Raw genomic sequence first — 72089 nt, forward strand, 5'->3', positions numbered from 1 at the left:
CAGCGCTCTCCACGCTCCCCTCCTGGCTACCTTCTTCCTCCTCCTCCTCCGGATCCCCGTTCGAGACAGGGGAGGACCAGTTGGTCCATTCCTACATAAGATTCAGTCGGGAACATTAAGCATCACACGAGGATATAAATGAACGACTGAAATCAAAATAGTTCGATATATTCGGCTAATTCTACTCACCTGATTCGGTGGCGGGTTGTCCGCGTTGTAAGGCGCCACTCGGCGAGCTCCTTTAGGATTCTCGCAAGGTCCCGTGATTTGGAGCACTATCGAGGTCACCTTCTCCTCGAGTATGCCCACCGCGACGGTCCGAGTGGAATCCTCGGGCCCTGTGTAGAGCCACATAGCGTGGTGGCGAGCTTGTAGAGGTTGGATCCGCCGACCGATGAAGACTTCCAGCAGGTCAATACCGGAGACCCCCCTTCTGACAACATCCATGAGTGCCTCGACCAAAGGCTAGATGTCATTCTTCTCAGTTTTCGAGAGGGCGAGTTGCTTGGGCGGAGCAGGACGGTCTAGACTAAATGGAGGCAGCCCAGTCGACGTGTTCGGGCAGGCTATATCCTGGCAGTAGAACCACGTCGACTGCCAGTTCCTAACCGACTCACTCAACTGCAGAGCAGGGTAGCTGCTCCGACTCTTCTTTTGGAACCCTAAACCCCCGCAGAGCTGGAGGAGATGCGTCTTGTCATCCGACTGACTAAGGCGTTTTATGGTTTGGGAGCGGGCGGAGAAGATGTATTTGAATAAACCCCAATGGGGAGGACAACCAATAAAGCATTCGCACAAGACAATGAATGTTGAAAGGTGGGCGATGGCGTTCGGAGGGAAATGATGGAGTTGTGCACCAAAATGATTCATGATACCCTTGAAGAAAGGGTGGGGGGCAGAGAGAAACCTCGGTGAACGTGGCTGAGGAGCAAGACGCGCTCCCCCTCCCGTGGCGTCGGCTCAATCTCGTCGTCCGCCGGCAACCTCCAAGACTTATGCACGAGCTCGCCGTGCTCTACCAGCTCCAGCAGGTCCCCCTCCGTCACTGTGGAGGGGAGAAAGTCTCCCTGGATCCATCCCGCTGGCAATGGCCGCTGCCGCCGCTGAGCAGCCACCGCCTTGCCCTTCTTCTTCCTTGCCTCCATCTTGCTGGTTTGGCCCTTGGTCATGGCGGCGATGGCGAGCTTTCGAGAAGGATGGGAAGGGAAAGGTGTATAAGCGCAAGAGGTGGCGAGGAAGACGGAGCAAGCAAGAGCAGAGGATTCGGCGAGCGTAACCGAAGGGTCTCGTCGGCCAGAGTTAAATAGAACACCGACTCGGTCGCTGGCGAGCGGGCCCGAAATCTTATCCGCCCAACCAGCCGCGGCGATATCGGCGGAAGAGTTGAAGGCGCGAGGATCGAGGAGTCAGGCTACTCGAGCGCGCTGACGTCGCCCCCGCTAAGCGCGCGGAAACCGAAATTTGAGATCCCGGAAAATCCGCCGCTGTCAGTTGACCGGTCGTGTCAAAAGATGCCGCGAAGGCACTCGGTTCCCGACAGTCCGTTCCGCAGAACACATTCACTCGGATCATTGGCCAGGAGAGATAGAATGGATAGGGGCAAGCAACGCCCAAGCCGAACCTAGTCCAGTCGGATCTGAGCATCGAGCACTGCTTTGACGTTTCAACCCCAATCCATTCGGGGACTAATGATGGGGTCATAGTCCTAGGGTAGGGTCATAGGCCTGTCCTACAGGTCCTACCCAAGGACTACCCCACACAAGGGACAGGACCTTAAGTATGCCCGACTGTATTAAGGCGCCCCCATCATCCAGTCGGTAATAGGCCCAGAATCATCCAGTCGGAGACTAAGACTCGGAGGACACCGGACCTACCGACTGGATACACTCGGTGCGTCGTAACCTCCCTGGAGGGAAACTGCCGTACGTTTCCGGGTGCATTAACTAGCATTTATAGCATACGTTACCTGTAGCGCATGCATTCAATCGACACTACTCCACCCTTGAATCAGAACCGTTGTGGAGGGCAGCGCACTCTATATAAGCCGCCCTCCCCCACTGGTAAAAGGGTTAGAAAAACATTGTACTCCATATTACACTCGGTAACAAGCTCCAAGAGAACTGAGACATAGGGCTATTACCTCCACCGTAGAGGGGCCTGAACTCATACAACCTCGCCGTAGCTAGGACTCTGCCCATCTCATTCGTACCCTACATATCTACTGTCAGGCTTATACCCACGACAGCTACAGTACCTTAGGAAGTGGTGGTTTGCTTTCTTATACTACTGTTATCACGAGTTTCTGTTTAAGTTTCGTGTTGTGAAGTTTTCAAGTTTTGGGTGAAGTTCTTATGGACAAAAAGATAAAGAGTGGCAAGAGCTCAAGTTTGGGGATGCCCAAGGCACCCCAAGTTGATTCAAGGATGCCGTAAAAGCCTAAGCTTGGGGATGCCCCGGGAAGGCATCCCCTCTTTCGTCTTCAATCCATCGGTAACGTTACTTGGGGCTATGTTTTTATTCACCACATGTTATGTGTTTTGCTTGGAGTGTCTTGTATCGTAGGAGTCTTTTATTTTTGTTATGTCACAATCATCCTTGCTGCACACCTAGAGAGAGAGACATGCACTCACCGTGATTTTGTCGAGCTTCACTTATATCCTTTGGTAGACAATTTAGCTCACATGTGCTTCACTTATATCTTTTGGAGCTAGTTGCTTTTGCTCTATGTGCTTCACTTATATCTTTTAGAGCACGGCAGTGCATGGCTTGGTAGTTGATCTATGCTTTGAAAGTAGTCTCAAAAGGGGTAGTTATCAAAAGGGATACAAAAACTTCCACCTTCATGTGCTTTGAATAGTTAGAGAAGTTTGATTCATCTCAACTAGTTTTGAGTTGTGGTTATGGCAATATTGAAGTTATGCTAGTAAGGTGTTGTGGATCTAGAAATACTTGTTTTGAAGTTAGTGATTCCCGTAGCATGCACGTATGGTGAACCGCTATGTGATGAAGTCTGAGCATGATTAGTCTATTGATTGTCATCCTTTGTGTGGCGGTCGGAATCGCGCGATGGTTTATACCTACCAACCCTTCCCCTAGGAGTATGCGTTGAATGCTTTGTTTAGATTACTAATAAAACTTCTGCAACAAGTATATGATTCTTCATGACTAACATTGAGTCCATGGTTTAGATGCACTTTCACCTTCCACCATCACTATCTTCTTTAGTGTCGTGCAACTTTCGCCGGTGCACAAAACCCACCATTAGCCTCCCTCAAAACAGCCACCATACCTACCTACTATGGCTTTTTCAAAGTCATTTCGAGATATATTGCCATGCAACTACCACCATGACATGTGCCACCACGTCTACATTGCCATTGCATGATCGTAAGATAGCTAGCATGATGTTTCCATTAATGTCTATGCCATGCTAGATCATTGTCACGGTACACTACCGAAGGCATTCCATATAGAGTCATCATTGCTCTTAGTTTTGAGTTGTAAGTGTGATGATCATCATTGATGGAGCATTGTCCCATGTGAGGAAATAAAAGAGGCCAAAGATGCCCACCAAAATAAATAAATAAATAAGAGGCCAAAGAGCCCATCCAAAAAAAAGAGAGAAAAGGAGAGAAGGGACAATGCTACCACCTTTCCACACTTGTGCATATTAAGCACCATGATCTTCATGATTGAGAGTCTCTCGTTTTGTCACCACCATATAGCTAGTGGGAAATTTTTATTATATAACTTGGCTTGTATATTCCAATGATAGGCTTCCTCAAATTTGCCTTAGGTCTTCGTGAGCAAGCAAGTTGGATGCACACCCACTAGTTTTCTTTAAGAGCTTTCCCATACTCTTAGCTCTGGTGCATCATTTGTATGGCAATCCCTACTCATTCACGTTGATATATATTGATGAGCATCTCCATAGCTCATTGATATGCCTAGTCAATGTGACCACCTTCTCCTTGTTTGTCTTGCAACCTCCACCACACTCCACACCACTTATAGTGCTAAAACCATGGCTCACGCTCATGTATTGCGTGAGAGTTGACAAGGTTTGAGAAAGTAAAGGTGTGAAAACAATTACTTGGCCAATACCGGGGTTGTGCATGATTTAAATTCGTTGTGCAATGATGATAGAGCATAGCCAGACTATATGATTTTGTAGGGATAACTTTCTTTTGGCCTTGTTATTTTGAAAGTTCGTGATTACTTTGCTAGTTTGCTTGAAGTATTATTGTCTCCATGTCAATAGCAAACTATTGTTTTGAATCTAATGGATCTGAACATTCACGTCACATAAGAGGAGTTACAAAGGACATCTATGCTAGGTAGCATGAAAGCATCAAAAATTCATTCTTTATCACTTCCCTACTCGAGGACGAGCAGGAGTTAAGCTTGGGGATGCTTGATACGTCTCAAACGTATCTATAATTTTTTATGGTTTCACGCTATTATCTTGTCAACTTTGGATGTTTTGTTTACCTTTTATATCTTTTTCGGGACTAACTTATTAATTCAGTGCCAAGGGCCAGTTCCTGTTTTTTCTGTGTTTTTGACTATTTTCAGATCTGATTTTGGAACAGAGTCCAAACGGAATAAAATCCCCGAAATAAAATTTTTCCAGAACGGAAGAAGATCGGGAGGCTTGAGGGCCAAGCAAGTGGGCCCACAGGGGGCCCACAAGCCCTGTTGCCGCGGCCAGGGGGAGGCCGCGGCAACCAAGCTTGTGGCCCCCCTGGCGCTCCCCTGCCCTAGGTCTTTGGCCTATAAATTCCCTAAAAATCCAAAAAAAATCAGGGCATCCACGAAAACACTTTTCCGCCGCCGCAAGCTTCCGTTTTCGCGAGATCTCATCTGGAGACCCTTCCCGGTGCCCTGCCGGAGGGGACTTTGGAGTTGGAGGGCTTCTTCATCAACATCATCGCCCCTCCAATGACTCGTGAGTAGTCCACTTCAGACCTACGGGTCCGTAGTTAGTAGCTAGATGGCTTCTTCTCTCTCTTGGATCTTCAATACAAAGTTCTCCATGATCTTCATGGAGTTCTATCCGATGTAACCCTCTTTGGCGGTGTGTTTGTCGAGATCCAATGAATTGTGGATTTGTGATCAGATTATCTATGATATATATTTGAGTCTTTGATGATTTCTTATATGCATGATTTGATATCCTTGTAAGTCTCTCCGAGTCTTGGGTTTTGTTTGGCCAACTAGATCTATGATTATTGCAATGGGAGAAGTGCTTGGTTTTGGGTTCATACCGTGTGGTGACCTTTCCCGGTGAGAGAAGGGCCAGCAAGGTACGCATCGTGTTGTTGCCATCAAGGGTAACAAGATGGGCTTTTATCGTAGATATGAGATTGTCCATCTACATCATGTCATCTTGCTTAAGGCGTTACTCTGTTCTTTTGGACTTAATACACTAGATGCATGCTGGATAGCGGTCGACGTGTGGAGTAATAGTAGTAGATGCAGAAAGTATCGGTCTACTTGTTTTGGACATGATGCCTATAGATATAATCATTGCCATAGATAACGTCACGACTTTGCGCGGTTCTATCAATTGCTCGACAGTAATTCGTTCACCCACCGTCTACTTGCTTTCATGAGAGAAGCCACTAGTGAACACTACGGCCCTCGGGTCTATTCACACCTATCGTTTCCACTTTCGCTTTTACTTTGCTTTGTTTCTTTTTGCTTTCAGCTCTCACTTGGCAAACAATCTATAAGGGATTGACAACCCCTTCATAGCGTTGGTTGCAAGCTCTTTGTGTTTGTGCACGTACTTGTGATATTCCTTCACTGGATCGATACCTTGGTTCTCAAAACTGAGGGAAATACTTACCGCCGCTGTGCTACATCACCCTTTCCGCTTCGAGGGAACACCAACGCAAGGCTCCAAGACCACGGGGGAATCCTTTGCATATTTGCCAAGGAAGTCCCTAAAGGCGTAGCCGTAGCAGAAGGATTCCTGGTGTCGTTGCTAAGGAGTATCAAGACAAGAATAGTCTCCCGTCAGCACGCTTGTTTGTGGCGCCGTTGGAAGGTCTTTTGTTGCAGTAGCAGTGTGCCACCGAGAGTAGTTCGTCATGATATTGTCTAGGAGCTTTGTGGCTTCCCCTAACGTGATTTCCATGAATGTTCCACCTCAGGCGGAGTCCAAGATATTTCTAGAAGCGAAATTCAAGCCAGCGTAGAAGATTTGTATAATCATCCAAAGACTCAAGCCATGAGCGGGACAATTTCTAATCATCAATTTCATTCTCTCCCAAGATTGTGCAACATGTTCATGATCAAGTTGCTTGAAATTCATGATATCATTACGGAGAGAGATAATCTTAGCCGGCGGAAAATACTTGGATATATAAGCATCTTTGCACTTATCTCAAGAATCGATACTATTTTTGGGCAAAGAAGAAAACCAAGTTTTTGCGCGATCTCGCAAAGAGAAAGGGAAAAAGCTTCAATTTAATCACATCATTATCCACATATTTCTTCTTTTGCATATCGCAAAGCTCAATGAAGGTATTGAGATGGGATGCGACATCTTCACTAAGAAGGCCGGAGAATTGCTCTTTCATAACAAGATTCAGCAAAGCGGCATTGATTTCGTATGACTCCGCACTAGTGGCGGGAGCAATCGAAGTACTAATAAAATCATTATTATTAGTATTCGAGAAGTCACAAAGTTTGGTGTTTTCAGTCATGGTGACTTCGGCAAACAAGCAAGGAAGCGCACAAGCGAACAAAGAGCAAGCGGGAAAAAGGGCGAACGAAAAAGGCAAACGAAAAAGGCAAATTGTGAAGTGGGGGGGAGGAAAACGAGAGGCAACTGGCAAACAAAGTAAATGCAAGATATGAGTCTGCGACACTTACTTGGATGAGTTCTTGACTTGATCCTCCCCGACAACGACGCCAGAAATCCTTCTGCTACTTCTCAAACAACACCGCCAGAAATTGACACGTTGACGGAGACTTGCTTGCGTTGGTTTTTCCCTTGAAGAGGAAAGGGTGATGCAGCACAGGAGCAGTAAGTATTTCCCTCAGTTTGATAACCAAGGTATCAATCCAGTAGGAGAATCTCGTCTAGTCTAGAGTACCTGCGCAAACACAAAAGAGCTTGCACCCAATGCTATAAAGGGGTTGTCAATCCCTTCAAGATTGTCTGCAAAGTGAGATCTGAAGGCAGAAAGTGCAACGAAGAAAAAGAGTAAGGCTGAAAATATGGTGTGGACTAGAGGCTTCTCTCAAAATAGCAAGTATTACGGTGGGTGAACAAATTACTGTCGAGCAATTGATAGAACCGCGCAAAGTCATGACGATATCTAAGGTAATGATCATACATATAGGCATCACGTCCGAGACAAGTAGACCGATACTTTCTGCATCTTCTACTATTACTCCACACATCGACCGTTATTCAGCATGCATCTAGTGTATTGAGTTCATGACGAACAGAGTAATGCCTTAAGCAAGATGACAAGATGTAGAGGGATAATCTCAAACCAATGATGAAAACCCCATCTTTTTACCCTTGATGGCAACAACACGATGCGTGCCTCGCTACCCCTTCTGTCACTGGGTGAGGTCACCGCACAGTATGAACCCAAAACCAAGCACTTCTCCCATTGCAATAATCATAGATCTAGTTGGCCAAACAAAACCCACAACTCGAAGAGAATTACAAGGAGATGAAATTATGCATAAGAGAGATAAGAAGAAACTCAAATAAGATTCATAGATAATCTGATCATAAATCCACAATTCATCGGATCTCGACAAACACACCGCAAAACAAGATTACATCGGATAGATCTCCATGAAGATCATGGAGAACTTTGTATTGAAGATCCAAGAAAGAGAAGAAGCCATCTAGTTACTAGCTATGGACCCGTAGGTCTATGGTGAACTACTCACGCATCATCGGAGAGGTCATGGTGTTGATGGAGAAGTCCTCCGTATCCGAATCCCCCTCCGACAGGGCACCAGAACATGCCCCACATGGGATCTTGCGGAGATAGAAGCTTGCGGCGGTGGAAAAGTACTTTCGATGATCTCCTGATTTTTTATGGAATTTTAGAGAATATATAGGCGCAAAACCTAGGGCAATGGAGGCTCAGGGAGCCCACAAGCCAGGGGGCGCGGGCCCCCCTGGCCGCGCCATGAGGGCTTGTGAGGTCCCTGGTGGCCCCCTGCCCTGATTCTCCGGCTTCCCGATCTTTTTCTGTTCCGGAAAAAATCTTTTTGGCAGTTTCATTCCGTTTGGACTCCGTTCAAAATCCTCCTCTGAAAGGGGTCAAAAACATGGAAAAAACAGGAACTGGCACTTCGCAGTGAGTTAATAAGTTAGTCCCAAAAAATATATAAAAGGCATGCAAAATATCCAAAGTTTGATAAGATAATAGCATGAAACCATCAAAAATTATAGATACGTTGGAGATGTGTCCGGCCTCTCTGCCATCGACGTCACCACGACGCCAGACAACGTCGTCCTCCTGCCCGAGTCCATCGCCACATATCGGATGTCGAGCCTCCACTGCTCCAGGCCGTCGAGATCCACCGCCATGAATATGCAGGATGAAGCACCGCTCCACCAAAGATGCCATCCACTTGTCCCTCGTGTCCGCGTACGCCTCCAAGAATGACGCCCCAAGGGGGAAATGACACAAGAGTGTCGTCGTCATCCGATCTGCTGATCTAGGGTTTCCCCAGAGATATTCGGTGGAGTTGGGAGCTTCACCTCGATGATGCCTTCATGAAGGAAACAACGATATGGGTGCCGTCATCATCGGCTTCGGCCACCGGCCAAAGACCAGGTTTTCACCCGGATCCATCCCAAAGAAAACCACCTGACAACCTATGCACCGTCCCGACTGCCTTCAAAGCCCCAGATCTAGCCGCCTAGATCTGGCGACCGTCCACGACAACACTGCCACCGTAGGAGCCATGGTGCACCGGCCACTACCTGAGTGTGCCTACACTGGAGCCTAGGGGAAGGGCTTCCACCCCACGTTGCCAAACCGCGAGAGACGCCGAGATGGATCCCGCGCGCTCGTCACCGTCTCTGACCCGAACCAATCCGTAGAAAAAAACCACAAGATCGTCGGTGCAGATCCGCCTTGGACAGGGACTACACCACGCCATGTCGCCGCGGCAAGCCCGAGCTTCACATGTCGCCACCTTCCAGGGTCGCTGCCCCGGGATCCAAGCCGAACATCGCCGCTGCCACCGGTCGTGTTCCGCCGCTGCCGACCCGTTGAGTCGCCGGCCACCAGGACCATGGCCGCCACGGCCACCCGAACTCACCGAGCAGCAAGCACCACCTGATCTTCCACGAAGCTCTGCAGCTCCGCCGCCTCCGCCCAACCCCACGACGCAACCTTGCGTCGTCGTTGAAGGCAAACTCTCGTGCCGCCGCGACGCAGATCGGGAGAAGTGCCCCGGCGCCATGGGGTGACCCGCCTCACCCGATCCGACGTGGGAGAGAAGAGATCCTCCGCCGCCGCCGTGAGCCGTCCAGGGCTTTGCCTGACGGCTTCCTCCAACGGCGATGGAGGGGAGGATGGGGATGGAGGTGCCCGGTGGCGCAGTTTAGGGTTTCCACCCGAGCCGCCCTAGCGGGGGGCGACGCGGGGCCCTAGAGGTAACAATACATTCCAATGTGTCTGCGACATGAAACTGAGGATCCATAGTAGGTCTATCTGGTAGTCTTGAACGTTATCTTGTGCCCTTGGGGTGCATAGTTGCAGTTCTAGCAAAGCTTAAGCATATCGATGTAGAACTACATCGAGACAGTGGTTGTGCATACAGTAATTCAAGAGCACCACAATTTTGAGCAATCTCCATAAGACCTACCTAAACAGATGCATGAACAAAACTGAACTATATCATAACACTTCATTAAGAAGTTGACTATGATGCAAGAATTTAATTTATAACTAGTAGAACTCGAAAGTCTGACAGAAGTCACAGCAACTCCAACGGGGCGATCCATTTCATCTGCCGCCGTCCGTCTGGGTCCGCGCGAACATAAAAGACGACCCAACGCACTGATCCAAATGGACGTGCGTCCGCTTTTCGTCCGCCTGCTCACCCATTTCCGGCCCAATTTTGAGCCTGATTTGGGTTGACGGGGACACAAAGCGGACGGGGACGACGCGCGCTTCCACCATTCCATGGCCCACCAGTCCTTGGCACATTGGTCATTCTCCACCCCCTCGCCTCGCCCCCAGCCCCCTCGCCGCCACCGCCGCCGCCAAGTTTTGGTTGCCTCCTCTAATACTGCAATGCCTACCCCACACCACCCGCATCGCCGTCGGGGCACCGCAGCTTCCCCGACCCTAACACGTCATCGTCGGTCAGCTTCGTCGTCCACGCCCGCAAGTTGTTCGACAGTTTGACTAAGGTACAAAATGGACTGCGCCGACGAGTTCTTTTTTCATAATGTTCTATGTGACTCCGACGATTCCTCATCAGATGATCAGGATATGCTGATTGCCATGTTGGTCCATGACCACATTAATAGGCAGCGGCCGCTGTTCCGGGTTCAATTCCGGGGCATGGTCCGGCGTTAAATCGCAACCGAGAGAGCGGCCATTTCCTTCTATGGAAGGAATACTTTGACACAAGCAATCCGCTCTTCAAACACCAGAAATTCTGGCATCGTTTCCGTATGGCTAGGCATGTTTTCAAACGGATTCGAGAGGGGGTGGTCGGATACGATAACTACTTCGAGTGAAAGAGGATGCCATTGTAAGGATTGGCTTCTCATCTTATCAGAAATGCACTGCTGCCATCTGGATGCTTGCTTCTGGAGTACCCGGTGATCTTATCGATGAGTACGCCCGTATGAGTGAGTCTACATGCCCATAGTCGTTATACAGATACTACAAGGCTGCGATTGCAGTGTTTGGCCCTGAGTGTTGGAGAGAGCCGACTGCTGCAGACACAGCACGCTTGTTGCCGACCAATGCGAGCCGGTGCTTCACAGGGATGCTTGGCAGCATAGACTACATGCACTGGGTATGGAAGAACTAACTTTCTACTTGGCAAGGCGAGTACAAGGGGCATGTCAAGGCTTGCACTGTCATACTTGAGGTCGTGGCCTCTAAAGATCTCTAGGTCTGGTATTCTTTCTTTGGCATGGCTGGATCGCACAATGATATAAACGTGCTTCAACGATCACCGGTGTTTGCAAGGCTTTCCAAAGGCAACAACCCGCCGGTCAATGTTAACATCAACGGTCACCCACGCTCCGGTTCCTTAGTCGAGTCGAAAGTACTGATGTTATCTTGTAATTAAACTTTAATGAACTTGTATGTCTCTTTAGTTTGGACAGTCGTTCAACTTATATGTGTAGTCAATGTTATTTATTAGTAGGACCATCGTGCTATTAATGTGTTGCTTTTCTCTTCCGATCCTTTTGTTGCATACTTACATATTGCTTATATATAGTGCATAGAGATGCCGTCGTATGTCGTGTACAAGGGTGAGGTTCCCGGAGTCTACGACGACTGGGAGGAGTATCGGAGACAGGTTCACCGTTTCAGCGGTAACAGTTACAAAGGGTACACCACTAGGGCGGAGGCGGAAGCTAGATACGCGCGCTATCTAGCGGAAGAGAGGAGGGAGCGGAGGAGGAACCGGATGAAGATCAGTTTCATCACGATGATGCTCATCGTGACCACAACCCTCTTCTATGTGATGGTAGTTTAGATATCGACTTGTAATGTGAAGACAAACTCGCTACTCGCGGTCTCGAGACTTGTAATGTTCTAACTTTGTTCGTTATTTTAAATTCAGAGACTAATATAATGAATTGTATTCGGAGACTAATCTTCTATTGTATTCGATAAATCTGCTGTTTATATTCTGTGCTATAATGTATTTTGTAACCTGTACAAATATCAGAAAAGAAAAAAAAATCCTAATATTCATAGTAGTGGCGCACCAAATTGCACTTTAGTGGCGCACCAGGTGGTGCGCCATTAGTGTCTGGGATAGTAATGGCGCACCAAGTGGTGCGCCACTGTTATGTATATTAACAGTGGTGCACCAGGGGTGCGTCATTACTATTTATTAGTAGTGGCGTGATAATAGTGGCGCACCTATAGTGCACATTAAGAGACAAAGTAGGTGCGCCACTAATAGCCTTTTTTCTAGTAGTGAAGGATTCTATCTAGCTGACGAAATCTATTCACAGTGGACCACTATTGTGAAGACAATCTTCAACCCTGTAGTGTAGGAGAGAAGACGAAAAGATTTGCCCAAGAGCAAGAGAGTGCAAGGAAGGATGTCGAGCGTGCCTTTGGTGTTCTACAATTTCGATGGGGCATAGTTCGGTATCCTGCTAGAACTTGGAGCACCAAGAAGTTGTGGGAAGTGATGACTGCTTGTGTGATCATGCACAATATGATCGTAGAGGATGAGCGTCCGGAACGTCTAAACGATCAAGGGTTTGAATTTCAGGGTGACAATGTGGTGCCTCAGCATGACGGAGAAGCGGCATCATTTGCACACTTCACCCAATTCCATCATGAAATGCATGATTTGAAAACTCATATTCAGTTGCAAAATGATTTGGTTGAGCATACGTGGGATCATGTTGGCAATCAATAGGTGTATTTTATAGACAATTTAATTTCTATTGGGCTTGTAAAACTTTGCTATATTTTTATTTTCGAGTATGAAACTATGTTATATCATTTGCTGTTGCAAAATATGCAAAATATATATATTTGTTCAAAAACCGGCGGCTAGCCGATCAGACGAACAAATATGGGTCGACGCGTTGGACGCACTGCCGACCCAAATCATAACTCGAACGGACACGGAGCCGACGGACGACCCAAACGGACGAAATCCCCGTCCGGTTGGAGTTGCTCTTGCAAGTCAGCAAAGAGAAATTTTGTCTCTTTTCATTGTGAGGTGCTCTACTTATTTCATTTCGAAGTTTTTATGGTGTGTGGGGCCCGGTTCTCTTGAGAAGAAAACAAATATAGTTCTCTGCATTATTTACCCTGTTTGGTACCAGTTTGCGAACTCTTTTTGCTTTTATTTCACATGCTGGATTATTAAATGCATCAAAAAAGTAGAAAGTAGGGCCATGATAATTTCTTTCAGCCACTGAAACGTACCAGGTTAACTAGATAAGACTGCCAAATGGTTTACACTGTAGCAATGAACACTCACAGCAGTCAAAAATATTCACCCAAATGAGTTCAGAATGTTTAGGCTAAGAATCGTAACCCTTTATTAGTGGAAAACCATAACCGTATCATTATACATAATTGCAATCCTAAGTCTAAGAATTTACAACCCAATCTTCTGATCCAACTAGAACTTGCTAGCATCACTAACCCCTCCATGATCCCTTAGGTTTCCATCACAGGGCCCCCAACCCGATGCTCTGGGCCCATGTTGACAGGAGCTCAACTGAAGCACTATTTCTTCTTCATCTGAGAACAAATCGAACAACAAATCTGAGGCCGGGGGTACATCCTCCTCTTCTTAAAAAAATAAAAAAATCTGAGAACAAATCGAACAACAAGTCCTCGTAAGTCCTCGTGTGTCAGCAGTTCGAGCCGAGGTGAAAGAAGCACTCATAGGCCCAGACGCCCAGTGACAGCGGACAACTATCAGCTGTGTTGCCTGTGCATGTAAAAGTATCTGTCGTTCCATGAATCACCTGTGATTATAGCAAGTTCCAAGTTCCAGCAAAAGGAAAACACCTGTCAAGCGAAACTGTGTAATCATCCTAATCTAAAAAAAAAAACATAGAAAAGGGAACTGCGTTTTAGGTGTGCTGCACCGACTGTTATTTCCAATACGTTATGTGGATGGATTGAAAACAACACCGGTCTTAGATATGTGAAGTGAGAGCACTCCATATTATCCATTTTATAGATGTGAGTGGTGGCTTTGGATGGATTGATGTATACTCCTGTTAGACATTTGTGAAATAATTAATAAGATGACCGCATGCATCGATTGATGCAAAGACCGGGGGTTTAACCTCCTTCTCTAAAAAAGAAAAGGGAACTGCCTGCATATTGTGTCAGAAAGTTTTACGTGCAATTGCACTACAGATTGTGTAAGATCGTTGTGAAGTAACGCCCAAAAATCCAACAAATGAACAACACCTGTATCCTCCAAACAAACATATGTTATATGTTAAAGGACTTGTCAGGCAAAAAACTACTGAATGTGCAAGACCCGTCTAGAAACAGCAGCCACAAACTGTGTCAGGATTTTTATTTTATAAACAAAGCGCATTTCAAGTTCTGAGCACATATAAAAATACCAAGCACATCTTCAGTTCACTACAGCAATAGTGCTACAAATTATGACCATTCTGCAGTAATACCCAGAAATCCAACAACAAACAGGTTATAAAAGTCCGGCTGCATTCAGAAAAAAAACAGATGAACATTCATAAGTCCGGCTGCAGCATACAGTAGTTACACAGACCCGGGTAAGCAAATCTAAACCAGTTTCTAGCCTAGAACAAATATATTGCAGAATTAACAAAGCTTATGGAGAACAACAGGACACAACATATATTCAACGATTCAGTAGCACTGCTAAATTCAGAAAAGGGGAAACAAGATTGAGCTGATATTATCAACTGCAGAAATTAAGAACCACATTGCACACAAGATAGCATCAAACTTAACAGCGGAGCATTGGGTACATATCATGTTCTAGTTAAGGTACCAAACAGTAATCCCATCACAGAGGATACAACCAAGAGTCAACAGTAATTCGTAACTGCCATCGCGTGAGTAGCTACAAAATTTGGCATGATATATTGTTCCCAAAACTGAGCCATGAGCCCATGATGCCGTAGAGTATATGATATAGAGTATATTGCTTAGGGCTTGCTCTTAGCAAACAGTAAGCGTAACAAGTAAAGGTTGTGACTAGTTTAACTAAGTGACTTAGCCGAAGTGGTCTGATGAGATTTTGAATAACTGAAGCAGTAGAGAGAGGCCGGAGGTGGACATCTTCAGAGATATCCGTTGTATGTAAGAACTCTGTCAAGCGCACTGACTTCCATGGCTGGATCCCAGCGGGGTCGGTGCCACTGCCGCCAATGAGCAGGGCGAGAGATCACATAGCTCTTCCCAGCCGCAGTTGAACGCTGGGTCCTCACGAATCTGCTCCCAGAAGTCGTCTTCGACTTCCACCACGGGATTTGGTGCGGGAGGAGGGGGCGAAGGGACGGGCGATGGCAGATTTGATGGAGGAAGCAATGGCGGAAACTGGAGCTGCCGCCTGGCTGCGGATGATTCGTCCATGGAGGCATTGCTCTTCTTGGGCGCAGACGCGTGCAGGGATTCGTCTTCCGGCGTCTTCCTCTTGCGCGCGGACGCGGAGTTCTTGGAGGCGGACTTGAGGAACCGCGGGCTCTGGTAGATCTTGCAGAGGCAAAGAACCGGCCTCGGCTGGCCGCCGTCTTGCTGATCGACGCTGAACTCCCTCATGAGCCACTCCGGCGGCTTCTTGTCTTCCTTGGGATTGGGTGTGTAGGTGAACTTCTCCAAGCGCCCGACGGCGTGGCCCTCGGCGCCGACGACGTCGTTCCCTCGCTCTTGTTTCCATGAGCCCTTGCCTCCTCCGACGATCCGACTCTTGCGGGCGTCCTGGGCGCTCTTGGGCTTCACGAGGCTGAAGAAGTACCAGTTCTTGCTCTCGCCCTTGGCCCTCGCTGAGCCTGGCAGGTAGCCGGAGACGAGGGAAGCTGGATCTGTGGCGTATACGTCTGCCTCGTGGAGGAACTGCTTGGCGGCGTCCGGGAGGGGCTGGCCGGAGATTCTTGGGCGGAGGTAGAAGGACACGAGCTCGCTGTCGCTCGGGCAGAAGGAGAAGCCGGGCGCGGGCTCATGAGGAGGCGGTGGCGAGGTGGGTGACGCGCTAGCGGTCTGGAGGGAGGCCGCGGCGAGGCCATGGGCTAGGGTTTGCGGCGGCGGCGACGGGTGGAACTGGTAGGGAGAGACGCGGTGGCCGGTTTCCTCCCATTCGAACGACGGGTTCGGGAAGGTTGCGAGCTCGCCCTCGCTTGAGTAGAAGGAGGAAGAGCCGGGCGGCGCCGGCGACGCCATGGGGATTCTAGGGTTTGAGGCGAGGAGGAGGGGAGTGCGCCGGAGGCAGGGAGAGGCGTCGGCGGCGGACCCAGTTTTAAGGACGGGCGAGCTGTGCTGGGGCTTCGGGGTTGGGGTCGGGGTATGGATCCGGGACTTGGCGCGTTTCCTTTGGTGGCCCACCCCAACATTTCAACCAATGGCGGCAAATCGGATTTGGAGCCAACTTTTCCCTTTCCTTTTTTGAGTTGGCTTTGAAGCGGATTGGAATGCCAGCCCATTTCGTCCCACCGCTGTTTGTTCACAAGTACTTTTTTCTTTCTATAAATATAGTTTTTTTAATAATTACATTATAAACTACATATAAATGTATATAAAAATATTTTAAAATATATATTCACTCATTTTGTTTTGTATGTAGTCTATCTTTAAAACGATTTATATCATCGGATCATGCAAACCGGACCCTCAAACGTCGCGGACACATCCGGGAGAGTCCGCGGACAGTGACCGTGTACTCCCTAAATCCGTGCCTCCACATCCGCGTATCTCATATCCGACACCATATATTCATACAAATTCATGTAACATAATACGTAGATCACCAAACGATCATAATTGACAGGTAACAGATATATAAGTCGATACCAAACGGGCATAATTCATATAAACATCACCAAAAAGATCACCAAATGGGCATAAATCACACGCTTCAACGATCCGGCACATCCTAACTACATACTAATTTAGATTATCTAAAAGGAGAGGACAAGCTTCATCACTTCTTCGTTGGCCCTATGCCCTTCCAGTCGCCGGTGATGTTGTAGGCGTTCGCAGCAGGAGGTGGATCGATGTCGGAGCCTCCGAAGGAGGAGGAATCAAAGATGACGATGTAGCCTTGCAAGCACCGGACGATGGTGCCTTGCTTGCGCTTGAGCTTAACCACCCTCGTTGCCTCCAGTGCCTCACTGCCTCCCGCTCAGATTGCTCAATGCCGAGCTGGAGTTGTGCGGCGTTGATCCTCCGGAGTTCACTACTAGAAAAAAGGTTATTAGTGGCGCACCTATTTTGCCTATTAATGGCGCACTATAGGTGCGCCACTATTATCACGTCACTACTAATAAATAGTAATGGCGCACCCCTGGTGCGCCACTGTTAATATACATAACAGTGGTGCACCACCTGGTGCGCCATTAGTAGGCCCAAAAATGCGCCACTGCTGTGGGTTTACTAATGGTGCACTTGTAGATGGTGCGCCACTATTATGAATATTAGGATTTTTTTTAGCATATTGTAGCACATCATCATCATCATCGTCATCATCGTCATCACTGTAACATGTGTACTTTTAGATGGTGCACAGGTGGTAACCCACAAGTGTAGGGGATCGCAACAGTTTTTGAGGGTAGAGTATTCAACCCAAATTTATTGATTCGACTCAAGGGGAAGCGAAAGAATATTCTCAAGTATTAGCAGTTTAGTTTGACAATTTCAACCACACTTGAAAGATTAGTGACTGCAAGCAAGGTATCAGTAGCAAAGTGGTATGATAACAACGGTACCAGAAAAAGGTCTGTTGAGGGCATACTATTCCTAACTTGTTGTATCAATGGCACCAGAAAATAGCACGTTGACGGGGGACTATTCTTGAGAATAATGCTATGCTTCCCCGGCAACGGCTCCGGAAAATAGTCTTGCAGCAGGTAACAACAAAGTAACAAGTAACAGCAGTAGTGACAGCATCAGCAAGTAACAGCAGTAGTGACAGCAGTAGCAAGTAGCAGCAGTAGTGACAACAGCAGCAAAGTAACAGCAGTAGCAATAGTAGTAGCGACAAAGTAACGTAGCAAGGACCATTACTAAAGGACTCGTAGGTAGTGGATCGGTGATGGATGAGTATGTCGGATGTGATTCATCATGTAACAGCTATAACACGGAGAGATAAGTAACTAGCTCCCGTTCGTCAATCTAATGTAGGCATGTATTCCGTATGTAGTCATACGTGCTTAGGGAAAAGAACTTGCATGACATCTATTGTCCATCCCTCCCGTGGCAGCGGGGTCGTAATGGAAACTACGGGATATTAAGGTTCTCCTTTTAATAAAGAACCGAACCAAAGCATTAACAGTTGGTGAATACATGAACTCCTCATACTATGATCATCTCCGGGAGTGGTTCCGGCTATTGTCACTCCGGGGTTGTCGGGTCATAACACATAGTAGGTGACTATAACTTGCAAGGTAGAATCTAAAACACACATATATTGGCGACAACATAATAGGTTCAGATCTAAAAGCATGGCAAAGTAGTAGCAACATCAATCTCAGAACATAGTGGATACTAGGGATCAATCCCCGTCAAAACTAACTCGATTACATGATAGATCTCATCCAACTCATCACCGTCCACCAAGCCTACGATGAGATTACTCACGAACGATGAAGAGCATCATGGAATTGGTGATGGAGGAAGGTTGATGATGACGATGGCGACGATCTCCCCTCTCCGGAGCCCAGAACGGACTCCAGATCTGCCCTCCAGATGAATAACAGGGTTGGCGGGGCCTCCGTATCATAAAACGCGATGAATCCTTCTCTCTGATTTTTTTTCCGGGCGAAACGGAATATGTAGTGCTGAGATTGGAGGCGGTGGATCCACGTGGGCCCCACAAGCCTGGTTGGTGCGGCCTGGGGGTGGTCGCGCCTGGGCTTGTGGCCCACTGGCACACCCCCTCAGGTGGATCTTTGCGTAGGTATTTTTCATTAATTTCAGAAATATTCTCCGTAAATTTTCAGGTCATTCCGAGAACTTTTATTTCTGCACAAAAACAACACCATGGCAATTCTGCTGAAAACAGCGTCAGTCCGGGTTAGTTCCATTCAAATCATGCAAATTAGAGTCCAAAACAAGGACAAAAGAGTTCGGAAAAGTAGATATGACGGAGACGTATCAACATGTTACAAAATACATTGTAGCACATCATCACATCATCTCGGAACTAGCTAATAATCATCATAGTCATTACCACCAATACTATTTAATACATTGTAGCACATCATCACATCATCACATTGTAGCACATCATCACATTGTAGCACATAATAACACATTAAACCTAGGACCTACTCCTCTGCTTAGGTAGAATATCAAAAAACAAGATAGGCCCTGACTCTCCATTATGGAGAATGGAGATCATCTTGTATCCAATTCTTGACCTACGTACAATGTTGCTTCCAAGTAGCTCTTTAGGATAGACCATACATTTTTTTCAATCTTTGATTGTCATGACTTCATCGGTTTTAGAAATCCGGTATGGACAGGTGTACATCAGATACCTAGGCTGACCTAGCCGCGCTGGTCGTATCATCATAACATGAATGCTACCTCTTGGTAACATCACATGAGGCACACAATCTTCCGGAATTTTCTGTTGAAAAACATAGTATTAGCTTTGTAGCTAGCAATGTAGTTTAGTTTTACAAGAATTTATGCAAAAGATGCATGGATGTCGTAATAGTAGAAAATCTTACCATGCAATCTCCATGCATGTTACCGTAGTTCACCACGTGCACTAGTGGCACATATTGACCATAATGTGGGGAAGTTTGCTGATTGGTATTGTACTTCTCAAGATCAATGATAAAATGGACAAGATGATGTATCTCCTGACAAGTTAATTCTGCTTCATCATTGTAGTAATAGGTTCTGTCATTTTCCGTACATTTTTTGAAGAATGAAAATAAGCTGTCAATGGAAATAAGTTGTCAACTATTTTTAAATAAACAATATAAATTACTTAATAAATGTGGTTGAGAAACTCACAAAATGGTAGAACTGGAGGCGTTTGCACATCGACCCAAATGTCGATATTACCTTCAATTTCATCTTCCGGACGAATATCAAAGGTGATACGTATATTAGGCTCAAATGCATAAGCCTTGCATGGATAAGATTGGTTTTAGTAGTGAAGAAACTAGGGTGGTAAAGATAGTTCACTTGAGGACCGAGCATGGTTATACTTTTGCCGTAAAATTGTACAATGCACACATGGCAGGGGATACGCTAGTAGAATAGTAAAAAGTAAAAATTATAAGTTGAAGCAAAAGAAGTCATGCTTAATTATGAAAAAAGACTTGTCGTTGTGACTTACTGTAGCCACTTCGAAGTCCCCATCCAGCATGATGTTGAAGCGCCTATCATCAACTAGGAAAGGCGTGTCGCAAAGGCCGCGCTTGTCTTGGCAGTATTCGCACATAACGTATTCGTCGTGAGACGACAATTCCTAAAACAGAGAAAATTTGGACATGACATTTACTAAAAAGTGGACACATGGAGCGCCTGAAATTTGCCGGAACGGAAATGAATCAACATTCCGGCAAAACAAGCAAAGCTACCAAACATGAAGAACACTATTTCGGTGCAAGGGAAGTATCAAAAAGGAAAAGCATGAATGAACAAGAATAAAGAACATCAGCATTCTACTTTCATCTTTGTCAGATAATAATTGGTTCGGATAATAATTGGCAAACATCATATCATAGGAGGGGAATGTGAGGATTAAACAACACCATCACAAGTTAACAACAACAGCTACTTAGTTATCTACATCAACCAGAAAATGCATGGTCGTGACCCATGAAGCCATTAGCAAGGTTCATCTTAAGGCAACCAAACAGCATAACTAGAATCAACAGTTCAAAAACACTAAAGCACACCAAATATAATCATGTCATTTCAAACAGCTTCTAGTTATGCTGTTTTAAACTGATGTTTGGTGTGTGTTTGCTATTTGAAGCTATTCTGATGCACTTGAAATATAATCATGTCACTTCAAATAGCTTCAAATAGCATCAAAATAGCAAGGTTCATCTTAAGGCACACCAAATACAATCATTGTTCAAAAACACTAAAACACACCAAATATAATCATCAGTTCAAGACTTCTAGGGACAACAGTCAATGGTCCTTCACATGACACGTGAGCTTCTGTCACTAGCATCTCTTAAACTATGGGAACACATGCCCTACACTTTGGTCATGACTGTAAAGTTAATTCCTTTGCGAAGTGGCAGGAACAGAGGCTTTACGCTAATAATCATCTCGACATGATGAAGCTAAACTGTGCTGGATGCACATTCTGAAGGACCGATAAAGTGAGAATAGAAAATTCGATTGTGGGTTTGCAGTTACATACATGTACTGCACTTTATGGTGTTCACCTTGACAGGTAAAAAATGTGGCAAACTAAGATGAAGTGGCAAAGCTAAGGAAGCCATGTTGCTCTGATCTGCTTGATCTTAAGATTGCAAAGGAGATTAACCATCTAGTTCAAGCTATCGTAGATGACAGTGGCAAACTTTACAAGCGAGTCTTCGCTGATTATAAACTGGTTCAAGACAGATTGTATGTCCATTTACCCAAGGGGGCTGATGTGAAAACCATCACCAGCAACCCTTAATGGGCTCAGCTGGAATCCTTTTACTCCACCAAGCCTGGTTACTAGCTGTGCTATGCTGAATTGGTTGGTTGTCCTAGTTCTGGCACCTGATATTTCTCTCGGCAGTGGAGGCTGGAAGTTCTAGATCAGCTAACACATGAACAAGACCACCATCTATGTTAAAAATGCGGGGGAGGGAGGGGGCGAACCTCGGGGTGAACCTCGCAGCCGAAGGAGGGGAGCGCGGCGGAGGCGGCGGCGCCCTTGTCCTCGCCCATCATCAGGGGGTCCTGGCGGCGGCGGGGAGAGGCAGGGAGCGGGGAGGGCGCGGTGCGAGGCGGACGGTGGCGCAACGGCGAGGGGGGAAGCAGGGGGTTTAGCCGACGGCGGCAGGTGCGGTGGAGGAGGCCGCCGGAGGGCCAACCGGCGACGGCAGGTGCGGTGGGAGGGGCGGACGGAGGGGGGAGAGCTGGAGTTTCTTGAATTGGATCGGGAGGAAGAGCCACGAGGGGAGGGGAGCGGGAGTTTTTTTTTCACTTCTGGTTATCAATGGCGCATCCACATAAGAATGCGCCATTGGTAACCAGGATTACTAATGGCGCACCTGGAAAGAATGCACCATTAATAGTTTTAAAAAAACTGAAAAAAAATATTAGTAGTGGCGCACCGTGGACGTGGTACGCCTTTACTAGTTAAAACTAGTAATGGCGCACTTCCCACGGTGCGCCAGTGGTAAGTGTAGGAAAGGGTGGGGGCCAGATCAAAGATAGTAATGGCGCACCAGACATAGGGTGCACCATTAGTAATATGGACACTAATGGCGCACCTGTATGTGGTGCGCCACTGCTATATAGCAGTGGTGCACCACAGCTATATAGCAGTGGCGCACCACATGCCATTGATGTCCATATTAGCTATAGGCTTTTTTCTAGTAGTGGTTGTTGGGCGTCAAGGTGGCAATATTCCCCGTGGGGACGGATACCCGCGGGGATTTACCTATCATGGAGCGAGGATGGTGACAAATTCACCCCATGGGTAGTGTCTCGTGGGTATCCGTTAGTCACGCGGGGCGGGGATGGGGATAGAATTGCCCCCGTGGGGACTCCATGGATACCCGAAAAACTATGTCATGCGTACTACCAATGCACAATATATAGATTAATACCTAGATATTTTACACAATTGTTTTTCTCCACCTCTCCGAACAACCATGCTCTCCCCAATCACACCTATCCCACACAGTTTTGAGATCCCCATGGATACCCGACAGATACCGGGTACCCGTTATTGACGGGGATGGGCCGTTTTGTCCCCGCGAAGCTTCACGGGGCTCGCGGGTATCGAGATTGGTGGGGATCGGGGCGGGGATGGTAGATTCATCACTGGTCATCCCCGTTCTCGCTGCCACCTTAAGTCGGGCGTCTATCTCCGCCGTGGTAAATGACCGACGGTATACCCACTGGAGGAGACGCTCTTCCTCGTTGGGCACCGGCATCACGCGGCGGCGTAGGGTGGACTACGCAACCGTGTCGGACCCTCCCCCTCTCCCTTGCACTCTACCTCTCATGGTGGGCGGCGCGTGCCTCGACTCCAGAGTCCACATCCGTAGCGCCGACGGAGCGGGCACTAGAACCCACCATTGCTCGCATTAAGCAGATTGGGAAGGCCTCGCAGATCCATGCATGGGGCGGAAAAGGTCGGGCTACAGGAGGCATCGCACAAGACCCGGAGCTGCCACCCGTATCGACCTGCGAGTGCTCGAGCGCGATATGGAGCGTCAGATCCTCCTCTTCTACGGAATTACCGTTGGAGTGGCTCCCGATGCTATACATGCTCGTTAGCGCTATGGATTGGATAGACTGGGGAAAGGGAAAACTCGGGGAGCGGAGTGAAATGAGCTAGGGTTTGCTTCGAAGGGGGATTTTGTGGTGTCGGGGTGGGCCAGCGGTGTGCCAGGCTGACGTGGCGGATGCGCTCGGGCCTCCTCATATCCGCCCTATATTTGGGTTGGATATGGGGGTTGTCGGTCAGCTCGGGCATTTGTCCGCAGTTTGAGAGCTCCGGTTGGGTCGGGTTTTTGTGACCGGTCAATGACTGGACGGCCTGACGAGGCGTTTGAGACGGGTATGAGAGATCCGATTATATATGCTCTTATATTTAGGAATGAAGGGAGTAGTGGACAACTCACTAAAAGTTTGATGGGATAAGTAGGATTAAGTGGGACCCATTTAAAAACGTCATACAAGTACGCAACAAAAAAATTAACACAAAAGCTCAGCCTTCAAAATACGTACTACACACTACACAGTCACATCCATGCTACATGATAGAGGCTACCATTTCTTTAGTACACTTCACTAAAAGTTACATGTAACCACATCATAGCACCATTTGCTTTTAAAAATAAACAATACAAATGCCATAAAAACTTTGATGATTTTTTGCTCTCGGCATGGGTGACTCACTGACATGAGCCATGCATTTCTTTCTTCCTTTTTGAATTCTCTCGTCGTGTGGACGGTAGCGCAATTCTAAAGGAAGATCAGACAAAACCTGCAGCATAAAATGCAAGTCAAACTTCTAAGAAAAACAAGAAAATCAACAGCCAGAACTAAGAAGATCATAATTGCAAAATACATTACTAGGTGAATCATTTGTGTAGATTTTAAAGCATGGTGAGTTCATGGAAGAGCTTCTAGCCAAGGTTGAAACTTCAAAAGTTAATCAAGTACCACTGTTCAAGATATCTCCCGATATGCCAATAGATCGGATGATTTACCGCTTACCGATGTCTCATGATAAGATAAATCCATCGATAAATTGGCCAATATGAATCACTCGACATGCCGATAAAGCGGGCAATTTGCCCCTTATCCCGCGTCCACCGATAAGTTCCCGATAAGCGATATCCCCAACATTGTCCAGCAGGAAAAAGAAGATGGACAAGTACTATTTCTTCAAATATTTCTGATGTGTCCTCTCTTTTTCAAAATAATAATAAATATATCATAACATAATAATATACCAAAGGTGCAACATACAACTAGCAGAATTGCCTAGGTGGTTCCAGCATCATCTTGATCACCACCATTATCTCCAAGTGCTGGTTTCGCCTTTTGGCGATCTGCAATATTGGAGGCATTCAAAATGAAACATTCCACACCGAAGGTATAAAATAAATCATATGAAAATAATTAAAATCATATTACCGGCTGACTGAAGCCAATCCTTAAGGCACATCAGTGTCTCAACAATACTCGGGCTCAAACTACTTCTCTGATCAGTGATGATCCTTCCAACATTTCTGAATGCAGCCTCCGCACGCGCTGTAGAAACGGACACTGTCAATATGTCTCGTGCTATAGCCGCAAGCACCTGATACTTTGGGGGAGTGAATCTCCCACCACTTCATGATATCCAACTTCTGTCGGCGAGGAAACAAGTCTTCTTCGTGATACCATTCTAGCTCATTCCAGTTTTGGGATATTTTAAATCTCAAATACTTATCCCAATCATCAAGAGGGCCCTCCACATCCTCCTCTACAAGCCCGTCACTTTCATGAGAAGTGTTTTCAAATAGAGGTGCATACTCAGCAAATCGGATCTTCATCGCATTCCTCACCTTGGTAAGATATTTCTCAGCGTCGCCACCAAAAGCTACGGTCAAGTGAAAGTCAACATATTCATATTTGTACCTTGCATGAAATATCACTGACTCACAACTTGTTAAGAGTGACTCCTCAAAATATGTGACCCACTTCTTCTCCATCTCTTTCACCATGATTGCAAAAAGTAGGGGGCAATGACCTTTAGGGACTTCTCGACGTTCAACCAGGCACTATTAGCAAAGCAAGCATGAAGAATGGTTTGTGATCCGAGCTTGATGTGTGCACGGGTACTCAAAGAAAGATACTTATAAGTAGTTTCTGCAAACACCATGCCCAAAGGGATGCTCACACACGTGGAGAAACATACGTCGGAGACGAGAAGTTATTATAGGAAGGACTCATGTGGTGCGTCATAGATGGTTCAAAAATCAAGATATGGGAAGACAAATGGACCCCGCGCACTGGAGCTTGTTATCCACTGGGATACAAGGACAACTCCTCGTCTTCGTGTGTATGTGATCTCCTGGATGAAAGAGGTTCTCAATAGAATGTACCAGTGCTTCGCAGGGTGTCCCATGAAGGGGATGTCACGAATATTGAGAAAATACGCATTGGTGGGCCTGGGAAGAATGGCATTTTGGCATGGAGACATACGAAGAAGGGCATCTTCACAGTTCGGTCAACATTCCAATATAGGATGAATCTTAAACTTCAGTAGGACGACATGGTAGATTGCTTGGATTCGGTGCGGTCACATAGGGGCCAGCTTGAGTTATGGCATGTGGACGTCCCAGGAAAGGTAAAAATTCATGCATGAAGATTGGCTATGAACGGATTACCTGTTGGTGTAGAGATTCACCATCGACAATTTAAGCATGGAGTTTTCTGTGGCACATGTGGTAGGGAAAAGTCTTCGCTACATAGGTTTTGGACATGCTAGTTTGCGAAAGACTATTAGAAATGGATTGGGGAGATGTGTGTGGTACGGGATATAACACCATCAAAGTTTGTTCATGATTAGAGGGAGCTAAAGCGTTGGTTCCTAGACTGGCTAGGGTCGACAGAGGAGATGGATAGAATGACCATTCTTATGACCCTATATCACCTGTGGTTAGCCAGGAACGACAATAGTGATGGAAAAGCTATTAAAAATATGTGCTCGGTGGTTGAGAGGATACGGAGGCTCATCGAGGAGTGACAAGTTTTCCATTAGAATGTGAAGGTGGCGGTGAGTGGAGGAGCAGATGTCGAGCGTTAGGACCAAAGGTGGGATAGGTGATGAAGCTCTCGACAATCATGGGTGGTGTGGTGGCGCGAGGAACTTACCATGGTGATCACACATGATTGCATCTCCGAGCTATCTGAACTATTAGCGTGTTGACGAGTGTGGATATGGAGCTTGGTGTTCGACAAATTGTTTTCAAGACGGACCGCCAAAGCATCGTTCAGTCCCTGACATCCATGAAGCTATAGGGACAGGTCCACCCACATGTTCATCAGCAAGGAGGTGAAGACAATGCTAAAGTCATTAGATGATCATAAGGGGAGATGGGTGAGACGTACTGCTGACAAAGCGGCACACGGTCTTGCTAGAGAAGATTGCATTAATAATAGTTATAAAACTTAGTTGTATGTGGCATCAAATTGTATCGCACATGTTTAATTCTTAAATTATGTCCAGAACTATTAAAAATCACCTAGGCAACGAAACAATGAAAATACAACATTATGAAGCCAATATTAGAATAGAAAGAAATAACGGAGAACTAGTTAAGTAAAGGGCGCTCCTACGCGTCCGCCGGCAGATCTAGATCGGTCGGGGCCGGGTTGCTAGCCACCAACGTCATCAAATGTATAACGGGTATATTAATTTTTGTAGTATAGATTATTTTGCAGAATTTTTGCAACATAGAATATGTTGTAGAAACGTTTGTAGATATTTTTTGCAACAGAGTTTGTTACAGAATATTTTCTGCAACAAGTATCATGTTGCGAAAACATTTGTAGAATTTTATTTACAACCGAGTTTGTTATATGATATCTTCTACAACAAAGATTACGTTGCAGAAACATCTCTAGAATTTTATTTACAACCGTCTTTACTATAGGAATATTTTCTGTAACAAAGACCGTGTTGCGGAAATATTTGTAGATTTTTTGCAACAAAGTTTGTTATAATTTTCCCGCAACAAAGATCATGTTGTAGAATATTTTTTACAATAGAAATCACGTTGTAGAAATGTGTGTAATTCTTTTTTGTAAGAGAGGTCTTGTTGCGGAAAAATTATGCAAGAGAGATAATGTTGCAGGAACTATACGACGGCAGCGATAGAGGTTGCGATGTTGAATGATGGAGACGGCGGACAAGGCTCGAGCGATCTCTCTTCCTGCAACAAGACCTTAGTTGCAAAATTGCTGGGGAACGTTGCATGGGAAACAATGCACACACAATACCTATCCATGGCGATGATCATCTACGAGAGGGGAGAGTGAATCTAGATACCCTTGTAGATCGCTAAGCGGAAGCGTATATAACGCGGAACATCTTCACGATTCAAATCGCAGCCCGTCACGCGATCTCATCACGATCCGTCCCGCGATCCCATCACGATCCATCTGTGCTCTAGTGCCGAACGGACGACACCTCCACGTTCAACACACGTACACCTCGATGACGATCCCCACCTTCTTGATGCAACAAGAGGGGCGGAGAGGTAGATGAGTTCTCCAGCACGGCGTCGTGGTAGTGGTGGTGGTGAACTAATCCAGCAGGGCTTCGCCTAAGCACCGCCGAACTAGACTAGACGAGAAACAAATCTCCGTAGCTGATTCATGTGTCTCAAAACCCTCAAAACCTTTAGTATATGTAGGAGGAGGATAGAGGAGGCAGCCTTGGCCCCTACTCCAAGGAGAAGGTGTCGGCCGAACCCTACAAGGAAGAGTCCACCTTCCCACAAGGGAAGTGGACTAGTTTGGGAGGACTCCTCCTTCCTTTCCTTGTAAAGGACTATGGCCTTTTATCTCCACTCTTAGCCGCATGGGCTTTTGAGAGAGGCTTCGGCCAGCCCACCAGGGGCTGGTCCACCTCCTCTCACAACCCATAAGGCTCTTGGGTCGTCACACCCCTCCCGGTGGTTCCCGGCACCCTCCCGGCACTCCTGGTACACTACCGATGAGCCTGAAACTTTTCCGGAGACCAAAACAGGACTTCTTATATATATCAATCTTTACCTCTTCCGGAGCTCCTCGTGACGTCCGGGACTCCGAACAACCTTCGGTCACCAACATACATAACTGGACTATACCGAAACATCATCGAACCTTAAGTGTGCAGACCCTACGGGTTCGAGAACTATGCACACATGACCTGAGACATTCTCTAGTCAATAACCAATAGCGGGACCTGTAGGCCCGTATTGGCTCCTACATATTCTACGAAGATCTTTGTCGGTTGAACCTCGATGTCAAGGATTCAGTTAATCCCGTATAATGTTCCCTTTGTCCATCGGTATGTTACTTGCCCGAGATTCGATCGTCGGTATCTCTATACCTAGTTCAATCTCGTTACCGGCAAGTCTCTTTACTCGTTCCGTAATACCAGATCCCATGGCTAACTCCTTAGTCACATTGCTTGCAAGGCTTGTTTGTGATGTTGTATTACCGAGTGAGCCCCGAGGTACCTCTTCGTCACATGGAGTGACAAGTTCCAGTCTTGATCCATGCCAACCCAATAGACACCTTCGGAGATACATGTAGAGCACATTTATAGTTACCCAGTTACATTGCGATGTTTGATACACACAAGGCATTCCTCTGGTGTCCAGGAGTTGCATGATCTCATGGTCATAGGAACAGATACATTGACATGCAGAAAACAATAGCTATAAACTGACACGATCATATGCTACGTTCATAGTTTGAGTCTTGTCCATCACATCATTCTCCTAATGATGTGATCCCGTTATCAAGTGACAACACTTGTCTATGGCTAGGAAACCTTAATCATCTTTGATCAATGAGCTAGTCAACTAGTGGCTTACTAGGGACAGTGTTTTGTCTATGTATCCAGGCATGTATTTTAGTTTCCAATCAATACAATTATAGCATGGATAATAAACTATTATCATGAATAAGAAAATATAATAATAACCAATTTATTATTGCCTCTAGGGCATATTTTCAACAAAAATATATCTTCTTTCCTTTCCTCCAACAAGATCCTTTGCAAAAATTACAATATCTTTCAACCCTTTTCTGTTTTCCGTAATGAGACCTTTGTTGCGAAAATTTCATCTAAAGCAATTGTAGTATTACTTCGTGCATTCCGTTCACAAAAATTACTTGTGAGCGACACATGCGTGTAGCATCCAAAGCGCGGCCTAAAATACCGACACTTCATCGATTTAATGGAAGATGACATTTTAAAAAGTTTCTTGCCATATAAGCCCTTCACGTGGTCGGCCCGATTAAAATGAATCGGACGTGTGGCGGATGTCACGTGCAGGATCAGTCGGTAGATTTAGACCATTTTTCTTGAGTAAGAGCCTGTGTGGGACTGCTCTGCTCCTTAAAATTCAGCTCTGCTCCAGAAAAGACAAGCCAAACGGGGTAGCTCCACGATATGTTGTTCCGCAAAAAACTAGAATCTAGGTACAACTTCAGAGTTTTTATGAAGCTCCTAAGAGGGTGCTCAAAAAAACTCTAGAAGTTGAAGCTGGGGGGAATTACGCACCACTGCCACCAGTAAATGGATACCCCTTCATTTCTTTACCCTCAACCAATGAAATAGATTCTTTCCACTGAATTTTCTATCCCAGAAGCTGGAGCTAAATGAAAGCCAAACATTCTCTTGATAGTGCTATAACTTCTATATGAAACTGCTTCAAAATAAATTTGACGAAGTGAAGCTGATTTTGATGAATTGAAGCAGTCCCAAACAGCCTAAACCAAGCCACACAAAAAAAAAAAATCGACGCCTGAGAGATTCGAACTCTCGCGGGGAAACCCCATGTACTTAGCAGGCACACGCCTTAACCACTCGGCCAAAGCGTCTTTGATGACACTATTGCTACATTTTATGCTTTTAAACGGTACTATATCTAACCCCCATTCGTTCCCCGAACCCCTCCCCACCAGCCGAGGCAAGACACAGCAATCAGGCCATGGACAGCGGCGGCGTGCGGCCATCGCTTCCGTCCGCGGCGGCGGCGGGAGGAGCCTCCGTCCCGGACGAGCCGCGCGACGCGCGCGTGGTGCGGGAGCTCCTCCGGTCGATGGGGCTCGGCGAGGGCGAGTACGAGCCGCGCGTCGTGGGCCAGTTCCTGGACCTGGCATACCGGTACGTCGGGGACGTGCTCGGCGACGCCCAGGTCTACGCCGACCACGCAGACAAGCCCCAGATCGACGCCGACGACGTCCGCCTCGCCATCCAGGCCAATGTCAACTTCTCCTTCTCCCAGCCGCCGCCCCGCGAGGTACGAGCACTACCAATCTCACCAAAAACCCTAGAGTATATCTTCGTTAGATTCGGACGAATTACTAGGTATCGTAGCTTCATTCAACTCGTCAATGAAGAGGACAAGGGTCCAATTTAAACTCCAGATCCAGGGCGGGCTTTCCTGTGAACCTATCAGATTCGGAGGGAACAATGTTTTGGACTCCGATTGGGGAAAGGATAAGCTTGTAGAGGATGTGCAGATGTGTCGAAGAAGAAACAATCTAGATAGATACTGCCTCTATCCGGTTATACAGGGGCTAATATGTATTTCGAGATTTAAGCTGACCATCAATAGGATCCCTGTTCAAGAATCCATCCGATTAACCAGTTAAATTGTTGATTAATCCCTACTCGCAGGCTCATTGAATAGCCGATAAACCTAAAAATCGTCCTATTAATTGATTAAATTGCTGATTCCCTTGCCGATTAGCCCATTAATCCCCTACTCGCCACCCAACCGAGCAGCTGCCAGTTAACGATTTCCTCAACAAGGAATAGGATAAACATATATGAGATGTATATGCTATAAAGATCCTACCATTAGAAACAACTTTCAACGAATTTGATGGTATACTTTTTGCAACGCCCGCATCATATATTATTGGTCTAAATAATGGTCAAAATAAATCTTGAAACATGCTTTACTCCCTATATATTAGGATGGAGGGAGTACGGAAAATGGTGTGTGCTATGAGATTTCAGTTAATTTCTGGGTCTTGGCTGGGAGATATTTTTTGGGGGAAATTTGAATCTCAAATAAGGCTCAACTTCTTGATCAAATGTGTTCCACAATAAGAGCACATCAATCATAGCTTCAGACATGGTGGTTAGAAGCCACCATCCGGAACGCAGCACAGAGAGATTGCGGATTTGCAGTTTTGAGTCCTTGAGCTCACAAAATGTCGGTTTTTTTAACTCATAGCCATCTGAGGGACCAACATATCAGTCAGTGTTATACTGAAATTATAATGAACAAACATAGGAGGGAATGTGGGATTCAAACCCAGATTCATCTCAAGTACTAGTACTCTACCACCCTACCACTAGGACCAAGATGACTCCTTTATCCGTTAGGAAGTTGGAACTGACCAAACTTTTGCCAGTTTGATGGGGTAATCAGGGAGTGCCAAGATTTTACGTCCAGAGTGCAGCTATTAGCAGAAATGAATACCTTGTCGATGTAAGGTATGATCAATACCAATAGGTGGGAGAAGTCAGAAGTAAAGGTAGCAGAATAGAATCCATACTCAAAGAAAAAAAAGCAAAGAGCCCTTTCTAGCCTCCATCATGGGAGAACCTTTCATATTTGCGCATATGATGCAAGGAGAGTCCAGTTCGGACAGAACATTGAAATTTAATTCAGTCCATGTCTTGTTAGGAATGTTCAGCTGAGCCCATTTATGTTTGGAAAGTTGAATGCTTATCTGCTGAAGGGTCTAAAATCTTAGGAATCATGTGCAAATAGTAGTTTCATATACACAATTTTACTTCACCTTTGAGAACCAAGCAAGAAACAAATAACCTGTTCTGTTAGTGCAGAGATGCTGCTAGTCTGTTGGAACTGGAAACACGAATACTCAGTTTCCTTATTAGTTGGCTTTACTCTTTAGATATATTATGTGTATTCTATTGTTGATAACTTTCATTAGATTTGGACAGTCTACATGGATGGGTCAAGTCAAATAATCACATAGAAGAGAGAGCATCTGTTAGGCCTAGCGACTCGTAGCACCCGGTAAGGGCCTGGCGATCTTGTTTTTCTTGCTGCCGGTGGCAGAAATCTCTGGTAAATCATCAATGGGCATGCTGCACTCTGCGGCGCGCTTCCTGGAATCCTTACCAGATTCGTAGGGACTCTTGTTCTTGCCCTCCCACCCGGGAGCTTTGCCGGCAGGAGCAGGTGCCTTGTCGGCAAATGCTGCCGCTGCCTCCCGATAGAGTTTGTCAACGCAGAGGACCGCGTTCTTGCTGTCGGTGTGGACGTTGATGACGCTCATCGGCCCTGGCATCTTCAGTGTATTGTAGGTGTGGTGAGACTGCGCCATGAATTTTATGAGGGGTGCGGCGGAGGTCCCGTCGTCGCCGCTGTTGCTGCTGCAGTAGTCGCCGTCGCGACGTTATCCTCAGTCGCCGCTAGCGCGTCTCGCGTCACCATGATGACGGGGTTCGGGCCGCGGCTCGCGGAACTCCGTGCGGTGTTGTGGCTGCGTCGCCTGTAGCTGACTGTGATGGCAGCTTGGATGAAGACGGGATGGCCGCCGACGTGCCCTTTGCCTTTTTGGGAGCCATGGGCGTCGATGAAGATGCTGAGGAAGACACGCAAAAGTTGGTGAAGGTTCGCGCACGCGGCCTCCTACTTGGCGCGCCAAAGATGTCGGGGTACGATAACCTATGAGACCTGCTGAAAGCACAACTTCTTCCTAGGTGGATTTGGTAATTAATAACAACATATATTTCATTGAACTAATGATTCTACCAAGTATATTTCAGGAAAGGTTCAATGAATGGATTGACAAAGGATTGTGAGGAGATCCCCTAGATGCAAGGAACATTAGTTAGCAACAAGCTTCAAGACTCTACATTTTGCTTTTATGTGAGAAATCACAATTGAGTCCAAAGGAAAGCCAATACTATTAAAAGGGGATGAAGTATCTATGATGATCTGGTTGCTCAAGTGCTTAGAGTTAGCCATCAAAAATCCTCATAGAATTCTCCCACATAAACATTCTGTCCAAGCCCCAAAGTCCAAATTCGGTGCCACCAAGTTTCCAATATCGGCCTGATGAGGTGGAGCGATGAAGAGGTAGCAGGGTTCTTGCCGGGCACGGCGGCTTGCCGGTGGCTTGGCCTTGATGCCTGGCGTTGTGTTCGACGCATCGTCTCTTGACAAGGCTTGCCGGGCAGGAGGCCGCTGTCGTCTGTGCACAAGTCAGGGTACTAAGGGACTCGTTCTTTAGTACACCGACACGTTGAGAACTAAGTCCCCAACTACCAGCTTGACCAGGATAATCCGGTTCCCACGTCTCTTGATGTCTAAACTTCATACTTGAGGCTCTTGCTAATCAAGATGCCTACTCCGTTTCTGTTTGCAAACGTCCCCGTGTACCACAGCTTGAAGCCGCTATCCTCCATCTCCTTTGTCTTTTGTCTCCTCTATTTGGTCTCTTGGACGCAAAGGATATCAACATCTCCTGACCGCTGAATCAACTACCTCCCGAAGCTTACCTGTCAGAGACCCTACGTTCCAGCTACCTAAGTGAATCCTCCAAAGCTCGACTAGCTTCCTTACCCTTCGCACTCGTTGAGTCAAATGCAAAGACCCTTGCTCATTTTCCAGCACACCCGGGCGCTGATGTAGCACGTCACTAAGGATGCGACGACCCGATCCTAGCTCACTTGCCACCATATCTAGATCACGATACGGCGCGCCACTTGGGGGGTGACGGCCCGGCCCTTGCCCATTTGACACCACACCCGGGTTCAGATGTGGCGCGTCGCTGAGAGGGTTACACCCCAACAAAAATCTTTGGGGTTTCATCTCCATAAGAGTGGCTGAGTTTTGATGTTGGCTCGTCAAGCCTATCACAACCCTCCTCCTTTACCCGGGTTTGGGACTGGCTATGTGGAGACAACATAGGCGGAGTTACAGGCTAGGCGTAATAGAAAACAATGTCCTGGAATTCATGGCTAGACTTACGAAACGAACAAGGTATGATTCTTAATGTGTATGAGGCTAGCATCTGAAAATATGCCTAAAATGTTGATGAATCATATTAGGCAGTACAAAGATACTAGAGATTGAGGGTCACTCACAAGTGTACTCACTTGTGTGTAGCTACTAAGTGCATCTAAAGAAGACCTTGAGTGGATAGGTGGTATGAGCAACTCTTGTCGTTATTGTTTGTAGTAAATTGCTTTTTTTTAATGTTTTATCTATGTATAGGTGGATTAATTACAAGTCATTTTACTCGCGTCACACAGGTTTTACTCGAGTTGGCACGCAGCCGGAACAAGATCCCGTTGCCCAAGTCTATTGCTCCACCTGGCTCGATTCCTTTGCCACCCGAGCAGGACACTTTGTTGAGTGAAAACTACCAGCTCCTACCCGCACTGAAGCCGCCAACTCAGACTGAAGAAGCAGAGGATGACAATGAGGGAGCCGACGCAATCCCTGCCAATCCTAGTCCAAGCTATTCGCAGGATCAGAGGGGCAGTGAGCAACATCAGCCTCAGAGCCAGAGCCAGAGGGTTTCTTTCCAACTGAACGCGGTGGCTGCCGCGGCTGCAAAGCGCCCTCTGGTGACAACTGACCAGTTGAACATGGGCTAACTGATTGTAGATCGCTGGCAGGTTCCTGGTGCTTGCTCCCGCAAGCCTACTTGCTGATGCTTGTGTAGCTTCTGGGATCGCCCTTTCTGGCTTCCGCCCTCCTATGTCACCATGAAAAATTGCTGATTGTTGAGGAAAGGGAGCAGCCGTGCAAGTAGTGTACTAGTATGCTGTAGCCGTGTACCTTGGGTTAATTAATTCATTCCTGTCCGTTATTTTAACTTATTGATCTTGTAGATCTCGTCAAATTTGAACTATCCCGTTGCTGTTTCTGAATGCTTAATTGGTGTTCGGATTATGCTTTTGGTGGCGTGTAGCACATATTTGGTTGGTTAAAATGAGGACCTAAAAATACCTGCACATCTTATAAAGCTAGATAGAGGGAGTACCAAGTGTACAATATATGGAGATAAAGATAAATCTGTAGTGCTTTATCATTAGTGCAGTGTTTGCTTTTTTGCTTGAGGAGTAGAATGGACTGATACCTTCTGTGCGTGGAGCATGTATCAGTTACTGAGAAATCAAAGTAAAAACATCAGCAGCCCGTCTAGCTCAGTTGGTAGAGCGCAAGGCTCTTAACCTTGTGGTCGTGGGTTCGAGCCCCACGGTGGGCGACTTGTTTTTTTATCTTATCTTTTGTGCTCTCCAGGAAGCAGTTTGCATTGCAAGTTCATGAATGATCCATGCAAGGCTCTTAACATAGTGCTCTCTATGAAACAAAAACAGCCCTTCTAGCTCAGTTCGTAGCATTCATGTTGCAATAAAGTGAAAAAAATCCGCAGCATCGTCTATGTTGTAATTCTTTTTGCAACATAAGATTTGTTGCAAAGAATTCTGCAACACCACCCATTTTGTAATGACGAGGACGGTGTTGTATGTTGTTAGTTTTAGATCTAATGGATACTGAGCCCACGGATCCAAAAAATCCGCTGGCCGATGCGTAGCCTATATTTAAAGCTTGTAATTCTTTTGGTCAGGTTGTGTTCGAGTAGTTCCTTGATCTCATTGTCCCCGATCAGCTAATTAGCTACCACCTGCTGCCGCCACGTCATTGTATATGATACTGCGGTGTGGTTGAGGATCTGTTGGGAGAGGACAGCTCGAGCGTGCATGTCAGCATGTGCGACCTCTGACGACGTCGGGCGGCGACCATGACGACGCCTGGAGGCAGAGAGGGAAGGGGGAAACGGCTGCGAGGGTTGGGTGGCGTCTTGGGGAGGCGAGATGGCAAGGTGGCCATGACCGGGGAGAACGGGGTGCTCCTGGAAAGAGAAAGCAGGATCCAACGTGCTGGCTGTCATGCCACTTGCGCAGTCGCCACCGGTTTGGCATGCCAAATGCACTCTGAGGGTTTCAGACATCTTCTGGATTCCAAATTCGGCCAAAGTATGTCTCACTGATAGCATAAACGAGAGACAAGAGAGATGGGCCCAGGGGAGAACAACACTAACTCTTACTGTATGAGATTGCCATGGAAAAGAAAGGAAAAAAAAATGTACCTTCCTAGATTTTTTTTTTTTGCGGAAATAATTCTTGCATTACTCGAAGTTCAGTCTACATCTCGTTCAACAATCTCCAGGACCTCTTCCGGACCAGAGCCTAACCAAACAGCAGTTCGGCAATGCAACCTACCAAAATTAGCCATGAAGTGATTAGCACTATTACAGTTCCGACGAGAATGAGTAATACAAGAATCTCTCTCTCCCATACTATCAATGATCTCTCTCGCTATGGAAGCATATTTTGATTTGTTTCCAGCTCCTTCTCTTATCATGGTGATGGCCTCTAAACAATCTGTTTCGATGTCACCTTCCTAGAATTTCAATACCGCTCAATTGCATTGTGAGACATCTAAGTGCAATTTCAGCAGATATTTGCCTTCATCATCTCTCACAAATCCGATTAAGCTTGAGTCTGAATTTTACAGACATGACACAAATTGATGACGGATACAGACTAGCAGCAGCAACGCGTCAATTTGTCATGTCATGCCTTGGTGAGTGATACAACCAGCATGAATCTCAAGTTTCTCGCGTGCATGACTTGTGAGATGTGACCTGCACACCGGGCTCAAGTGCTTCTCGCCGGTCCTCACGAATTCATCCATGATCTCTCCGGATGATCCAAAACGCTGGGCGATTGTCAGCTCGAAAGCAGCTCTAAGACTATTCACCATCTTGCTTGGGGTCAGGAGCGCCCTGTCCATGCCGCTTATAGGGTCGTGCACCCGCATCTATGTGACTGAGAAGGAGCCCTTTTCTGGGATGATCTCTCTCAGCTCTTCATCGGAAGGTGCGTGCACCGGTATGTACAAAAAATCAAGCCTTTCTTTGTCAATCACACCCTGGTAGTTATCTAAAAATGCTCACTAGCAAATGACAACATGGTTAAAATGTAAAGCTTGTATTTACCTCTGAGGCCATGGCGCCTAAAATATGAGCTGCAGTTCCACAGATGAAAGAGCTCTCGGTGACAAGCTCATCAGAACGCCTGTTAGATAAAACGAGATAAACAAGACACGAGAGACACAATTTTTACGTGGAAACCCTTGCGGAAAGAAAACCACGGATGCAGGAAGGCGCAATCACTATGAGGATAGAATATTACAAGCACGAGACGACATACCGTCTTTAGGTGCGACTACATGGAGTACATATGGGGGCAATACATGAGAGTACTTGAAGGACAAGTAAACGAGTTGTAATCGTACGCGTCAGTACCAACGCAAAGGCCCACACCGTTTGTACTATGTCTAGTTCAGTACGGTAGAATTTGGATCACAGTTTAACAATCTTCACCTTGAGCCAAATTCCCTCCAGTAGTCGAAGAAAGTGAATAACTCCATCCAAATCAGCATAAACACCTTGTGCGTCAAAGTTCATAGGACTAGTGAAAAATACAAACTAAGCCTGAGCAAATCTCAAACTTATTGGTAGAAACTGGCTTTGTCATTATATCAACAGGATTATCATGAGTACTTATCTTGCATACCTTCAAATCACCTTTAGCAACAACATCTCGAACATAGTGAAATCTGACATCAATGTGCTTTGTTCTCTCACGATACATTGGATTCTTTGTAAGATATATATCACTTTGACTGTCAGAAAATATGGTAGGGCAAGATGAATCTGCACAAAGCTCAGCGTACAAACCTCTCAACCAGATAGCTTCTTTGCATGCCTCAAAAATAGCCATATACTAGACATCAGCAGTGGAGCAAGCCACAATAGACTGCAAAGTTGCTCTCCAACTCAGAGCACAACGACCAATGTTAAAAGCATAACCTGTGAGTGATCTTCTCTTATCCAAATCACCAACAAAATCAGAATCAACAAAACCAACAAGTCCATCTCTAGTTTCCCAAACTATAAATAAGCATTAGAAGTACCTCGCAGGTATATGAAAATCCACTAAACTGCTCTCCAATACACTTTTCCAGGATTAGCCTTGTATCTACTAACAACACTGAGTGCATAAGATAAATCATGACGAGGACAAACCATGGCATACATAAGTGAACCAACTGCACTTGAATACAGAACTCTAGACATGTACTCAATATCCGAATCTGACTTAGGACATAAGGCCGATGATAATTTGAAGTGTGCAGCTAACGAAGTACTTATTGGCTTGGCATTATGCATATTAAAACAACGAAGAACTTTATCAATATATCCCTTCTGACTTAGATATAATTTTCCAGATAGTCTATCTCTGGATATTTCCATGCCAAGTATTTTCTTAGCTGCACCCAAATCCTTCATCTCAAATTCATTACTCAATTGTTTCTTTAGTTCATCAATCTTTAACATGTTCTTTGCAGCAATTAACATATCATCAACATAAAGGAGCAAATAATAGCTGAACCATTGACAGTTTTCAAATAAACACATATATCATAATTAGACCGTTTGAAACCTTGAGAGAGCGTAAAGGTGTCAAATCTCTTGTACCATCGACGATGGGATTGCTTCAATCCATAATGAGATTTCTGTAACTAACAGACAAGCTTTTCTTTTCCATGAATAACAAAACCTTCAGGTTGTTCCATATAAATATCCTCTTCTAATTCTCCATGTAAGAATGCAGTTTTAACACCCAATTGTTCAAGCTCAAATTCATTCATGGCAAGAATACTAAGTAAAGTGCGAATAGAGCTATGCTTCACAACAGGAGAAAAGACTTCGCTATACTCAATACCTGGAATTTGGCTATAACCTTTAGCAACTAACCTTCCTTTATATCTTGTCTCACCGTTAGGAGAAACACCTTCCTTTATTTTGAAAACCCACTTGCAACGAATAGGTTTCTTATCTCTAGGTAATCTTACTAAATCCCAAGTGCCATTCTTTTCAAGTGATTCCATCTCATCATGCATAGCAGTCATCCACTTATTACTATCACCAGAAATAATAACCTCGGAATATGAAGAAGGCTCAACATTACCTTCAATTTATTCTGCAACAGATAAAGCAAAAGAAACAATATTGCACTCCTCAATTAACCTTTCAGGTGCATTAATACCCCGCATAACTCTGTCACATGCGAGATTCCAACATGGTGGAACTCAGTGTTACACTCGTCGTTCACGTCCTGTGGATGCCTTTGTGGATGTGTCGTCATCCTCGTTTCCGCCTACCTATGGCTTGCGTTCTTGTCCTCGTCCGCGTGTTGATCGCTTTGGATTTCCCACCGCTGGTGTTGCTGTTCTTGAGCCGACTTCTTATCATCAGGCTGTTGTTCATCCTGAATGACAGTTTGCGATGGCAGAGGAGATTGCTGCTCTTGAACGCACTGGTACATGGGATCTTGTTTCCCTTCCTCCCGAAGTCCGTCCCATCACTTGTAAGTGGGTCTACAAGGTTAAGATTGTTGGGGATCGTTGGATGGGAAACAAAAAATTTCCTACGCACACGAAGACCTATCATGGTGATGTTCATCTACGAGAGGGAGATTTGATCCATATACCCTTGTAGATCGCTCAGCGCGAAGCGTTAAGAAACGCGGTTGATGTAGTGGTACAACTTCGTGAATCAAATCACCGTCGTCCCATGATCCGTTTCGATCTAGCGCCGAACGGACGACACCTCCGCATTCAGCACACGTACAGCTCGATGACGGCCTCGGCCTTCTTGATACAGAAAGAGAGAAGGAGAAGTAGATGAGTTCTCCGACAACGTGACGACACTCCAGTGGTGGTGATGATCTACTTCCGTAGGGCTCCGCCTGAGCTCCGCAGAAATCCGATCTAGAGGCAAAACTATGTGGAATAGGTTTGAGTTGCACGTGGCAAAGTTGTGTCTCAAAAACCCTAAAACCACCAGTATATATAGGAGGAGGGGAGGGGCTAGCCTTGGGGCACAAGGGCCCCAAGGGTGCGTCGGCCGAAGGGGGAGGAGGACTCCTCCTCCAATTCGGTTTGGGAAGGAGGAGTCCTCCTCTTCCTTCCCACCTCCCTCTTTCCTTTTTTTTTTCTTCTTTCCTTTGGTTTTTTCACTTGTGGTGCCATAGCCTTCTTGGGCTGGCTCCACCAGCCCACTAAGGGCTGGTGCGCCACCATAAGGCTACTGGGCTCACTCACGGGTGGGTGGGCCCCTCCCGGTGAATACCCGGAACCCATTCGTCACTCCCGGCACACTGCCCGAAATGCCCGAAACTTTCCGGTGACCAAATGAAACCATCCTATATATCAATCTTCATTTCCGGACCATCCCGGAAACCCTCGTGACGTCCTGATCTCATCCGGGACTCCAAACAACATTTAGTAACCACACATATAACTCAACTATACTAAAACATCATCGAACCTAAAGTGTGCACACCCTGCGGGTTCGAGAACTATGTAGACATGACCCGAGACACTCCTCGGTCAATATCCAATAGCGGGACCTAGATGCCCATATTGGATCCTACATATTCTCTGAAGATCTTATCGGTTGAACCTCAGTGCCAAGGATTCATATAATCCCGTAAGTCATTCCCTTTGTCCTTCGGTATGTTACTTGCCCGAGATTCGATCGTCGGTATCCGCATACCTATTTCAATCACGTTACCGGCAAGTCTCTTTACTCGTTCCGTAATACAAGATCCCGTGACTTGCACTTAGTCACATTGCTTGCAAGGCTTGTTTGTGATGTTGTATTACCGAGTGGGCCCCGAGATACCTCTCCGTCACACGGAGTGACAAATCCTAGTCTTGATCCATACTAACTCAACGGACACCTTCGGAGATACATGTAGAGCACCTTTATAATCACCCAGTTACGTTGCGCCGTTTGATACACACAAGGTATCCCTTCGGTGCCAGTGAGTTATATGATCTCATGGTCATAGGAATAAATACTTGACACGAAGAAAACAATAGCAACAAAATGACACGATCACATGCTACATTCATAGTTTGGGTCTAGTCCATCACATGATTCTCCTAATGATGTGATCCAGTTATCAAGTGACAACACTTGCATATAGTCAGAAAACCTTGACTATCCTTGATCAACTGGCTAGCCAACTAGAGGCTTGCTAGGGACATTGTTTTGTATATGTATCCACACATGTATCTATGTTTTCATTCAATACAATTATAGCATGGATAATAAACGATTATCTTAAAACAGGAAATATAATAATAACTATTTTATCATTGCCTCTAGGGCATATTTCCAAGAGTCTCCAACTTGCACTAGAGTCAATAATCTAGTCCTCACATCGCCACGCGATTTACATTGTAATAAATATAACACCCATACAGTTCTGGTGTTGATCATGTTTTGCCCATGGAAGAGGTATCTCTGGGCCCACTCGGTAATCCATCATCATATTGAGCTCAGTGTGACTAAGGGGTTATACAAGGGATGATGTGTTATGGAATGAGTAAAGAGACTTGCCTGTAACAAGATTGAACAAGGTATATGAATATCGATGATCGAATCTGGGGCAAGTATCATACCGGTAGACAAAGGGAATTACATACGGGATTAATTGAATCCTTGACATCGTGGTTCATCTGATGAGATCATCGTGGAACATGTGGGAACCAACATGGATATCCAGACCCCGTTGTTGGTTATTGGCTGGAGAGATGTCTCGGTCATGTCTGCATGTCTCCCGAACCCGTATGGTCTACACACTTAAGGTTCGATGACGCCAGGGTTATAGGGAAACAGTGTACGTGGTTACGAAGGTTGTTCGGAGTCCTGGATGAGATCCTGGACGTCACGAGGAGCTCCAGAATGGTCCGGAGGTAAAGATTGATATATAGGATGAGAGTGTTTGGACACCGGAAATGTTTCGGGCGTCGCCGGTAACGTACCAAGACCACCAGAAGGGTTCCGGGGGTCCACCGGGAGGGGCCACCGGCCCCAAAGGCTAGCATGGGACAAAAGGTGGAAGGGAACCATCCTAGAGTGGGCTCGTGCACCTCCCACCTAGTCCCAAGGCGCAACAAGGGGGGGAAGGGGGGAAAACCCTAGTGCAGGAGGCGGCCCAAGGCCCATCTGGGGAGCCACCCCTCCTCTCCCTTGCCCTGGCCGCCGCCCTCTGCCCTAGATGGGGCTGCCGCACCCCTTAGGTGTGGGAATCCTAAGGATGGGCACCCCCTCCCTCTCCCCCTATATATAGTGGACTTTTTGGCTGATTTGAGACACGAAATCTCTCTCTCGGCGCAGCCCTTCCTTTCTCTCTCTCCTCGTCCTCCGCATAGCTTAGCGAAGCTGTGCTGGAGAACCACGTAGCTCCACCGCCACCACACCATTATGCTGCCGGAGATCTCCCTCAACTTCTCCCCTCTCCTTTATGGATCAAGAAGGAGGAGACGTCATCGGGCCGTACGTGTGTTGAACGCAAAGGTGCCATAGTTCGGCACATAGATCGAAATCCACCGCAATCTGAATCGCTGCGAGTACGACTCCATCAACCGTGTTCATAGTAACGCTTCTGCTTAGCGATCTTCAAAGGTATGAAGATGCTCTACAACCTCTCTCGTTGCTGGTTTCTCCATAGATAGATCCTTGTATGGCGTAGGATTTTTTTTGAAATTACTACGATCCCCAACATGCTCCAGCTCCACTTTAATATTGATTGCTCGATGATATTCTTCCTTTCTCTTTTTTATCTCCAAATTATTTGTAGCCCCCAAACTCCGAGTTTATCAATTCATGATGACTTGGTGCTTCAGATAGAAAAATATCTTGTGTGTGTAGCCCCAAGTATCGGGTTGTGTTGCATGCAGCAGCCACGGACTTTTACTTGTCTTCTACTTGGAAAACTTCAGTTTGTGTAGCCGCCAAGGGCCGGGTTGTTTTGGTTGCAACAACCTAGGACTTTTGAACTTTGTAGGTGGATATATTTTCAATAAATCCGGGTTGTCATGTGAATCACGAGATATGAGTTGAGCTGAATGTCTTGAATTTCACGTGTGTAGCCCTTTGTGACGCCCTCGATTTGATCGTATGGTAATCATACAGGCAAATGCGTATGACCAAGCTCAAGGACTCACGGAAAGATATCACAACACAACTCTAGACACAAATAAAAACATACAAACTTCATATTACAAGCCAGGGGCCTCGAGGGCTAGAATACAGAAGCTCGATAAACAAACGAGTCAACGAAAGCAACAAATATCTCAGTACAAACATAAAACAAGGATAATGCCTTAGAGAAGGCCAGCACAAAAGATAAAACGATCGATCAAAGCGAGGCCTCTTGCCTGGGAACCTCCTAAACTACTCCTGGTCCTTAGCGGCCTCCATGAAGTAGTAGGCACCGTCGGGTTGTAAGCGTTGTCGGTGGGATACACCGTCTCCTGGGCTCCATCATCTGATCCCAACAATCGTATCAAGGGGAAAAGGGGAGCAAAGCAATAGTGAGTACTCATTCAAAGTACTCACAAGACTGACATCAGAACTATACTAAGTATTCATCAGTATCAAAGGAATGGGGTTATGTGTGGGCTAACTAAGCAATGCGAGAATAGAGAGAATGGACTAGTCCTATTGAAGACTATCATCTTGAGCGTCTTGTAGCAATAGACGAGAGTAGAAGAAGTAACACAATTAAATAGTCATATTGTTATAGCAATATTAGTTAAGGCCACGCCCTGAGATTCTTCCTCGACTCCCCGCGGGAAAGCAATCCCGGAGCAAACATTCCAGTTAAGTAACAGTTGTAGTTGTATAAGATCGGGGTACAACTCCAAGTCGTCTTGTAATCGTGGACATGGCTATCCGAATAGTTAATTTTCATCCCTGCACGGGTGCGCCACAATGCCCAACACGCTTGATAAACTCTGGCCGAACACACTTTCCTGGGTCATGCCCGACCTCGGAACATTGACACGTCGCAACCCTACCTAGTCTCAATGGACAGGCCAACCCGCCGGTCTAAATCGTAAGCGTGCATGGTTTATGGGCCCATCACCCTTTCCGCTCCTGCACGATGCGTCGACGGCTAATGTCAGTCCTGGCACCTCTTATACAAGAACGATGCTTATCCGGGCCACTCGGGAGCTCCCCGCTCCATTGCTGACGTCTGAAGAGCTTTGGTTGATACTACGACATCGAGTACCCATAACTTCTCCCACGTGAAGGTTAGGGCGAAAAGATCTCCCGACCAACTCAGATCAAATATCCAAATCCATTAGCATTTTAATTAATCCTGAGGATGTGTGGTAAGGCCGAGACTGCTCGGCCATGCCTCATCACATTCACGCAGGAATCCACCCGCAACACACCTTTCATTTTCCCAGTAGCACGATCAAGTAACTGTGTGGTTGTAACATCAGAGGGATCCGGGGTATCACCCTCGATGGATTCTGAACGATGTAACCGTCAAGGTGGCCAGGGAGGAATCACCCTCGATGGACCACGCTTGATGGGTTGTACGATAGAGTCGTTACCTGAGGTGGTGAAGGAGGAATCACCCTCCGAGAACCACCACCGGTAAACTACACTACATAGCTAACATCAGGAGTACTTATGGACGTGTCACCCTCGGTACTCGATAGTAGCCCCGCAGCATCTCATACTTCTCAAATGTATTGACTTTTCGAAACATTTTTGCTATTTTTTGGCCTCATTCTTGCATGATTCGAATGAAACTAACCCGGACTAACGCTGTTTTCAGCTGAGCTGCGTGTATGGTTTTCTTGTGTGCAGGAAAATGGATATTTAGATGTCCCAAAAAATTCCCATAAAAAATAGAGAAAATCCACGCACCGGGAGGGACCATGTGCCATAAGATGGGCTAGAGGGGAGCCACAGGGCCCCCAGGCGACCTGCTGGCGTGGCCTGCCCCCTAGACGCGCCGGGAGGCCGCCTGGGTGGGGCCCACCCCCTCTGGTGCCCTACTTTAGCTCCTATTTTTACCTGTGACGGAGAAATTCCAGAACAGAAGTCGTTTTGCAAGTTCTCGACATGGAGCCGCCGCCACCCTCGGTTCTTCTTCGGGAGAGCTAATCTGGAGGCTGTTTTGGCCTCCGGAGAGGGGAAATCGTCCCCATCGTCATCACCATCACCACTCCATCATCCTTCCATGGCTTCTCCCATCATGTGTGAGTAATTCTCTGATGTAGGTGAAGGGGATGGGAGAGATTGGATGAGTTAGATCATGTAATAGTTCGTCGGATTGTTGGGGGCATGTTGCCTATCATCTACTATGGTCTTTATCATCTTTGCTACTACTTGTTACTTATAATGCTTCTCACTTTGGGCCAGAGTGCCATGATTTTAGTTCTGAATACCTTATGTTTTCATGAATATATTTGTGTTCTAGATCCTATTTGTGAGTAGTATCCAACTATTATAGTCCGGAACCGGTGATCCCAATGGTGACAGCTTGGGACACCAAAGGGGGTGGACTATAGTTTGAGGATTCCATGTATCCATTGATTTTTAATGTTTTGTTCCGGTGCTCTTTGACAGGAGCACCTTAATCTCCATAAGTTCCTTTTGGCCCCGTTGATAGCGGGATGGTAGGACAAACGATGTTGTGCAAGTTCTTATTGCAAGCACGCACGACTACCTCGGGATACATGCCTGATGTTTGATATATGCCTAGATGATCATTACTTTTCTATGTGCCTTGCCCCAAGTTAAATACATGATATCTCTCATCCATGACCAACCATCTATCTCCTTAGCCTACAGTGTTTTAATCCTGCTAGTCACAAATAGCTTTACTTTCGTTGCTTTGCCACTATTATTTCCATTGCTACCATCACCTCCATATCACCGTTGCTACGAATACTTCGTTGCCAAGCAAGTATCTTTCAGGTGCGGTTGAATTGACAACTCAAATATTAAAGCTTATAAATATTCTTTGGATATCTTCCGTCAAATCAATAAATTGGGTTAACTTACCCGCGCAAACTTTTGCGATCCCCTACACTTGTGGGTTATCAAGACCATTTTCTGGCGCCGTTGCCGGGGAGCATAGATTTATTTACAAGCCTACTTGGAGTTATTTTGCTTGCTGCAATTTATTCACTATGGGTAAGAAAGGAGACCCCAAGGTTCCAATTTTACCATCCACTACGAGAAAAGGTATTGTTCTCAGCACTAGCGCTACGCTTGATTCACCTTCCATTATAAGTAAGTTCCTGAACCACCTCCATCGCCCAAGAAGAGAGGTATGCTTTTCTTGAGCCCAAAAGTTATGCAAGAAGCCAAGAAGTCTATGAAAGAGAGAGGTATTAAAACTGAAGATGTGAAGATTCAACCTCCTATTGAGAAATTATGTGAGCCTATGATATGTCTCCGTCGTATCTATAATTTTTTATTGTTTCATGCCAATATTCAAACTTTCATATACTTTTGGCAACTTTTTATACTATTTTTGGGACTAACATATTGATCTAGTGCCCAGTGCCAGTTCCTGTTTGTTGAATGTTTTTTGTTTTGCAGAATATCCATACCAAACGAAGTCCAAACGTAATAAAACTTACGGGGATTTTTTTGGAATATTTATGATTTTTGGGAAGAAAAATCAACGCGAGGCGATGCACGGAGTGCCCACAAGCCCTGTCGCCGCGGCCAGGGGGTGGCCCCGCGGCAGGCAGGCTTGTGGCCACTCCTTAAGGCCATTGGAGTCCTTCTTTTGCTGCAATAAAGATAATATCCGGAAGAAAATCGTGTTAAAATTTCAGCCCAATCGGAGGTACGGATCTCCGGGAATTTAAGAAACGGTGAAACGCAGAATCTGGGAGCGCAGAAACAGAAGGACACAGAGAGAGAGATCCAATCTCGGAGGGGCTCTTGCCCCTCCGCCGCCATGGAGACCATGGACCAGAGGGGAAACCCTTCTCCCATCCAGGGAGGAGGTCAAGGAAGAAGAAGAAGGAGGGGGGCTTGATACGTCTCAAACGTATCTATAATTTTTGATGGTTTCACGCTGTTATCTTGTCATCTTTGAATGTTCTATGTACCTTTTATATCTTTTTTAGGACTAACTTATTCATTCACTGCGAAGTGCCAGTTCCTGTTTTTTTTTTCTGTGTTTTTGGCTCTTTTCAGATCTGATTTTGGAACGGAGTCCAAACGGAATAAAATCCCCGAAATGATTTTTCCCCGAACGGAAGAAGATCAGGGGGCCTGTGGGCCAAGACAGGAGGGCTCGAGGGAGCCCACAAGCCCCCACTCCGCCACCAGGGGGAGGCGGCGGTGACAGGGCTTGTGGTCTCCCTGGCCGCCCCTTGACCTAGATCTTTGGCCTATATATTCCCTAAAATACAACAAAAAATCAGGGGATCCATGAAAATACATTTCCGCCGCCGCAAGCTTCCGTTTCTGCGAGATCTCATCTGGAGAACCTTCCCGGTGCCCTGCCGGAGGGGACTTTGGAGTTGGAGGGCTTCTTCATCATCATCATCGCCCCTCCAATGACTCGTGAGTAGTTCACTTTAGACCTACGGGTCCGTAGTTAGTAGCTAGATGGCTTCTTCTCTCTCTTGGATCTACAATACAAAGTTCTCCATGATCTTCATGGAGATCTATCCGATGTAATCCTCTTTGGCGGTGTGTTTGTCGAGATCCCATGAATTGTGGATTTGTGATCAAATTATCTATGATATATATTTGAGTCTTTGCTGATTTCTTATATGCATGATTTGATATCCTTGTAAGTCTCTCCGAGTCTTGGGTTTTGTTTGGCGAACTAGATCTATGATTCTTGCAATGGGAGAAGTGCTTGGTTTTGGGTTCTACCATGTGGTGACCTTTCCTAGTGATAGTAGGGGCAGCAAGGCACACATTAAGTAGTTGCCATCAAGGGTAACAAGATGGGTCTGTCGTTGATATGAGATTGTCCATCTACATCATGTTATCTTGCTTAAGGCGTTACTCTGTTCTTTTGGACTTAATACACTAGATGCATGCTGGATAGCGGTCGACGTGTGGAGTAATAGTAGTAGATGCAGAAAGTATTGGTCTACTTGTTTTGGACGTGATGCCTATAGATATAATCATTGCCATAGATATCGTCACGACTTTGCGCGGTTCTATCAATTGCTCGATAGTAATTTGTTCACCCACCGTCTACTTGCTTTCATGAGACAAGCCACTAGTAAACACTACGGCCCCCGGGTCTATTCACATCTATCGTTTACACCTCCACTTTTACTTTTCTTTGTTACTTTGTTGCTTTCAGTTCTCACTTGGAGAACAATCTATAAGGGATTGACAACCCCTTCATAGTGTTGGGAGCAGGTTCTTTGTTTTTGTGCAGGCTCTTGTGATACTCCTCCACTGGATCGATACCTTGGTTCTCAAACTGAGGGAAATACTTACCATCACTGCGCTACATCACCCTTTCCGCTTCGAGGGAACACCAACGCAAGGCTCCAAAGCCAAGGGGGAAATCCTTTGCGTATTTGCTTAGGAAGTCCCTTAAGGCGTAGCCGTAGCTGAAGGATTCCTGGTGCCGTCGACAGACCTATTTCTGGCGCCATTGGAAGGTCTTTTGCATTAGCACAGCTGACATCAGAAGTATTTCTGGCGCCGTTGCCGGGGAGGAGAGATCAAGATCTATCCAAGTAGGTCTCACAAACTCATCTCTTGCATTTACTTTTTTTGCCAGTTGCCTCTCGTTTTCCTCTCCCCCACTTCACATTTGCCGTTTTCATTTGCCTTTCTCATTTGCCGTTTTCTTTTGCCCGTTTCACTCTCTCTTCCTGCTCGTTTGTGTGTGAGATAGTCCATCAATGGCTAGACCCACCACTCCAAATGGCACCCCTGAAAATGAAGTTCTCAATTTCAAGCAAATTGAGGAAGAAAATTTGAAGGACGCTTGGTACAGGATTTGCAATGCTCAAAGTAGATCTACTCGTAAGCAATCCACTACCGTCCTCCTTCGCAGTTTCTATGTTGGAATTTCTCCTTGAAATAGGTATATCCTTGATACCATTGTAGGCGGGAACTTTTTGGGGAGCCATACTGTTGACTCCTATAGAGCTATCATAAATTTGGTAGGCTCACCCCCGCTCATGGTTAATGGAATTACCTTGACCTTGGAACACGTGATGCAAAGGCTTGACGCTATTGAAAGCAAAATTGCCACAGTTGAACTTATTGAGGGTTTGGATAGAAATATCCACAATCAAATTACTCAGTACGGATCCAAATTGGGATTTTTTTTGAAAAATTTAATGGAGAAGGAACTTATAGTTAATGATTCTTCTAGAATTGGCAAATTGGAAGATGTCATAACCAACTTGGGTTCCGCTTTTGCCGCTGTGCAAAATACTCCAAATCTCACTCTCAAAAGGACCGTCAAGCCTGTTTTTGTTCCTAAAGCTAGTGGTGAGGCATCCAATAAACAGGAAGATCTTAAGATGATAAATTATCACACTACTTATGGTTTGAGCACCAAAGATGACTATACGTGATTCCATCACTTTTTGCCTAGCTAAGGGCGTTAAACAAAAGCGCTTGTTGGGAGGCAACCCAACGAATCTATCCTTTTTCTTTCTGTTTTGTGTTTTCCACACTTTCATAATTCTGTTATGATTGTGTTTTTGTGTTTCTTTTTGCGTTTGTGCCAAGCAAAACCGTTATGATTAGTCTTGGGGATGATCGTTTGGTCATGCTGGAAAAGACAGAAACTTTCTGCTCACAAAAAGAATTTTCGTTTTTTTTTCTGTAAGAGCTTTTGAGTTGATTCTTTTTGCTGCTGATTTCTACGCAAATTCTTCAGACTGGCGTAATGTTTCAGAATTGTTGAAGTACCAGAAGTATACGAAATATACAGATTGCTACATACTGGTCTGCTGTTAACAGATTCTGTTTTTGTTATGTTGGTTGCTTATTTTGATGAAACTATGGATAGTATCGGGGGGTATTAGCCGTGTAAGATTGAAAATACAGTAACCCAACATCAGCACAAGTAGAATTTAAGTTTTCTACAGTACCTAAGGAAGTGGTGGTTTGCTTTCTTGTACTAATGTTATCACGAGTTTCTGTTTAAGTTTCGTGTTGTGAAGTTTTCAAGTTTTGGATGAAGTTCTTATGGACAAAGAGATAAAGAGTGGCACGAGCTCAAGCTTGGGTATGCCCAAGGCACCCCAAGAGATTCAAGGATGCCGTAAAAGCCTAAGCTTGGGGATGCCCCGGGAAGGCATCCCCTCTCTCGTCTTCAATCCATCGGTAACGTTACTTGGGGCTATATTTTTATTCACCACATGTTATGTGTTTTTGCTTGGAGCGTCTTGTATCGTAGGAGTCTTTTATTTTTGTTGTGACACAATAATCCTTGCTGCACACCTAGAGAGAGAGACATGCACACACCGTGATTTTGTCGAGATTCACTTATATCTTTTGGTAGACAATTCAACTCTCATTTACTTCACTTATATCTTTTGAGCTAGATACTTTTGCTCCATGTGCTTCACTTGTATCTTTTAGAGCACAGCAGTGCGTGGCTTGGTAGTTGATCTATGTTTTTAAAGTAGTCTTAAAAGGGGTAGTTATCCAAAGGGATACGAAAACTTCCACCTTCATGTGCATTGAATAGTTAGAGAAGTTTGATTCATCTCAATTAGTTTTGAGTTGTGGTTATGGTAATATTGAAGTCATGCTAGCAAGGTGTTGTGGATCTAGAAATACTTGTGTTGAAGTTAGTGATTCCCGTAGCATGCACGTATGGTGAACCGCTATGTGATGAAATCTGAGCATGATTAGTATATTGATTGTCATCCTTTGCGTGGCGGTCGGGATCGCGCGATGGTTTATACCTACCAACCCTTCCCCTAGGAGTATGCGTTGAATGGTTTGTTTCGATTACTAATAAAACTTTTGCAACAAGTATATGAGTTCTTCTTGACCAATGTTGAGTCCATGGTTTAGATGCACTTTTACCTTCCACCATCACTATCTTCTTAGTGCCGTGCAACTTTCGCCGGTGCACAAAACCCACCATTAGCCTCCCTCAAAACAGCCACCATACCTACCTACTATGGCTTTTTCAAAGTCATTCCGAGATATATTACCATGCAACTACCACCATGACATGTTCCACCACGTCTACATTGCCATTGCATGATCGTAAGATAGCTAGCATGATGTTTCCATTAATGTCTATTCCATGCTAGATCATTGTCACGGTACACTACCAAAGGCATTCCATATAGAGTCATAGTTGCTCTAAGTTTTGAGTTGAAAGTGTGATGATCATCATTAATGGAGCATTGTCCCATGTGAGGAAATAAAAGAGGCCAAAGAAGCCCACCAAAAAAAAGAGAGGCCAAAGAGCCCACCAAAAAAAAATGAGTGAAAAAGAGAGAAGGAACAATGCTACCACTTTTTCCACACTTGTGCATATTAAGCACCATGATCTTCATGATTGAGAGTCTCTCGTTTTGTCACCACCATATAGCTAGTGGGAAATTTTCATTATATAACTTGGCTTGTATATTCCAATGATAGGCTTCCTCAAAATTGCCTTAGGTCTTCGTGAGCAAGCAAGTTGGATGCACACCCACTAGTTTTCTTTAAGAGCTTTCACATACTCGTAGCTCTAGTGCATCATTTGTATGGCAATCCCTACTCATTCACATTGATATCTATTGATGAGCATCTCCATAGCTCATTGATATGCCTAGTTAACGTGACTATCTTCTCCTTTTTGTCTTGCAACCTCCACCAAATTCCACACCATCTATAGTGCTATAACCATGGCTCACGCTCATGTATTGCGTGAGAGTTGAAAAGGTTTGAGAAAGTAAAGGTGTGAAACAATTACTTGGCCAATACCAGGGTTGTGCATGATTTAAATTCGTTGTGCAATGATGATAGAGCATAGCCAGACTATATGCTTTTGTAGGGATAACTTTCTTTTGGCCTTGTTATTTTGAAAGTTCATGATTACCTTGCTAGTTTGCTTGAATTATTATTGTTTCCTCGTTAATAGCAAACTATTATTTTGAATCTAATGGATCTGAACATTCACGTCACATAAGAGGAGTTACAAAGGACATCTATGCTAGGTAGCATGAAAGCATCAAAAATTCATTCTTTATCACTTCCCTACTCGAGGACGAGCAGGAGTTAAGCTTGGGGATACTTGATACGTCTCAAACGTATCTATAATTTTTGATGGTTTCACGCTGTTATCTTGTCATCTTTGGATGTTCTATGTGTTGGGTGACGTAGCATAAATTCAAAAATTTTCCTAAGCATGTTCAGATCTTCCTATGGAGAGACCAGCAACGAGAGAGGGGTAAGAGCATCTTCGTACCTTTGATGATCGCTAAGCGGAAGCGTTGCTAGAACGCGGTTGATGGAGTCGTACTCGCGGCGATTCCGATCTAGTGCCGAACAACGGCACCTCCGCGTTCAACACACGTGCAGCCCGGTGACGTCTCCCGCACCTTGATCCAGCAAGGAGGAGGGAGAGGTTGGGGAAGAACTCCAGCAACACGACGACGTGGTGCTGGTGGAGAGCCGAGGTCTCCCGGCAGGGCTTCGCCAAGCGCCGGCAGAGAGGAGGAGGAAGAAGTGCAGGGCTGCGCCGAGGGAGAGGGAAAACCGTGTCCTCCAAAGGCCAAAAGTTCCCACTATATATAGGGGAAGGGGAGAGGGGGTGCCACCCCTAGGGTCCCCACCCTAGGGGGTGCGGCAGCCCTCCCAGATGGGTGGTGCGGCGGCCAGATGGGGAGGAGGGGGTGGCGCACCCACTGGTGGGCCTTAGGCCCACCTGGCCTAGGGTTTGCCCCCCTTTTTCTTTCCCCTGCGCCATGGGCTGAGTGGGGAGGCGCACCAGCCCAACTAGGGGCTGGTTCCCACCCCCACTTAGCCCATCTTACCTCTCGGGGTCGCAGCCCCCCTTCGGTGGTCCCCCCGGGACCACCTCCGGTGGTCCCGGTACGTTACCGGTGATGCCCGAAACACTTCCGGTGTCCGAAACCATCCGTCCTATATATCAATCTTTACCTCCGGACCATTTCGGAGCTCCTTCTGACGTCCGGGATCTCATCCGGGACTCCAAACAACTATCGGTAACCTCGTACAACAATTCCCTATAACCCTAGCGTCATCGAACCTTAAGTGTGTAGACCCTACGGGTTCGGGAGGAAGGCAGACATGACCGAGACACCTCTCTGGCCAATAACCATCAGCGGGATCTGGATACCCATGGTGGCTCCCACTAGCTCCATGATGATCTCATCGGATGAACCACGATGTCAAGGATTCAATCAATCCCGTATACGATTCCCTTTGTCTGTCGGTATAGAACTTGCCTGAGATTCGATCGTCGGTATACCTATACCTTGTTCAATCTCGTTACCGGTAAGTCTCTTTACTTGTTCCATAGCACGTCATCGTGTGACTAACTCCTTAGTCACATTGAGCTCATGATGATGTTCTACCGAGTGGGCCCAGAGATACCTCTCCGTCACACGGAGTGACAAATCCCGATCTCGATTCGTGCCAACCCAACAGACACTTTCGGAGGTACCCGTAGTGCACCTTTATAGTCGCCCAGTTACGTTGTGACGTTTGATACACCCAAAGCACTCCTACGGTATCTGGGAGTTGCACAATCTCACGGTCGAAGGAAAAGATACTTGACATTAGAAAAGCATTAGCATACGAACAATACGATCTAGTGCTAGGCTTAGGATTGGGTCTTGTCCATCACATCATTCTCCCAATGACGTGATCCCGTTATCAATGACATCTAATGCCCATGATCAGGAAAACATGATCATCTATTGACTAACGAGCTAGCCAACTAGAGGCTTGCTAGGGACACATTGTGATCTATTCATTCACACATGTATTACTGTTTCCTGTTAATACAATTATAGCATGAATGATAGACGATTATCATGAACAAGGAAATATGATAATAACCATTTTATTATTGCCTCTAGAGCATATTTCCAACAGTCTCCCACTTGCACTAGAGTCAATAATCTAGTTACATTGTGATGTATCGAACACCCATAGCATTATGGTGTTGATCATGTTTTGCTCGTGGAAGAGGTTTAGTCAACGGGTCTGCAATATTCAGATCCGTGTGTACTTTACGAATATCTATCACTCCACTCTGGACATGGTCCTGGATGGAGTTGTAGCGGCGCTTGATGTGCTTCGTCTTCCGGTGAAACCTGGGCTCCTTGGCTATGGCAATGGCTCCAGTGTTATCACAGAAGAGTGTCATAGGACCCGACGCGCTTGGAACCACTCCAAGGTCGGTGATGAGCTCCTTCATCCAAATTCCTTCATGAGCCGCTTCTGAAGCAGCTATGTACTCCGCTTCACATGTAGATGCTGCCACGACTTCTTGCTTGCTGCTGCACCAGCTCACTGCCCCACCATTCAACACATATACGTATCCGGTCTGTGACTTAGAGTCATCTGGATCTGTGTCGAAGCTAGCGTCGACGTAACCCTTTACGACGAGCTCTTCGTCACCTCCATAAACGAGAAACATTCCCTTAGTCCTTTTCAGGTACTTAAGGATATTCTTGACCGCTGTCCAGTGTTCCGCACCGGGATTACTTTGGTACCTCCCTACCAAGCTTATGGCAAGGTTTATATCAGGTCTGGTACACAGCATGGCATACATTAGAGAGCCCACGGCTGAAGCGTAGGGGACATAACTCATCTTCTCTCAATCTGCTGCCGTGGTCGGCGACTGAGTCTTACTCAATCTCATACCTTGCAAAACTGGCAAGAACCCTTTCTTTGAGTTTTCCATATTGAATTTCTTCAATATCTTGTCAAGGTATGTACTTTGCGAAAGACCTATGAGGCGTCTTGATCTATCTCTATAGATCTTGATGCCTAATATGTATGCAGCTTCTCCAAGGTCCTTCATTGAAAAACTCTTGTTCAAATAGGCCTTTATGCTCTCCAACATCTCTATATCATTCCCCATCAATAATATGTCATCCACATATAGTACGAGGAAAGCTACAGAGCTCCCACTCACTTTCTTGTACAGACAGGCTTCTCTGTAAACCTGTATGAACCCAAACGCTTTAATCACTTCATTAAAGCGAATGTTCCAACTCCGAGATGCTTGCACCAGCCCATAGATGGAGCGCTGGAGCTTGCATACTTTGTTAGCACCCTTAGGGTCGACAAAACCTTCTGGTTGCATCATATACAACTCTTCCTTAAGGTTCCCGTTAAGGAACGCCGTTTTGACGTCCATTTGCCAAATTTCATAATCATAAAAGGCGGCAATTGCTAACATGATTCGGACTGATTTCAGCTTCGCTACGGGAGAGAAAGTCTCTTCGTAGTCAACTCCTTGAATTTATCGAAAACCCTTTGCGACAAGTCGAGCTTTGTAAATGGTTACATTACCGTTTGCATCAGTCTTCTTCTTGAAGATCCATTTATTTTCTATGGCTCGCCGGTCATCGGGCAAGTCCACCAAAGTCCATACTTTGTTCTCATACATGGATCCTATCTCGGATTTCATGGCCTCAAGCCATTTGTTGGAATCCGGGCCCGCCATCGCTTCTTCATAGTTCGAAGGTTCACCATTGTCTAACAACATGATTTCCATCACAGGGTTGCCGTACCACTCTGGTGCGGAGCGTACCCTTGTGGACCTTCGCGGTTCAGTAGTAACTTGATCCGAAGCTTCATGATCATCATCATTAACTTCCTCTTCAGTCGGTGTAGGCGCCACAGGAACAACTTCCCGCGCTGCGCTACTTTCCTGTTCAAGAGGGGGTGTAATTACCTCATCAAGTTCTACCTTCCTCCCACTTACTTCTTTCGAGAGAAACTCTTTCTCTAGAAAGGATCCGTTCTTGGCAACAAAGGTTTTACCTTCGGATCTAAGATAGAAGGTATACCCAATAGTTTCCTTAGGGTATCCTATGAATACGCATTTCTCCGCTTTGGGTTCGAGCTTTTCTGGTTGAAGTTTCTTCACATAAGCATCGCAGCCCCAAACTTTAAGAAACGACAACTTGGGTTTCTTGCCAAACCATAGTTCATACGGTGTCGTCTCAACGGACTTAGACGGTGCCCTATTTAGAGTGAATGCTGCAGTTTCTAATGCGTATCCCCAAAATGATAGCGGTAAGTCGGTGAGAGACATCATAGATCGTACCATATCTAATAAAGTGCGATTATGACGTTCAGACACTCCGTTGCGCTGCGGTGTGCCAGGCAGCGTCAGTTGTGAAACGATTCCACACTTCCTTAGGTGTGTGCCAAACTCGTGACTCAAATATTCTCCTCCACGATCGGATCGTAAACATTTAATTTTTCTGTCACGTTGATTCTCAACCTCACTCTGAAATTCCTTGAACTTTTCAAACGTCTCAGATTTGTGCTTCATCAAGTAGATATACCCATACCTACTCAAATCATCGGTGAGAGTGAGAACATAACGATAACCACCGCGAGCTTCAACGTTCATTGGACCACACACATCAGTATGTATTATTTCCAATAAGTCGGTTGCTCTCTCCATTATTCCTGAGAATGGAGTTTTAGTCATTTTGCCCATGAGGCACGGTTCGCATGTGTCAAATGATTCAAAGTCAAGAGACTCTAATAGTCCATCAGTATGGAGCTTCTTCATGCGTTTAACGCCGATATGACCAAGGCGGCAGTGCCACAAGTATGTGGGACTATCATTATCAACTTTGCATCTTTTGGTACTCACGCTATGAATATGTGTAACATCACGATCGAGATTCATCAAGAATAAACCATTCACCAGCGGAGCATGACGATAAAACATATCACTCATATAAATAGAACAACCATTATTCTCTGACTTAAATGAGTAGCCATCTCGCATTAAGCAAGACCCTGATACAATGTTCATGCTTAAAGCTGGTACTAAATAACAATTATTAAGGTTTCAAACTAATCCCGACGGTAGATGTAGAGGTAGCGTGCCGACGGCGATCACATCGACCTTTGAACCATTCCCGACGCGCATCGTCACCTCGTCCTTGGCCAGTCTCCGCTTATTCCGCAGTTCCTGCTTTGAGTTGCAAATGTGAGCAACAGCACCGGTATCAAATACCCAGGAGCTACTACGAGCGTTGGTAAGGTACACATCAATAACATGTATATCACATATACCTTTAATGTTGCCGGCCTTCTTGTCCGCTAAGTATTTGGGGCAGTTCCGCTTCCAGTGACCCTTTCCCTTGCAATAGAAGCACTCAGTCTCAGGCTTGGGTCCGTTCTTTTTCTTCTTCCCGGCATCTGGCTTACCGGGCGCGGCAACAGCTTTGCCGTCTTTCTTGAAGTTCTTCTTACCCCTGCCCTTCTTGAAACTAGTGGTCTTGTTGACGATCAACACTTGATGCTCCTTCTTGATTTCTACTTCTGCAGACTTGAGCATCGAGTACAACTCGGGAATGGTTTTCTCCATCCCTTGCATGTTGTAGTTAAGCACAAAGCCTTTATAGCTTGGTGGGAGAGACTGGAGGATTCTGTCAATGATAGCATCATCCGGTAGTTCGACTCCAAGTGAAGTCAGACGACCGTGTAACCCAGACATTTTGAGTATGTGCTCACTGACAGAACTGTTCTCCTCCATCTTACAGCTGAAGAACTTGTCGGAGACTTCATATCTCTCGACACGGGCATGAGCTTGAAAAACTAGCTTCAGCTCTTGGAACATCTCATGTGCCCCGTGTTGCTCAAAACGTCTTTGGAGCCCCGTTTCTAGACTGTATAACATGCCACACCTGACCAGAGAGTAGTCATCACTCCGCGCTTGCCAGACGTTTAGAATGTCCTGGGCTGCTGCGGGGGCGGGAGGGTCACCTAGCGGCGCATTAAGGACATAAGCCTTTTTACTTGCTTCAAGGATGAGCTTCAAGTTGCGAACCCAGTCCGCATAGTTGCTACCATCATCTTTCAGCTTGTTTTTCTCTAGGAATGCGTTGAAGTTGAGGTTGACGTTGGACATCTACAATATTTGTAAAGACAACTTTTAGACTAAGTTCATGACAATTAAGTTCGTTTAATCAAATTAAGTATGAACTCCCACTTAAATCGACATCCCTCTAGTCATCTAAGTGATACATGATCCATGTTGACTAACCCGTGTCCGATCATCACGTGAGACGGACTAGTCACCATGGTGAGCAACTTCATGCTGGTCGTATTCAACCATATGACTCATGTTCGACCTTTCGGTCTCTTGTATTCGAGGTCATGTCTGTACATGCTAAGCTCGTCGAGTCAACCTAGGTGTTTCGCGTGTGTAAATCTGGCTTACACCCGTTGTATGCGAACGTTAGAATCTATCACACCCGATCATCACGTGGTGCTTCGAGACAATGAACCTTTGCAACGGTGCACACTTAGGGGAATACGTTCTCGAAATTTTAAGAGGGATCATCTTATTAAGCTACCGTCATTTTAAGCAATAAGATGTAAAACATGATAAACATCACAATGCAATCATATAGTGACATGATATGGCCATTATCATCTTTGCTTTTTCGATCTCCATCTTCAGGCATCACATGATCATCATCATCACCGGCGTGACACCATGATCTCCATCATCACGATCTCCATCATCGTGTCTCCGTGAAGTCGTCACGCCAACTACTACTATGGCTAACCGTTAGCAATGAAGTAAAATAGTAAGCACATGGCGTTGCATTTCATACAATAAATTAAGACAACTCCTATGGCTCCTGCCGGTTGTCGTACTCATCGACATGCAAGTCGTGAAACCTATTACAATAACATGATCATCTCATACATCATACATGCAACATCACAACTTTGGCCATATCACATCACATGTCAAACCCTGCAAAAACAAGTTAGACGTCCTTTAATTGTTGTTGCAAGTTTTACGTGGCTGATTTGGGTTTCTAGCAAGAACGCCTTCTTACCTACGTGACAGCCACAACGATGATATGCCAAAGCTATTTACCCTTCATAAGGACCCTTTTCATCAAATCCAATCCGACTAGAGTAGGAGAGACAGACACCCGCTAGCCACCTTTATGCACGATGTGCATGTCTGTCGGTGGAACCAGTCTCACGTAAGCGTACGTGTAAGGTCGGTCCGGGCCGCTTCATCCCACAATACCGCCGGAAAAGAATAAGACTAGTAACGGCAAGCAAATTGACAAACCATCGCCCACAACTTTTGTGTTCTACTCGTGCATAGAATCTACGCATAGAAAACCTGGCTCTGATGCCACTGTTGGGTGACGTAGCATAAATTCAAAATTTTTCCTACGCATGTTCAGATCTTCCTATGGAGAGACCAGCAACGAGAGAGGGGTAAGAGCATCTTCATACCTTTGAAGATCGCTAAGCGGAAGCGTTGCTAGAACGCGGTTGATGGAGTCGTACTCGCGGCGATTCCGATCTAGTGCCGAACAACGGCACCTCCGCGTTCAACACACGTGCAGCCCGGTGATGTCTCCCGCACGTTGATCCAGCAAGGAGGAGGGAGAGGTTGGGGAAGAAGTCCAGCAACACGACGGCGTGGTGTTGGTGGAGAGACGAGGTCTCCCGGCAGGGCTTCGGCAAGCGCCGGCAGAGAGGAGGAGGAAGAAGTGCAGGGCTGCGCCGAGGGTGAGGGAAAACCGTGTCCTCCAAAGGCCAAAAGTGCTCACTATATATAGGGGAAGGGGAGAGGGGGTGCCACCCCTAGGGTTCCCACCCTAGGGGGTGCGGCAGCCCTCCCAGATGGGTGGTGCGGCAGCCAGATGGGGAGGAGGGGGTGGCGCACCCACTGGTGGGCCTTAGGCCCACCTGGCCTAGGGTTTGCCCCCCCTTTTTCTTTCCCCTGCGCCATGGGCTGAGTGGGGAGGCGCACCAGCCCAACTAGGGGCTGGTTCCCACCCCCACTTAGCCCATCTTACCTCTCGGGGTCGCAGCCCACCGTCGGTGGTCCCCCGGGACCACCTCCGGTGGTCCCGGTGGTCCCGGTACGTTACCCGTGATGCCCGAAACACTTCCGGTGTCCGAAACCATCCATCCTATATATCAATCTTTACCTCCGGACCATTCCGGAGCTCCTCGTGACGTCCGGGATCTCATCCGGGACTCCGAACAACTATCGGTAACCTCGTACAAAAATTCCCTATAACCCTAGCGTCATCGAACCTTAAGTGTGTAGACCCTACGGGTTCGGGAGACATGCAGACATGACCGAGACACCTCTCTGGCCAATAACCATCAGCGGGATCTGGATACCCATGGTGGCTCCCACTAGCTCCATGATGATCTCATCGGATGAACCACGATGTCAAGGATTCAATCAATCCCGTATACGATTCCCTTTGTCTGTCGGTATAGAACTTGCCCGAGATTCGATCGTCGGTATACCTATACCTTGTTCAATCTCGTTACCGGTAAGTCTCTTTACTCGTTCCGTAGCACGTCATCGTGTGACTAACTCCTTAGTCACATTGAGCTCATGATGATGTTCTACCGAGTGGGCCCAGAGATACCTCTCCGTCACACGGAGTGACAAATCCCGATCTCGATTCGTGCCAACCCAACAGACACTTTCGGAGGTACCCGTAGTGCACCTTTATAATCACCCAGTTACGTTGTGACGTTTGATACACCCAAAGCACTCCTACGGTATCCGGGAGTTGCACAATCTCACGGTCGAAGGAAAAGATACTTGACATTAGAAAAGCATTAGCATACGAACAATACGATCTAGTGCTAGGCTTAGGATTGGGTCTTGTCCATCACATCATTCTCCCAATGACGTGATCCCGTTATCAATGACATCTAATGCCCATGATCAGGAAAACATGATCATCTATTGACTAATGAGCTAGCCAACTAGAGGCTTGCTAGGGACACATTGTGATCTATTCATTCACACATGTATTACTGTTTCCTGTTAATACAATTATAGCATGAATGATAGACGATTATCATGAACAAGGAAATATGATAATAACCATTTTATTATTGCCTCTAGGGCATATTTCCAACACTATGTACCTTTTATATCTTTTTTGGGACTAACTTATTAATTTGGTGCCAAGTGCTAGTTCGTGTTTTTTTTCTGTGTTTTTGGCTCTTTTCAGATCTCATTTTGGAACGGAGTCCAAATGGAATAAAATCCCCGAACTGATTTTTTCCCGAACGGAAGAAGATCAGGGGGCCTATGGGCCAAGCCAGGAGGGCTCCAGGGAGCCCACAAGCCCCCACTCTGCCACCAGGGGGGAGGCGGCGGTGGCAGGGCTTGTGGCCTCCCTGGCAGCCCCCTAACCTAGATCTTTGGCCTATATATCCCCTGAAATACAACAAAAAATCTTCCATTTCCGCGAGATCTCATCTGGAGACCCTTCCCGGTGCCCTGCCGGGGGGACTTTGGAGTTGGAGGGCTTCTTCATCATCATCATCGCCCCTCCAATGACTCGTGAGTAGTTCACTTCAGACCTACGGGTCCGTAGTTAGTAGCTAGATGGCTTCTTCTCTCTCTTGGATCTTCAATACAAAGTTCTCCATGATCTTCATGGAGATCTATCCGATGTAATCCTTTTTGGCGGTGTGTTTGTCGAGATCCGATGAATTGTGGATTTGTGATCAGATTATCCATGATATATATTTGAGTCTTTGCTGATTTCTTATATGCATGATTTGATATACTTGTAAGTCCCTCCGAGTCTTGGGTTTTGTTTGGACAACTAGATCTATGATTGTTGCAATGGGAGAAGTGCTTGGTTTTGGGTTCTACCATGTGGTGACCTTTCCCAGTGATAGTAGGGACAGCAAGGCACACATTAAATAGTTGCCATCAAGGGTAACAAGATGGGCTCTGTCGTTGATATGAGATTGTCCATCTACATCATGTCATCTTGCTTAAGGCGTTACTCTGTTCTTTTGGACTTAATACACTAGATGCATGCTGGATAGCGGTCGACGTGTGGAGTAATAGTAGTAGATGCAGAAAGTATCGGTCTACTTGTTTTGGACGTGATGCCTATAGATATAATCATTGCCATAGATATCGTCACGACTTTGCGCGGTTCTATCAATTGCTCGACAGTAATTGGTTCACCCACCGTCTACTTGCTTACATGAGAGAAGCCACTAGTAAACACTACGACCCCCGGGTCTATTCACATCTATCGTTTACACCTCCGCTTTTACTTTGCTTTGTTATTTTGTTGCTTTCAGTTCTCACTTGGCGAACAATCTATAAGGGATTGACATCCCCTTAATAGCGTTGGGAGCAGGTTCTTTGTGTTTGTGCAGGCTCTTGTGATACTCCTCCACTGGATCGATACCTTGGTTCTCAAACTGAGGGAAATACTTACCATCGCTGCGCTACATCACCCTTTCCGCTTCGAGGGAACAACAACGCAAGGCTCCAAGGCCACGGGGGAAATCCTTTGCATATTTTCCTAGGAAGTCCCTTAAGGCGTAGCCGTAGCTGAAGGATTCCAAGTGCTGTCGATACACCTATTTCTGGCACCATTGGAAGGACTTTTGCATTAGCACACCTAACATCAGGGCTCTCTCCCCCTCTCTCCCGGCGGCGCTGGAACGCCGCCCGGGACATCATCGTGTGACGGCGATCTACACCAACACCTCCGTCATCTTCACCAACATCTCCATCATCTTCCCCCATCTATATTCCGCGGTTCACTCTCCCGCAACCCGCTGTACCCTCTACTTGAACATGGTGCTTTATGCTACATATTATTATCCAATGATGTGTTGCTATCGTGTGATGTCTGAGTAGATTATCGTTGTCCTATCGATGATTGATGAATTGCTATGATTGGTTTATTTTGCTTGTGGTTATGTTGCTGTCCTTTGGCGCCCATCATATGATCGCGCGCGTGGATCACACCATAGGGTTAGTTGTATGTTGATAGGACTATGTATTGGCAGGCTAGAGTGACAGAAACTTCAAACCTAGCATAGAAATTGATGCATATGGGATTGAAGGGGGACCAATATATCTTATTGCTATGGTTGGGTTTTACCTTAATGAACGTTAGTAGTTGCGGACGCTTGCTAATAGTTCCAATCATAAGTGCATAGAATTCCAAGTAAGGGATGACATGCTAGCAGAGGCCTCTCCCACATGATACTTGGTATCGATCTAGTAACGTAGTCAATTGCTTAGGGACAATTCCGCAACTCCTACCACCACTTTTCCACACTCGTTAGACACTCGTAGTTGTTTCTTTATCTAACCAGCCCTAGTTTTATTTACGTGTTCTTTACTTTCTTGCAAGCCTTTCCTATCACTCCTACAAAGTACTTCTAGTTTCATACTTGTTCTAGGTAAAGCGAACGTAAAGTGTGCGTAGAGTTGTATCGGTGGTCGATAGAACTTGAGGGAATATTTGTCCTACCTTTAGCTCCTCGGTGGGTTCGACACTCTTACTTACCAAGAAAGGCTACAATGGATCCCCTATACTTGTGGGTTATCAAGACCTTTTTCTGGCGCCGTTGCCGGGGAGCAATAGCGTGGGGTGAATATCCTCGTGTGTGCTTGTTTGCTTTATCACTAAGTAGATTTATTTGCTGTTCTAAGTTGTTCTCTATCTTTAGTTATGGATATGGAACACGAAATACCAAAAAAATTAGGTGTACTTGCTACTCATGGAGATGGGGAACCTCCTAAAACCCTCGAGGCTCGTTATGTGGAAAATATTATGCACTTCTTTAATAATCCTGAGAAAGCCCCATTCAATTATATAATGGGATACACGTTGGATCAACGTGAATAGTTTAGGTATTATCACTTGACTCAAAAATGGAAACTTTTATGGGATCAAATCCATTTGTTGAAATGGTATGCTTGGGAACTATGCAAGAGATATGGTGTTACTTGTTGCTCTAGGATGAAGGCTCCACACCTTCCCTTTTCTTGTGAATTTAATGATCATAGAACCTTGGCTTCTTATGCTAATGGTATATATGGTTACTATGATGTGGATCAAATAGAAGAGTTTGTTGCTTTTATGGGTGCTTATGAAATTGAGGCTTTGTTTAAAAGGTGTGATGATAATGATGATGCTCCTTACCGATCTGAAAATTTGGCTATGCTTCGTTATTGTTATACTAATTATGAATATAATGCCCATATTGAACGATTTAAGGAGAAATCATATGCTGCCCAAGAAGAGACTATTATTTTGCAGGAAACTATGGAAGAAGAAAATGCTGAAATTGTGAGCTCATTAGATGAAAAAGATGAAGAGGAGAGCGAAGAACAAAAGGAGGAAGAGCGGACTAGCTACCTGTGTCCACCTTCTAATGAGAGTAACTCTTCTACTCATACATTATTTAATTTCCCTTCGTTCTTACCGAAGGATGAATGCTATGATCCCTTGGATTGGTTTGAAATATCCCTTTTTGATGAACTTGATGCATGCTATGCTTGTGGCCATGTTGCCAATATGAATGATGCTTGTGAAGATGAGCTAGCTATAGTCCCTTATGTTAAACATGATGATTTTGATGAATATAATATGCATGTGCTTGCTGCTCCTACTTGCAATTATTATGAGAGAGGAACTACATCTCCACCTCTCTATGTTTCCAATACGATAAAATTGCAAGAAACTGCTTATGCTATGTATTGGCCTTTACTTGATGTGCATGAGTTGTTCTTTTATAACATGCCATTGCATAGGAAGAGAGTTAGACTTCGTCATTGCTTGATATATGTTACTTTGTGCTCACTACTAAATTTCAAATCATTGCTAATTAAAATTGGCTTTGATATGCCTTGGGATCCGGGTGGATCCATTACTTGAGCACTTTATGCCTAGCTTAATGGCTTTAAAGAAAGCGCTGCCTGGGAGACAACCCAAAAGTTTAGAGAGTCATTTATTTCTGTTGAGTGCTTTTATTTAGTTTTAAAAAAATATAGAGGGGAACTTAAAACTTTTTCAAAAAGAGAAGCGATTGAAAGGTGATGCATTACGCAAGTGAGGGTCGACCTTGAACACTTGTGTTCATGCTCATGGAAAAAATGTACAATTTATCATGGAAGTTTCTCACAAAAATAATTATCCCCTTGTAAAATTCCTTTGTGTTTTTAAAATTAATGTGCCAAGCAAAGCCTTTACGATTAGTTTGGGTGATAGTTGTTTGATCACACTGAGAAAAGACAAAAACTTTCTGCTCACAAAATTAATTTTAATTTTTAATCTGGAAGAGCTTTTGAGTTGATTCTTTTTTCTCCTGATTGATATGCAAATTTTCCAGACGTTCGTAATTTTTCAGTTTTTTAGAGATATCAGAAGTATACGGAATATACAGATTGCTACAGACTGTTCTGTTTCGACAGATTCTGTTTTCCATGCATTGTTCTCTTATTTTGATGAATCTATGGGTAGTATCGGGGGGGGGGGGGTATGAACCATGATGAAGTTGGATTACAGTAGATATAATTCTAATATGAATTTAGAATGAGTTCACAACAGTACTTGAAGTGGTGATTTATTTTATTATACTAACGGATCTCACGAAGTTTTGTTAAGTTTTGTGTGATTGAAGTTTTCAAGTTTTGGGTGAGAGCACGATGGATGAAGGAATAAGGAGAGGCAAGAGCCTAAGCTTGGGGATGCCCGAGGCACGCCAAGGTAATATTCAAGGAAGATCAAGCAAAGCTTGGGGATGCCCCGGAAGGCATCCCCTCTTTCGTCTACAATCTATCAGTAATTTTACTCGGAGCTATATTTTAATTCGTCACATGATATGTGCAAATGCTTGGAGCGTATTTTGTGTTTATTTTTCCTTTTTATTTTATGCACCATGCTGGTATGAGATAGTCCTTGGTTGGCTTTATAGAATGCTTCTTGTGCTTCACTTATATCTTTTGAAGTTTGGATTGCCTGTTTCCCTACACATAGAAACCGCCATTTGTAGAATGCTCTTTTGCTTCACTTATATTTGTTAAAGCGGGGCATATCTTTTGTAGAAAGAATTAAACTCTCATGCTTCACTTATACCTATTTAGAGAGTTAACATGAGTTGGTCATTCACATGGTTAGTCATAAAATCCTACATAAAACTTGTAGATCACTGAATATGATATGTTTGATTCCTTGCAACAGTTTTGCGACATGAATATGTGATATTAGAGTCATGCTAGTGAGTAATTGTGTTTTTTGAGAAATACTTGTGTTAAGGTTTGTGATTCCCGTAGCATGCACGTATGGTGAACCGCTATGTGATGAAGTCGGAGCATGATTTATTTATTGATTGTCATCCTTTGTGTGGAGGTCGGGATCGCGCGATGGTTAACTCCTACCAACCTTTCCCCTAGGAGCATGCATATAGTACCTTGTCTCGATGACTAATAGACTTTTGCAACAAGTATGTGAGTTCTTTATGACTAATGTTGAGTCCCTGGATTATACGCACTCTCACCCTTCCACCATTTCTAGCCTCTCTAGTACCGCGCAACTTTCGCCGGTGCATTACACCCACCATATAGCCTTCCTCAAAACAGCCACCATACCTACCTATTATGGCATTTTCATAGCCATTCCGAGATATATTGCCATGCAACTACCACCGTTCCATCTCATGACATGTGCCACCACTTCCATATTGCCATTGCATGATCGTAAGATAGCTAGCATGATGTTTCCATGGCTTGTCCATTTTTTTTGATGTCATTGCTATGCTAGATCATTGTCACGGTACACTACCGAAGGCATTTCATATAGAGTCATCATTGTTCTAAGTATTGAGTTGTAAGTGTGATGATCATTATTAATAGAGCATTGTCCCATGTGAGGAAATAAAAGAGGCCAGCGAAGCCCATTTACAAAAAAAGAGGCCAAAGATGGCCACCAAAATAAAAAAAATAAAAAAATATAAAAAAAGAGGCCAAAGAGCCTGCAAAAAAATGAGAGAAAAGAGAGAAGGGACAATTGCTACTATCCTCTTTCCACACTTGTGCTTCACATAGCACTATGATCTTCATGACATAGAGTCTCCTATGTTGTCACTTCCATATACTAGTGGGAAATTTTCATTATATAACTTGGCTTGTATATTCCAATGATGGGCTTCCTCATTGCCCTAGGTCTTCGTGAGCAAGCAAGTTGGGTGCACACCCACTAGTTTCTTTTGTGATCTTTCATACACTTATAAGCTCTAGTGCATCCGTTGCATGGAAATCCCTACTCACTCACATTGATATCTATTGATGGGCATCTCCATAGCCCGTTGATACACCTAGTTGACGTGAGACTATCTCCTCCTTTTTGTCTTCTCCTTCTATTCCACCTATAGTGCTATGTCCATGGCTCACGCTCATGTATTGCGTGAAAGTTGAAAAAGTTTGAGAACACTAAAGTATGAAACAATTGCTTGGCTAAAACCGGGGTTGTGCATGATTTAAATACGTTGTGTGGGGAAGATGGAGCATAGCCAGACTATATGATTTTGTAGGGATAACTTTCTTTGGCCATGATATTTTGAGAAGACATGATTGCTTTGTTAGTATGCTTGAAATATTATTGTCTTTATGTCAAATGATAGACTATTGCTTCGAATCACTCGTGTTTTAGTATTCATGCCATGATTAGATTATATGATCAAGATTATGCTAGGCATTCCACATAAAAAATTATCTTTTTTATCATTTACCTACTCGAGGACGAGCAGGAATTAAGCTTGGGGATGCTGATACGTCTCCATCGTATCTATAATTTTTGATTGTTTCATGCCAATATTCTACAACTTTCATATACTTTTGACAACTTTTTATACTATTTTTGGGACTAACATATTGATCAAGTGCCGAGTGCGAGTTCCTGTTTGTTGCATGTTTTTTGTTTCGCAGAATATCCATACCAAACGAAGTCCAAACATAATAAAAACTTATGGGGAGTTTTTGGAATATTTATGATTTTTGGGAAGAAGAATCAAGGAGAGGCAATGCACGGAGTGCCCACAAGCCCTGTCGCCGCGACCAAGGGGTGGGCCCACGGCAGGCAGGCTTGTGGCCACTCCTTAAGGCGGTTGGATCCCTTTTTTCGCTGCAACAAAGATAATATCCGGAAGAAAATTGTGTTAAAATTTTATCGCAATCGAAGTTACAGATCTCCGGGAATTTAAGAAACGGTGAAACGCAGAATCTGGGAGCACAGAAACAGAAGGACACACAGAGAGAGATCCAATCTCGGAGGGGCTCTCGCCCCTCCGCCGCCATGGAGACCATGGACCAGAGGGGAAACCCTTCTCCCATCTAGGGAGGAGGTCAAGGAAGAAGAATAAGGAGGGGGGCTCTCTCCCCCTCTCTCCTGGCGGCGCCGGAACACCGCCCGGGACATCATCGTGTGACGGCGATCTAGACCAACACCTCCGTCATCTTCACCAACATCTCCATCATCTTCCCCCATCTATATTCAGCGGTTCACTCTCCCGCAAACCACTGTACCCTCTACTTGAACATGGTGCTTTATGCTACATATTATTATCCAATGATGTGTTGCTATCCTATGACGTCTGAGTAGATTATCGTTGTCCTATCGGTGATTGATGAATTGCTATGATTGGTTTAATGTGATTGTGGTTATGTTGCTGTCATTTGGTGCCCATCATATGATCGCGCGCGTGGATCACACCATAGGGTTAGTTGTATGTTGATAGTACTATGTATTGGCAGGCTAGAGTGACAGAAGCTTCAAACCTAGCATAGAAATTGATGCATATGGGAATGAAGGGGGACCAATATATCTTATTGCTATGGTTGGGTTTTACCTTAATGAACGTTAGTAGTTGCGGACGCTTGCTAATAGTTCCAATCATAAGTGCATAGAATTTCAAGTAAGGGATGACATGCTAGTAGAGGCCTCTCGCACATGATACTTGCTATCGATCTAGTAACGTAGTCAATTGCTTAGGGACAATTCCGCAACTCCTACCACCACTTTTCCACACTCGTTAGACACTCGTAGTTGTTTCTTTATCTAACCAGCCCCTAGTTTTATTTACGTGTTCTTTACTTTCTTGCAAGCCTTTCCTATCACTCCTACAAAGTACTTCTAGTTTCATACTTGTTATAGGTAAAGCGAACGTAAAGTGTGCGTAGAGTTGTATCGGTGGTCGATAGAACTTGAGGGAATATTTGTCCTACCTTTAGCTCCTCGTTGGGTTCGACACTCTTACTTATCGAGAAAGGCTATAATTGATCCCCTATACTTGTGGGTTATCAGCCTACCACTCACCCTCCTATGGTAGAGGTACACTCTCTTTTAGAATTCAATGCAAGTGACGTCCCTCATGGTAAGCCTCCTGATCAATGTTTAGATGAGCTTGATGATTTCATTGTCAAGCAAAATCACTTTAATGAGCGGATTCAAAGCCAATTGCATGATAATTCCCTTGCGATCAAAAGCCTGCTCGATGTTTTAAGTAGAACTGTTAATGATATTAAAGGTCTTGTTAAGCATTTTCATATGGTTCAAACTCAACTTGAACAGATTTCTAATGTGAAAAAAGATTTGCTTGCTAACAATACCAAACAAGTTAATACGCAGGCATATGGTATAAAGACCCAAGGAGGTACACATACCCAGGACCCCCTTTATCCGGAGGCGCATCGAAAGAGGATCGAGAAAGATTCTCAATTGCAGGAAGAAGACATTGTCAGCTCCCCGAAGAAGAAGAAGAAACACAAGGAGGCCGACAACTCCAATGATCCCATAATTGATGAAGAACCTATTGTTGATCCTAACAGTATATCTATTTCCGATGCTGATACCGAAGATGGTGCTGAACCTGATAAAGATAATGAGGAGATTGATCCTCGTGAGATACGAGAAGAAGAAGCACCCGACAAGCGCAAGAGGTATACTATAGAAGATTTTGTTGCAAGAAAACATGGGAAGGAAAGGGAACCATGGGTACAAAAATCAATGCCCTTCCCAGGTAAGTCTTTCAAAACTAACGAAGAAGAGCAATACAATAAATTTTCTGAATGGATGAAATCTCTTTTTCTTCAAATTCCTTTGACCGATGCTATTAAGTTGCCTCCGTACTCGAGGTATATGAAAGATATTGTCACTAATAAAAGAAAAGTTCCTAATGAGGCAATATCTACTATGCTTGCTAATTACTCTTTCAGTGACAAGATTCTTGAGAAGCTTGGTGATCCAGGTATACCCACCATTCCTTGCTCCATAAAAAATAATTTTGTCAGAACTGCTTTATGTGATCTCGGTGCAGGAGTGAGTGTTATGCCTTTCTCTCTCTACAAAAGGCTTTGTCTAGATAAGCTAATCCCTACAGACATCTCTCTTCAAATGGGTGATAAGTCAACAACCGTTCCTATAGGTATTTGTGAGGATGTTCCCGTTGAAGTTGCTAATTGCTTGATCCTTACTGACTTTGTTGTGCTTGACATGCCCGAGGATGGGAGCATGTCTATTATTCTTGGTAGACCTTTTCTTAACACCACATGTACTATTATTGATTGTAATAAAGCAAAGGTGACCTTCAATGTTAATGAGAAGGAGCACATGGTATATTTTCCGAAGAAGATTGATAAAAGGCATGGCCTTAATTCTATTGAGAATATTGAGACCGTGAAGGTTGGAGAGTGGGATTGTCCATTACATGTGCACCACAAATACAAAACCATTATGGTGGGGACAATATCCATTGAAATAAAGGTACCATGATTGCTTTATAAGAAGTGAAACTTTTTGCTCAAATATAACACCTATTTGGTAGTAAGACTTGATCAACCTTGCTAACAAATATGTTTTATATGAGTAAAAAGAGAAGCTTGTTATGTTTTCATTTTCTTTATCTTTCATCCTCCTTGCTGTACCAAAGTTTTATGTTTTGGAAGCTTCATATGTTTAACCATTATTTCGAGCTTACCGGAAGTTTTGCAGCTTTTAGTATTTTGAAATTTTTTCAAAAGTGATTTTTTCAGAAAAATTCCAGAAAATTTATAATAAAAATTTCCATCGAAAAAGAGACGCAGGGGCACCTGGAGCCAGCCAGGGGGGCCACCCTTGGTCCAGGCGGCAAGCTGGCGCGGCCTACCCCCTGGCTGCGCCCATAGGTCGCCTGGGCCCACCTGGGCTCCTTTCCAGGTACTTCTTCCTCCTCTCTCTCACTCCAAAAATCCCGATTTTTCTCCTGGAGCTCGAGTTCTTGCTGTTCTTGGTGGCAAATTTTGATCTCTCTCTACAGCCCATCATTTGCATTGAGAATTTGAGCATTTTCTCCCTGGTATGTGACTCCACCACTCCTCCAATTAAAATTTTGATTGGTGGTCTTATTTGTGAATATTTAGGAGTTCTTGGTGCTGTTCACATGAGCTTGCATGCATGCTTAGAAATATATTTGTGAAGTTTTGATGCAAGCTTATGCATCAAAGAAGTGAGTAGAATAGTTTGCTCCAACTCATTTTTTCTTAAACCTCCATTTTTGTGTTGAACCAAAAATGTCAGAAATGAGCTTGTTTGGAAAAGCAAAAGGATGGCTTGGGAAGAAGAGACCCGAGCCTACTGATAGACTAACCAGAGTTGCAGCTTCATCCTCTACTTTGAGGACAAGTTACAATGATGATATCGTGCCACCAGAGTTGTTCCACGAGACGGACACGGCCCGTGCTATGGCATACCCGTGTTCAGATTTCCTTATGGCGGCAAGTATTAAGGATGGCTTTGATAACCTATGTGTAGCTGCAGGTTTGAC

The 72089-nt window shown here is 45.3% G+C and overlaps 2 protein-coding genes, 2 non-coding genes and 1 pseudogene across 4 annotated transcripts; 2 read left to right on the forward strand and 3 right to left on the reverse strand.

Moving 5' to 3' along the window:
* Positions 1–14593: 14593 nt before the first annotated feature.
* Positions 14594–16109, reverse strand: LOC123441981 (NAC domain-containing protein 72-like). The gene has a single exon (XM_045118133.1). The coding sequence runs from the start codon at positions 16107–16109 to the stop codon at positions 15045–15047; it is 1065 nt and encodes a 354-aa protein (XP_044974068.1). The 3' UTR covers positions 14594–15044.
* A 13994-nt stretch (positions 16110–30103) lies between these two features.
* Positions 30104–30185, reverse strand: TRNAS-GCU. The gene has a single exon. It is a non-coding gene; the product is annotated as a tRNA-Ser (tRNA).
* Positions 30186–30273: 88 nt separating this feature from the next.
* Positions 30274–35257, forward strand: LOC123444739 (transcription initiation factor TFIID subunit 9-like). Its single transcript, XM_045121561.1, has 2 exons — positions 30274–30607; positions 34612–35257. Exons 1-2 carry the CDS (start codon positions 30296–30298, stop codon positions 34957–34959), a joined length of 660 nt encoding a protein of 219 aa, XP_044977496.1. The 5' UTR covers positions 30274–30295; the 3' UTR covers positions 34960–35257.
* A 243-nt stretch (positions 35258–35500) lies between these two features.
* Positions 35501–35573, forward strand: TRNAK-CUU. Its single transcript has one exon. It is a non-coding gene; the product is annotated as a tRNA-Lys (tRNA).
* Positions 35574–36945: 1372 nt separating this feature from the next.
* On the reverse strand, positions 36946–39088 carry LOC123441982 (annotated as a pseudogene).
* Positions 39089–72089: the final 33001 nt, after the last annotated feature.

Source organism: Hordeum vulgare, chromosome 3H (assembly GCF_904849725.1).
Source record: "Hordeum vulgare subsp. vulgare chromosome 3H, MorexV3_pseudomolecules_assembly, whole genome shotgun sequence".
Classification (NCBI taxonomy): Eukaryota; Viridiplantae; Streptophyta; class Magnoliopsida; order Poales; family Poaceae; genus Hordeum; species Hordeum vulgare.

Bases quoted from the DNA above. Each gene is read 5' to 3' on its own strand.
- LOC123444739 (XM_045121561.1), top strand. From the start codon at position 30,296: ATGGACAGCGGCGGCGTGCGGCCATCGCTTCCGTCCGCGGCGGCGGCG. The intron at 30,608-34,611 runs GTACGAGCACTA...CGCGTCACACAG, and splicing joins CCCAGCCGCCGCCCCGCGAG to GTTTTACTCGAGTTGGCACG.
- LOC123441981 (XM_045118133.1), bottom strand. From the start codon at position 16,109: ATGGCGTCGCCGGCGCCGCCCGGCTCTTCCTCCTTCTACTCAAGCGAG.